This window comes from Bombina bombina, chromosome 6 (assembly GCF_027579735.1).
Source record: "Bombina bombina isolate aBomBom1 chromosome 6, aBomBom1.pri, whole genome shotgun sequence".
Lineage (NCBI taxonomy): Eukaryota > Metazoa > Chordata > Amphibia > Anura > Bombinatoridae > Bombina > Bombina bombina.
In genome coordinates, this window is record NC_069504.1 from 886,963,099 (window position 1) to 887,035,187 (window position 72,089).

The 72,089-nt window shown below is 37.9% G+C and overlaps 1 protein-coding gene across 1 annotated transcript; it reads right to left on the minus strand.

The window, feature by feature from the left end:
• Positions 1 to 15,496: 15,496 nt before the first annotated feature.
• LOC128663864 (phospholipid scramblase 3) lies at positions 15,497 to 50,789 on the minus strand. The gene is made up of 8 exons (XM_053718413.1): positions 50,640 to 50,789; positions 46,929 to 46,965; positions 46,050 to 46,177; positions 37,423 to 37,450; positions 36,710 to 36,894; positions 22,662 to 22,823; positions 22,453 to 22,581; positions 15,497 to 15,754 (listed from the first exon to the last, which is right to left on the minus strand). The coding sequence occupies exons 2-8, from the start codon at positions 46,939 to 46,941 to the stop codon at positions 15,698 to 15,700; spliced, it is 702 nt and encodes a 233-aa protein (XP_053574388.1). The 5' UTR covers positions 46,942 to 46,965; positions 50,640 to 50,789; the 3' UTR covers positions 15,497 to 15,697.
• Positions 50,790 to 72,089: the final 21,300 nt, after the last annotated feature.

Consider the following 72,089-nt stretch of genomic DNA (forward strand, 5'->3'; position numbering starts at 1 on the left):
AGGCTTGTAGGCACCAGCATGGATCTTAGTTACAACTGCTAAGATCATCAACCTCAGGGCAGAAATCTTCTTCCATAACCCCCTGAGGAAAATAGTACACACCGGTACCATTTAAAATAAAAAACTTCTTGATTGAAGAAACTAAAACTAACACCTCACTTTACCATGTCTTCCTAGTATAACACAGGCAAGGAGAATGACTGAGGGTGGAGGGGAAGGGAGGGGCTATATATACAGCTCTGCTGTGGTGCTCTTTGCCACTTCCTGTCAGCAGGAGGTTAATATCCCACAAGTAAGGATGAAATCCGTGGACTCGTCATATCTTTGTAAAAGAAAGGAGACTGCTAATTCATGTGGGCCATATAGATAACAATGTGTTCACGCCCGATAAGTTATTTAAGAGTTAGCACAACACAGTACTAAATGCAACTCAATAGATTTTAGATAGTCACAGTCATGTGATCAGGGGGCAGTGTCAGAAGATGCTTAGACACAAGTTAATCACAGAGGTAAAAAGTATATTAATTTAACCGTGTTGGTTATGCAATACTGGGGAATTGGTAATAAAGGGATTATCTATATTTTAAAACAATAACAATTCTATTGTAGACTGTCCCTTCAAAGGGACATTAAAGACCTCTCCCATTTGTGTAAAAACTGTGCTTTGTCCCAAGCTTCCTAAAAAGCCCAAATATCTAAATCCGTAACTGTTTTCAAAATGTTGCAAATTTCCCAAATCAGCTATTTTGATTTGCAGGTTACAGCATTTGCTTTTTGTATATAGGACAAAACATTTTTTTTAGCAAAGGAAGAGATTTTTTAATATTCTTTTAAATGGACATAATACTCATATGCTAAATCACTTGAAACTGATGCAGTATAATTGTAAAAAGCTGACAGGAAAATATCACCTGAGCATCTCTATGTAAAAAAAGGAAGATATTTTACCTCACAATTTCCTCAGCTCAGCAGAGTAAGTTCTGTGTAAAAAGTTATACTTCAGCTGCAGCCCAGCTGTAGGTAAAAAAAAAAAGAAAGAAGAAAAAATAAACTGCAGCCAATCAGCATCAACAGTGCTGACGTCATGAACTCTTTTACTGTGATCTCATGAGATTTCACTTAACTCTCATGAGATTTCACTTAACTCTCATGAGATTTCATAGTAAACTTTCTTAAACTGAATAGGGAAATAAGATGAGTGTGCACGTAAGCTCATTCCCTTAGCTGTTCCGGGACAGACATACTGATTTGCTGCTTAAAGTCCTTTGCAATGGGGTTTGAATACTTAGGACATTTTGAGGTGAAATATCTTTCTTTTTTACATAGAGATGGTCAGGTGATATTTTCTAGTCAGCTTTTTACAGCTATACTGCATCACTTTCAAGTGTTTCAACATTTGGGTATCATGGCCCTTTAACTGTTAGTTTTCCTTTTTTTTTGTTGTGTGTAACCTGTAAATGAGAACCTCAATAAGTGCCTGATGTATGGTTATGTTCGTATAAATGGTGTTTGCACTAATCTATATACGTTGGTCTGTGTGTTGTGTCTAATAGGTTAGGTCTATAGATATTTTGCACAGGCTTAAATCAATGTATGTGTAATGGTATGTGTATATACAGGGCCAAACAATATGTGAAAAACAAAAATAATAATTATTGCTTACAACAGTGTATTATATACAGTGCCATACTCAGCATTTGTGGGGTCCTGGCAAGAAAGATTTGTGGGGCCAGAGAGTGTGTTTGTGTGTGTGTATATATATATATATATATATATATATATATATATATATATATATATATATATACACTAATTTGCTGTTTCAGTATGTGTCCCAGAAGAGTTGGCTATAACACATAGACTTATTATAATTACACACCCCACTATATAACCGTAAAAGTGCACTGGTCAGGCACTAACTACAGCTGCAACCAGGGCAGGACCAAGCACATAACAGAGATATAGCTATGTTCTACAGCAACAATAGCAATTTGGGGAAAGAATTGCATTGTAGCATTTTTAAACAGTGTTTTGGAGTTGAAGTTAGACTCATACTACTTCATCCACAAATCAATTTCCTCAATGTTTGCTCGGGCAATTGTGGAGCTTGCCAGCACTTAAAATGATTTCATAATTGTCCCGATCAATCTATGCCAATGTGTTCAGCCCTCAGAGGACTCTGCACTACAGCTACATCATAGCCTGTGGCTAGTGCCCTGCTCGCATTGCTGAAAGGGTCGGTCTGCATATATCACCAGTATGTTTTTTAAGCTCATATTCTTATCATGGGTATAGACTACAGGCTAGACTACGAGTGGCGTGCTATTGTTCGCGCTCGAGTGATATCTGTTTTTTGTGGCCAAGTTAAATTCCTCCCGTATTACAAGTTGAAAGTAAATGCGAACGTGTGAGCACAATCGCAATTTATGCTAGAATGATTACCGCTACTTCAAAGCTCTGGTTAACTGTTATGCAAGTCAAAAAGTGTCACAAAACACACCAAAAATACATTTAAAAGTACAGTTACACTCATAATAAGACTGTCGGCTAAAAAATATTTAAAAACAAATTGCAATAAAAAGTTACAAGGCCTAAAAAAAGATATGAGATGTCAGGTGTTAGAATAAAAAGGGCCAAAAGTGCTTTTACATAGGGATCTATAGGAACACACGTATAAATATTATGTATGTATATACATGTATTTCTATACGTATGTATTTATATGTGTATATATGTATTTACAGACATATATACACATATAAATACAGATATACATGTGTATAGAAATACATGCATAAATTTCATTGAAATCCTGTTTGCGCAAGCTGGGGGCTGTTATTTTGTTCAAAACAAGGCTCCATTAAAGTCTATGGGGGAATGCGATCCTGCGTTCGCAACTTCACAAAGTCGTTTTTTCTGTGCAAGGATGTGACTGCGAGAGCGCAAAAGTTTTACTTGCGACCTGTAATACATGAGCAAACGGACCCATGATGGTAAAAAAAAGTTGAGCGCAGATAAAGTACTCACCGGAGCGCCAATTTGCACTCCGCTCGTAATCTAGCCCTATATTTGTTTTATGCTATTTATTTCCTGCCTAAAAGTATTACAGGTACAAATCCCCAAATATGGAATTCCAGACTCTAGAATTATTCAGAAATCCAGACTTTAATATTTTTTTAAATAAAATTAGTAATATTATTATTTATTCCCTCTAGCAAGTCACAATCTTGCGATAGAATAAAAGGAGAAGGTGCTCCAGTGGTATAGTTTTACAAGTCATAGAGGTCCATTTATCAAGCTCCGTATGGAGCTTGAGGGCCCGTGTTTCTGGCGAGTCTTCAGACTCGCCAGAAAACATAATTTATGTAAGAACTTACCTGATAAATTCATTTCTTTCATATTGGCAAGAGTCCATGAGCTAGTGACGTATGGGATATACATTCCTACCAGGAGGGGCAAAGTTTCCCAAACCTCAAAATGCCTATAAATACACCCCTCACCACACCCACAATTCAGTTTAACGAATAGCCAAGCAGTGGGATGATAAAGAAAGGAGTAAAAAGCATCAACAAAGGAAATTTGGAAATAATTGTGCTTTATTCAAAAAATCATAACCACCATAAAATGGACTCTTGCCAATATGAAAGAAATGAATTTATCAGGTAAGTTCTTACATAAATTATCTTTTCTTTCATGTAATTGGCAAGAGTCCATGAGCTAGTGACATATGGGATATCAATACCCAAGATGTGGAGTCTTCCACTCAAGAGTCACTAGAGAGGGAGGGAATAAAAATAAAAACAGCCATATTTCGCTGAAAAAAATTAATCCACAAACCAAAAAAAAAAAAAAGTTAATTTCCATTTTTGAAAGAAAAAAACTTAAATCAAAAAGCAGAAGAATCAAACTGAAACAGCTGCCTGAAGAACTTTTCTACCAAAAACTGCTTCCGAACAAGCAAATACATAAAAACGGTAGAATTTAGTAAATGTATGCAAAGAGGACCAAGTCGCTGCTTTGCAAATCTGATCAACTGAAGCTTCATTCTTAAAAGCCCACGAAGTGGAGACTGATCTAGTAGAATGAGCTGTAATTCTCTGAGGCGGGGCCTGACCCAACTCCAAATAAGATTGATGAATCAAAAGTTTCAACCAAGAAGCCAAGGAAATAGCAGAAGCCTTCTGACCTTTCCTAGGACCAGAAAATAAAACAAATAGACTGGAAGTCTTCCTGAAATCTTTAGTAGCTTCCACATATTTCAAAGCTCTTACCACATCCAAAGAATGTAAGGATCTCTCCAAAGAATTCTTAGGATTAGGACAGAAGGAAGGGACAACAATTTCTGTACTAATGTTGTTAGAAATCACAACCTTAGGTAAAAATTGAAAAGAAGTCCGCAAAACTGCCTTATCCTGATGAAAAATCAGAAAAGGAGACTCACAAGAAAGAGCAGATAGCTCAGAAACTCTTCTAGCAGAAGAGATAGCCAAAAGGAACAACACTTTCCAGGAAAGTAGTTTAATGTCCAAAGAATGCATAGGCTCAAATGGAGGAGCCTGTAAAGCCTTCAGAACCAAATTAAGACTCCAAGGAGGAGAAATTGATTTAATGGCAGGCTTAATACGAACTAAAGCCTGTACAAAACAGTGAATATCAGGAAGTATAGCAATCTTTCTGTGAAATAAAACAGAAAGAGCGGAGATTTGTCCTTTCAAGGAACTTGCAGACAATCCCTTATCCAAACCATCCTGAAGAAACTGTAAAATTCTAGGAATTCTAAAAGAATGCCAGGAGAATTTACTAGAAGAACACCATGAAATGTAAGTCTTCCAAACTCTATAATAAATCTTTCTAGAGACAGATTTACGAGCTTGTAACATAGTATTAATCACTGAGTCAGAGAAACCCCTATGACTTAGAACTAAGCGTTCAATTTCCATACCTTCAAATTTAATGATTTGAGATCCTGATAGAAAAACGGACCTTGATATAGTAGGTCCGGCCGTAACGGAAGTGGCCAAGGCGGGCAACTGGACATCCGAACCAGATCCGCATACCAAAACCAGTGTGGCCATGCTGGAGCCACCAGCAACACAAAAGACTGTTCCATGATGATTTTGGAGATCACTCTTAGAAGGAGAACTAGAGGCGGGAAGATGTAAGCAGGTTGATAACGCCAAGGAAGTGTCAGCGCATCCACTGCTTCCGCCTGAACATCCCTGGACCTGGACAGGTATCTGTGAAGTTTCTTGTTTAGATGAGAGGCCATGAGATCTATCTCTGGAAGCCCCCACATCTGAACAATCTGAGAAAACACATCTGGATGGAGAGACCACTCCCCTGGATGTAAAATCTGGCGGCTGAGATAATCCGCCTCCCAATTGTCTACACCTGGGATATGCACTGCAGAGATTAGACAGGAGCTGGATTCCGCCCAGGCAAGTATCCGAGATACTTCTTTCATAGCTTGGGGACTGTGAGTCCCACCCTGATGATTGACATAAGCCACAGTTGTGATATTGTCTGTCTGAAAACAAATGAACGGTTCTCTCTTTAGCAGAGGCCAGAACTGAAGAGCCCTGAGAATTGTACGGAGTTCTAAAATATTTATTGGTAATCTCACCTCTTGAGATTTCCAAACCCCTTGTGCTATCAGAGATTCCCAAATAGCTCCCCAACCTGAAAGACTCGCATCTGTTGTGATCACAGTCCAGATTGGGCGAACAAAAGAAGCCCCTTGAACCAAACGATGGTGATCTATCCACCATGTCAGAGAGTGTCGTACATTGGGATTCAAGGATATTAATTGTGATATCTTTGTATAATCCCTGCACCATTGATTCAGCATACAAAGCTGTAGAGGTCTCATGTGAAAACGAGCAAAGGGGATCGCGTCCGATGCTGCAGTCATGAGACCTAAAACTTCCATGCACATAGCCACTGAAGGGAATGACTGAGACTGAAGGAGCCGGCATGCTGCGACCAATTTTAAACGTCTCTTGTCTGTTAGAGACAGAGTCATGGACACTGAATCTATCTGGAAGCCTAAAAAGGTGACCCTTGTCTGAGGAATCAAGAAACATTTTGGTAAATTGATCCTCCAACCATGTTTCCGAAGAAACAACACTAGTTGATTTGTGTGAGATTCTGCAGTATGTAAAGACTGAGCTAGTACCAAGATATCGTCCAAATAAGGAAACACCGCAATACCCTGTTCTCTGATTACAGATAGAAGGGCACCCAGAACCTTTGAAAAGATTCTTGGAGCTGTTGATAGGCCAAATGGAAGAGCAACAAATTGGTAATGCTTGTCTAGAAAAGAGAATCTCAGAAACTGAAAGTGTTCTGGATGAATTGGAATATGAAGGTATGCATCCTGCAAGTCTATTGTGGACATATAATGTCTTCGCTGAACAAAAGGCAAAATAGTCCTTATAGTCACCATCTTGAAAGTTGGTACTCTTACATAACGATTCAAAATTTTTAGATCCAGAACTGGTCTGAATAAATTTTCTTTCTTCGGTACAATGAATAGGTTTGAATAAAACCCCAAACCTTGTTCCTGAGGAGGAACTGGCATGATTACCCCTGAAGACTCCAGATCTGAAACACACTTCAGAAAAGCCTGAGCTTTTACTGGATTTACAGGGATGCGTGAGAGAAAAAATCTTCTCACAGGATGTCTTACTTTGAATCCTATTCGATACCCTTGAGAGAAAATGCTCTGAATCCAATGATTTTGGACAGATTTTATCCAAAAATCCTTGAAAAACCTTAATCTGCCCCCTACCAGCTGAGCTGGCATAAGGGCCGCACCTTCATGCGGATTTAGGGGCTGACTTTGGTTTCCTAAATGGCTTGGATTTATTCCAATTTGAGGAAGGCTTCCAATTGGAAGCAGATTCCTTGGGGGAAGGATTGAGTTTTTGTTCTTTATTCTGACGAAAGGAACGAAAACGGTTAGAAGCCTTAGATTTACCCTTAGGTTTTTTATCCTGGGGCAAAAAAACTCCTTTTCCCCCAGTGATAGTTGAAATAATAGAATCCAACTGAGAACCAAATAAATTATTACCTTGGAAAGAAAGAGATAGTAATCTAGATTTAGATGTCATATCAGCATTCCAAGATTTAAGCCACAAAGCTCTTCTAGCTAAAACAGCTAAAGACATGGATCTAACATCAATTTTGATAATATCAAAAATGGCATCACAAATAAAATGATTAGCATGTTGCAGTAAGCGAACAACGCTAGATATGTCAGAATCCAATTAGTGTTGCGCTAAATTTTCCAACCAGAAAGTTGATGCAGCCGCAACATCAGCCAAAGAAATAGCAGGTGTAAGAAGATGACAGGAATATAAATAGGCCTTCCTTAGATAAGATTCAAGCTTCCTATCTAAAGGATCCTTAAAGGAAGTGCTATCTTCCATAGGAATAGTGGTACGTTTAGCAAGAGTAGAAATAGCCCCATCAACTTTGGGGATTTTTTCCCAAAACTCTATAGATTTTGCTGGTAAAGGATACAATTTTTAACCTTGAAGAAGGAATAAAAGAAGTACCTGGCTTATTCCATTCCCTAGAAATCATATCAGAAATAGCCTCAGGAATGGGAAAAACCCCTGGGGAAACCACAGGAGGTTTAAAAACAGCATTTAAACGTTTATTAGACTGAACGTCAATAGGACTGGTTAGGTTACCTCAATATCCAAAGTAATTAACACTTCTTTTAATAAAGAACGCATATACTCTATTTTAAATAAATAAGTAGATTTGTCAGTGTCAATGTCTGAGGAAGGATCTTCTGTTTCAGATAGATCCTCATCAGAAGAGGATGAATTATTATGTTGTTGGTCATTTGAAATTTCATCAGCTAAATGAGAAGTTTTAAAAGACCTTTTACGTTTATTAGAAGGTGGAAATGCAGACAAAGCCTTCATAATAGAATCAGAAACAAATTCTTAAAATTTACAGGTATATCATGCACATTAGAAGTTGAAGGAACTGCAACTGGCAATGTACTATTACTGATGGAAACACTATCTGCATGTAAAAGTTTATCATGACAACTATTACAAATGGCATTCGGTGGAATAATTTCTACAACTTTACAACAAATGCACTTAGCTTTGGTAGAACCGATGTCAGGCAGAAATGTTCCAGCAGAAACTTTTGAGGCAGGATCAGATTGGGACATCTTGCACAATGTAAGAGAAAAAAACAACATATAAAGCAAAATTATCTATTTCCTTATATGACAGTTTCAGGAATGGGAAAAAATGCAATAGCATAGGCCTCTGAAAGCAAAAAGCAAGAAGCAAACAAACAAGGGCCAAAAATGACCGGAAATGACACACTTGCGTCACTAATGACGCCGCCGCGTGAAAGGTCTCGGCATCACGTATGACGCCGGAAATGAGGAATTTGCGTCATAAACATACTTTTTCGTGCCAAATTTTTTTCGCGCCAAGGAAGTTTAGCATTTGACGCACCCACGGGCCTAATACCCGCAATTACAAGAAGTAGTCAATTGAAAAAAGACTAAACCCCAGGTAAGAAATAAATTTCTTAAAAATGTTTACATTCCCAAATATGAAACTGACAGTCTGCAGAAGGAAATACATGAACCTGACTCATGGCAAATATAAATACAATACATATATTTAGAACTTTATATAAATGCATAAAGTGCCAAACCATAGCTGAGAGTTTCTTATGTAATGAAAACATACTTACCAAAAGACACCCATCCACATATAGCAGATAGCCAAACCAGTACTAAAACAGTTATTAGTAGAGGTAATGGTAAATTGAGAGTATATCGTCAATCTGAAAAGGGAGGTAGGAGATGAATCTCTACGACCGATAACAGAGAACCTATGAAATAGACCCCCATTAGGGAAATCATCGTATTCAAATAAGTGATACTCCCTTCACGTCCCTCTGACATTCGCTGTACGGTATAAAGCTCTGAAAGGAGTGAAACGCGTTGAAACGAAACTAGTACCATATACTAAACTCTGAGGATCAACCATCAGCATATAGAAAAGTATTCATCAACCCGGGTTGTACTTTGACTTTCATATCCCCTGGCGGATAGTAGGAAAGAGGTTGCGTGCACAGCACCAAGAGCAATCTCCAACTGTAATCGTGACCATAGAGAGCCGATTCATATTCGGAGAACAGCGGAGTACCATACAGGAATTCACGGTGGTTTCTGGTTGGCTGGATAGAGACGAGCCCCCGAGTCGGAAGTAGTGACATCAGACGCCGAAACCTTGAGGAACACACAAAGGCTAACTGACACAAACTGGCTACGGATAAAACAATATACCAGACATCTGAGATAAGGTACAGACGACTTTGCTAATACTATAACGGCAATATCCTAAGGAGTGAACTTTCTATATATGCAGTATCTACCACTCTATCGCACTCTGGTATCTGGATTCTGAACTTTTCATATTGCAATATATTTTTAGATTGTTATATTTGTCTTATTAACACAGTGCGCTTTCAATAGATATACAGGGAGACGTCCCGATGTTTTAGAGATATATGTTTGATTGATTTTTAACTTGTCTGACTGTTTATTAAATTTGTATATACATTTTATTTAGCGTTCCTGGTCATTTATATTTTACAAATATTTGTCAGCTTATAAGAGGTATCTTAAGCTTTTAGCGCCCTTACTTCCCCTCTTTTTGTCTACCGTTTAAATAATGAAAGTATATTGCAGAGGTTTTTTTTATATATATCATTTTATATTATCGTCTCAAAGTGTTTAATGTCCCTTTAAATTTGCATGTATAAGATTTATTATGGCATGTAAATATTGTCTAAATTACATATGTTGTTGCTATTATTAACACTTGGTCCCATCCCGTCACCAAGCTGTCACACTTTTACAAATGTAAATATACAAATATTACAATATCCAAACCTTTTCTAGTCCCAAGCAGTTTGGATAAAGAGTTTTGTACCTGTACTTCAATTAAAAAAGGAACCTCTTAATAAATAGTAATGTAAACCACAGCAGTGTAATTTTTTTTTTATGCTTTATGGTCTCTTCTGTCAACAAAACTATTTTTTCACACTTTTTAATTAAGTGATTGTTAATTAAATGGGAAATGCCAGGAAAAAAATAAAAAAAATAATTATCTCTGCATGTGTGTGTTGTAGCTGATAACGTTTAAGGAATAATGGCATACACTTCAATATTAGTTAACACATTTTCATATTTGTATGAAATGTATTTCTGTGTTTTGTATGTGCTTAGGTAAATTACAAAGGCCTGTGCCACCCTGGTGTTTGTTCTCAGTTTGTTTGTAAGAAAGCAGGCAATGTGTGGCTGCTGGTTAGGGTCCCAGGAGGGGACAGACCTTGACATGGTCCTGGGCTTAAACCGTTTGGTGCCAAATGCAACTGACTCTCCCTTTCATGATTCAGATAGAGCATGACATTTTAAACAACTTTCCAATTGACTTTTATCATTACATTTGCTTTGGGTTTTACAGTGACTTAGGATGTGTACCCAGTCCAGTCTGAGAGTGCAACCGGCTAAAAGTTTACCCAATATTAAAAAAATTCAATATTTATTGCAAAAATTATCATTAAATAAATTATGAAGTAAATTTGTGCTTTGGATAGCAAAAAAATGTTATAATATTAGAAAGTATTACACTGCCCCCACCCGGCTATTTTATAATGCCACAAAGCTGGCAACATTTTCTGTGAAGAACACTGAGCTATTGATACACACACACACATATATATATGATAGATTAGAAACCACATTGTACACAAAACCTACAGATCGTAATTCTATCCTTAGGGCTGAGAGCTGCCACCCCCCATCACTTACAAGGGGGATTGTTAAGTCACAAATGATCCGAACAATTAGAAATAACTCAAATTCATCTGTTGGGGTCTCACAGTTAGCAGATATGAGACAAAAGTTACTGACTAGGGGATACAAACCTAGGACTGTTGACCCTATCTTTGAACATACCAAGGAACTCACTCAAGAGGATGTCCTCCAGAGGCAGAATCTAAAGAAGGATGAAATACAGAAAGTAATTATGACGACTACATTTGCTCCTAATACAGCACAGTTGGGCCAAATAGTGAAGAAACATTGGAATATTCTCTACTCAGACCCTAAACTGACATTTGCTAAGACCACTTCGCCTATGGTGGGCTATAAACGTAATGCTAATATGCGGGACCTTGTGGTCCATACTGACCCAATTAAGTCATTTGAGAAGGCACCCACAACTAACATTAAAGGGTGTTACCGTTGCCTTAACTGCACTACATGCAATGGCTTAATTGCCACAAAGAAATTCAACCATCCACATAACAACAAAAAGTATACTATCCTATTTTCCATCACGTGTACATGTAATATACATGTTGTTTTGTCCTTGTGGAAAAAATTACATTGGAAAGACCCAAGGGACCTTACGGGAGCGCATGGCAAACCATAGGATGGCCATGAGGCAAGCTATTGAGAAGGGACACTCGACCAACCGGTTGCACGCCATTGGATGGAGGCTAAACATCTTGTAGAATCCGTGCAAATTATCCTCATTGATCATGTGCCGAAACCCGTGAGAGGCAGAAACAGAAACAAGATGCTCCTCAGAAGAGAAGCAGAATGTATTCTGAGATTGGACACTGTAGTTCCAAAGGGACTTAACTCCATGCCAGACCTGGGTAGTCTAATATGATCTGAGAGACAAGTGTCATGGGTCGGGGATTATTAGCCCTTGCCGTTATTGGATGTGGTGCAGGTATCTTGATGCCTTTGAGACACCGGGTATGTGCATCAGTACATCCATTAGTGGATCCATCCCAGAGTTTTATTGACCCTGGATGAAGCCCCTGAGATACGGTAATGGGAGCCCCTTGGAGTACCCGTGGTAGACACACATGTATCACCACTTATCATACATAGTGAATACTTATGACACCCTTTGTCTATGCTTGTTCATGTAGTACACAGTGATCCAGATAACTTTATACATAAATCCAGACTAATAAGTTTAACATTCTAGTTAGATCTTATAACAAGTTCAAAAGTGTGAACCCTTATGTATATAACTGGACTTTGTTTTGACTTATTGACATAATCCCTCTAACAATATTAGGGGATTATTTTCTGTTCTAAGACAGTATGTATGTCTTGTCACATTGTACATATGTTGTTTTGACTTGCACATAAGTTCTTTATATGAGTGGTAATCACTTAGCAAACTTTGCTACTTAGCCGGATTGGAGTACTTTTTACTTACTTGCTGCACTTATAGTGTGTGTTAACTCACATCTCTATCACTTGCCCCACTTCCGGTTTTCGGATAATAGCAGTTCACATAGCTAATATCACATGACTGTGCCCCACTTCCGGGAGATACTATGAGGTCACTTCCGGATGTACGATTTCCACATTATGCTTAAGTAGGGTTTTAACAGTCTAATGTCTATGTCTATGTTTTTGAGTTGTTGTGCACAACACAGGCACGTTTTGATTTTAGCCAATGTTTACATAATGTTTTTGTTATCGTGATATGTTTTAATTTTGGTACACGCCGGACCGGAAGTGTTTGGTCGAGGCACTTCCAGTTTGGCGATTCTCACACATTGTTTGGCGCTCTACACAGGGGGAGGTAATTGCTTAATTGCTTGCTTGTCTTATTTAAGTGGATGCTGTGCATCAGTTTTGTGTTCTGAAGAAGGGGAAGAATGTCCCCGAAACGTTAAAATAAATTTGTTATTCGTTTGAAGAAACCCTGATATTCAGTTTATTGTGCAGTATAAATATATATATATATATATATATATATATATAGATATATATACAGTCCTATGCAAAAGTTTAGGCACCCCTGAAAATTTCCATGATTTTCATTTATAAATAATTGGGTGTTTGGATCAGCAATTTCATTTTGATCTATCAAATAACTGAAGGACACAGTAATATTTCAGTAGTGAAATGAGGTTTATTGGATTAACAGAAAATGTGCAATATGCATCAAAACAAAATTAGACAGGTGTATAAATTTGGGCACCCCAACAGAAATATCGCACCAATATTTAGTAGAGCCTCCTTTAGCAGAAATAACAGCCTCTAGACGCTTCCTATTGTAATGAGTGTCTGGATTCTGGATGAAGGTATTTTGGACCATTCCTCCTTGCAAAACATCTCCAGTTCAGTTAGGTTTGATGGTTGCCGAGCAAGGACAGCCCGCTTCAAATCACCCCACAGATTTTCCATTCCAGAACATTGCACTTGTTCCTCTGCATAAATGCCAGAGTAGATTTTGAGCAGTGTTTTGGGTCGTTGTCTTGTTGAAATATCCACCTCTGGCTTAACTTCAATTTTGTGACTGATTCCTCAACATTATTCTCAAGTATCTGCTGATATTGAGTGGAATCCATGCGACCCTCAACTTTAACAAGATTCCCAGTACCGGCACTGGCCACACAGCCCCACAGCATGATGAAACATCCACCAAATTTTACTGTGGCTAGCAAGTGTTTGTCTTGGAATGCTGTGTTCTTTTGCCGCCATGCATAACTCCCCTTGTTATGACCAAATAACTCAATCTTTGTTTCATCAGTCAACAGCACCTTCTTCCAAAATGAAGCTGGCTTGTCCAAATGTGCGTTTGCATACCTTAAGCGACTCTGTTTGTGGCGTGTGTGCAGAAAAGGCTTCTTCCGCATCACTCTACCATACGCTGAATTGTTGAACGATGCACAGTGACACCATCTGCAGCAAGATGATGTTGTAGGTCTTTGGAGGTGGTTTGTGGGCTGTTTTTGCCCGTTCTCATATTCCTTTGACTTTGTCTCTCTGACCAGTTCACAGAGGTAGAAAAATGGATCTCAAAAAACAAACTCTTCCTAAACACTGACAAAACTGTCACAATGATCTTTGGAATGGGTCCTAAATTACACAAATTACAAAATTCCCATCCACGCATCAAAACAAAATCCAATTGCACACTGACCGCAGTCCATTCTTTCAAATACTTGGGTATGTTGTTAGACCCTAATCTATCTTTTGGCCTCCACATAGAAAAACTTGCATCTAAACTTTATCCAAAACTAGGTGCCCTGTACAGAAACAAATCTTGCCTCAGCCCTACAGTAAAGGAAAAGATTGTACAGCAAATGCTGATGCCTATCATGGATTACGGGGACGTAGTATACGCACCTGCACCGCAAACTCACCTTAATAAACTTAATACATTGTATAACTTGTTCTGCCGCTTTGTGCTACAATGTAACTACAGGACCCACCATTGTGACATGCTAAAAGAACTAAACTGGCTGACGCTGGAATCCAGATGCAACTTCCATCTTTCCTGCCTTGTGTTTAAGAGCCTTTCAGGGAAGCTCCCACCCTACCTGAGCAGAATGCTCTCCCCGGCTATTCCCACCTCCTATAACCTCTGATCCAGTACCAGCACATTATTTAGCTTGCCTCAATACAAAAAGAAAGCAGCTCGATCCTCCTTTTCCTACAGAGCACCACAGTTATGGAATGACCTCCCGCACACTTTCAAACCTTCCCCAAGCCTAATATCTTTTAAGAGATCCCTCTCTACATATCTCAAAACAGAATGCACCTGTCATGGTTGATTATATATTTCCTACCTGTTCTATGTAAATTTTTTGCATATATTGTGTATTATTATTGTCTTTTAATTTTATTGTACCCTATTGTATCAATGCAATGTTTTATGGACAGGACATACTTGAAAACGAGAGAAATCTCAATGTATCCTTCCTGGTAAAATATTTTATAAATAAAAAAATATTTTACTTCTGGCCTTAACAATAACTGTGCTTGTGGTCTTCCATTTCCTCACTATGTTCCTCACAGTGGACACTGACAGCTTAAATCTCTGCAATAGCTTTTTGTAGCCTTTCCCTAAACCATAATGTTGAACAATCTTTGTTTTCAGGCCATTTGAGAGTTGTTTTGAGACCCCCATGTTGCCACTCTTCAGAGGAGAGTCAAAGAGAACAACAACTTGCTATTGGCCACCTTAAATACCTTTTCTCATGATTGGATGCACCTGTCTATGAAGTTCAAGGCTTAATGGGCTCACCAAACCAATTGTGTGTTCCAATTAATCACTGCTAGGTAGTTACAGGTATTCAAATCAACAAAATGGCAAGTGTGCCCAAATTTATGCACCTGCCTAATTTAGTTTTGATGCATATTGCACATTTTCTGTTAATCCAATAAGCCTCATTTGACTACTGAAATATTACTGTGTCCTTCAGTTATTTGATAGATCAAAATGAAATTGCTGATCCAAACACCCAATTATTTATAAATGAAAATCATGGAAATTGTCAGGGGTGCCTAAACTTTTGCATACAGCTGTATATATATATATATATATATATATATATATATATATATATATATATATATGTGTGTGTGTGTGTGTAAAATATACTCAACAACCCTCTGAGTACAAAAAAAAAAACCTCTGGCCTCTCTTTATTATTCTGCTTATATAAAATAATGCAATATATATATAATATAATTATAGTTAGTACTGTATTTACAAAACTGAAAATGGTCTACAGGCTTGTTCAGAAGAACTGAGGCAGTGATTTACTGTTCATACATCAGACGGTAAGTGTAAGCTCCTGGTGTCATGCTCACAGCTGATTCTCAGTCACTACTAAATCTGTTTGTTGTTTCCCTCCTCTTTTGGTGAATAGCAGAGTTCTGTAGGAAAAAGGAATATTCAGGAGTCAAAAAAGTGTAATGACAAAAAAGGGAGTATTATTAGAGGAAACATTTAAAGCAATAGTGTACTGTGATTTTATTTTCTCTCCTTTAATGCAATTCCAAAGATCTATTTTAACTGCTGGAGTGTTTTTTTTGTTTGTTTGTTTGTTCTTTAACAAATAGCTCCTTTACCTTTTAATTTTGTCATTTGAAATAGCTGAATTTGTCTGTTGTATCCCCACCCATGCTGAACATTTCAGTATCTAAGTACTGGTTAAAGGGATAGTAAAGTCCAAATTAAACTTTCATGATTCAGATAGGACATGTAATTTTAAACAACTTTCAAATTTGCTTTGTTCTCTTGGTATTCTTAGTTGAAAGCTAAAATTAAGTAGGCTCATATGCTAATTTCTAAACCCTTGAAGACTGCCTCTAATCTGAATGCATTTTACCGTTTTCACAGCTAGAGGGCGTTAGTTCATGTGTGTCATATAGATAATAGCATTGTGCTCATGCACGTGAAGTTATTTTAGAGTCAGCACTAATTGCCTGAAATGCAAGTCTGTCAAAAGATCTGAGATAAGGAGGCAGTCAGTAGAAGCTTAAATACAAGGTAATTACACAGGTGAAAAGTATATTTCTATAACAGTTTGGTTATACAAAACTGGGGAATGGTAAATAAAGGGATTATCTATCTTTTTAAACAATAACATTTTTGGTGTTTACTATCCCTTTAAGAAGAATTACATTCCCAGTTGGGGTGGGACACACACACACACACACACACACACACACACACACACATATATATATATATATATATATATATATATATATATATATATATATATATATATATATATATATACAGGGAGTGCAGAATTATTAGGCAAATGAGTATTTTGACCACATCATCCTCTTTATGCATGTTGTCTTACTCCAAGCTGTATAGGCTCGAAAGCCTACTACCAATTAAGCATATTAGGTGATGTGCATCTCTGTAATGAGAAGGGGTGTGGTCTAATGACATCAACACCCTATATCAGGTGTGCATAATTATTAGGCAACTTCCTTTCCTTTGGCAAAATGGGTCAAAAGAAGGACTTGACAGGCTCAGAAAAGTCAAAAATAGTGAGATATCTTGCAGAGGGATGCAGCACTCTTAAAATTGCAAAGCTTCTGAAGCGTGATCATCGAACAATCAAGCGTTTCATTCAAAATAGTCAACAGGGTCGCAAGAAGCGTGTGGAAAAACCAAGGCGCAAAATAACTGCCCATGAACTGAGAAAAGTCTAACGAGTCCGATATGACTAGAGCAGTCTCACATGAAACACTGTACTGGACTAATACTCGCGGCCATATTGGAACTTCACACGACCCTATATGAACTGTAAACTGTCACTATGCTTCTAGAAAATAGAGCGCCAATAAGGAACATAGGATTTTTCCTCACATTAGGCAGACTAATAAAAAATGATATGCCCCATGGCTAAAAAGAGAAGCACGGCAGTGCGGCGTGTCACAGTGCATACAATACTACCCATACACATCAAAAAGGAGCTCCGGTGCTGAGAGGGATACACTGGAGAGTCCTATATAAATCCCACATAATTTTAAAAAGGGGATAAGTTCCTCAAATTAGATATGGAGTGCCGAGCCCAACCAAGACTTTATCGACCTTATCTCCCATAGAAATGAGAAATCCACACGCGCACTGCCACGCTTCTCTTATTAGCCATGGGGCATATACAGTGGATATAAAAAGTCTACACACCCCTGTTAAAATGTCAGGTTTCTGTGATGTAAAAAAATGAGACAAAGATAAATCATTTCAGAACTTTTTCCACCTTTAATGTGACCTATAAACTTTACAACTCAATTGAAAAACAAACTGAAATATTTTAGGTAAAGGGAAATAAAAATAAAAAAATAAAATAATATGGTTGCATAAGTGAGAACACCCTTAAACTAATACTTTATTGAAGCACCTTTTGATTTTATTACAGCACTCAGTCTTTTTGGGTATGAGTTTTTCAGCATGGCACATCTTGACTTGGCAAGATTTGCCCACTCTTCTTTGCAAAAACTCTAAATCTATCAGAATGTGAGGGCATCTCCTGTGCACAGCCCTCTTCAGATCACCCCACAGATTTTGAATTGGATACAGGTCTGGGCTCTGGCTGGGCCATCCCAAAACTTTAATCTTCTTCTGGTGAAGCCATTCCTTTGTTGATTTGGATGTATGCTTTGGGTCGTTGTCATGCTGAAAGATGAAGTTCCTCTTCATGTTCAGCTTTCTAGCAGATGGTATTTGGAACTGTTCATTATTCCCTCTACCTTGACTAAGGCCCCAGTTCCAGCTGAAGAAAAACAGCCCCAAAGCATGATGCTGACACCACCATGCTTCACTGTGGGTATGGTGTTCTTTTGGTGATATGCAGTGTTGTTTTTGCACCAAACATATCTTTTGGAATTATGGCAAAAAAGTTCAACTTTGGTTTCATCAGACCAGAACACCTTTTGCAACATGCTTTTGGGAAACTTCAGATGTGTTTTTGCAAAATTTAGCCGGGCTTGGATGTTTTTTTTTTGTAAGAAAAGGCTTCTGTCTTGCCACTCTACCCCATAGCCCAGACATATGAAGAATACGGGCGATTGTTGTCACATGTACCACACAGCCAGTACTTGCCAGATATTCCTGCAGCTCCTTTAATGTTGCTGTAGGCCTCTTGGCAGCCTCCCAGACCAGTTTTCTTCTCATCTTTTCATCAATTTTGGAGGGACATCCAGTTCTTGGTAATGTCACTGTTGCACCATATTTTCTTCACTTGATGATGACTGTCTTCACTGTGTTCCATGGTATATCTAATGCCTTGGAAATTCTTCTGTACCCTTCTCCTGACTGATACCTTTTAACAATGAGATTCCTCTGATGCTTTAGGAACTCTCTACGGACCATGGCTTTTGCTGTAGGATGCGACTAACAAAATGTCAGGAAAGACCAACTAGAGCAGCTGAACTTTATTTGGGATTAATCAGAGGCACTTTAAATGATGACAGGTGTGTACTGACTCCTATTTAACATGATTTTGAATGTGATTGCTTAATTCTGAACACAGCTACATCCCCAGTTATAAAAGGGTGTTCACACTTATGCAACCATATTATTTTAGTTTTTTATTTTTATTTCCCTTTACCTAAAAGATTTCAGTTTGTTTTTCAATCAAGTTGTACAGTTTATAGGTCACATTATTAAAGGTGGAAAAAGTTCTGAAATGATTTATCTTTGTCTCATTTTTTTACATCACAGAAACCTGACATTTTAACAGGGGTGTGTAGACTTTTTATATCCACTGTAATTTTTTATTAGTCTGCCTAATGTGAGGGAAAATCTTATGTTCCTTATTGGCGCTCAATTTTCTAGAAGCATAGTGACAGTTTGCAGTTCATATAGGGTCGTGTGAAGTTCCATATGGCCGCGAGTATTAGTCCGGTACAGTGTTTCATGTGAGACTACTCTAGTCATATCGGACTTGTTAGTCGCCGGTAACAAAATCTCATAAAGATCTTTGTAAAACAATCCGTAGGTCGCTTAGTGACAGTGCAAGTCAGTCCCAACACACATATGGTACAACCAGAAAGCCTGCCTCTGGCTTCAGAAAGAGAGCACCTCCGCTTCAGATAGGCATCATGCATCTAAATCAGAAGCGTGGGAGTGTGCTCTGTTCTCACTGTGAACTGGGCAATAAAGTTTTTAATTAGTAATAAAAAAAAACAGCACCCATGGTGGGGTTCTAAAAATGAATTTTAATAAAAATGTGGGCAATGGTAGTTGCTCACTCTATGCAGTGATATAAAGTATGTACATTTAAGTTGGCATTATTTAGAAAGGATTAAGGAAATTGACAGCACCTTCCTACAGCACTGAAAGGGACATGAAACCCAAATGTTATCTTTCATGATTCAGATAGAGCATACAATTTAAACAATTTTCCAATTTACTTCTATTATCTAATTTGCTTCCTTCTCTTGGTGCCCTTTGTTGAAGAAGCTGCAATTCAAAACTGGGAGCCAGCTGAACACATCGGATGAGCCAATGACATGAGGCAGCAGGTCCTGAGCCTACCTATGTATGCTTTTCAACAAAGGATGCCAAGAAACCTAAACAAATCAGATGATAAAAGAAAATTGGAAAGTTGTTTAAAAGTGCACCCTCTATCTGAATCATGAAGGAAAATAATTAAAAGCTTCTGAAGTGCATCTGCTCTGCTTCGTCAGATATTATAAATGTTTGAAGGTAAAACCTTAAAAACAAAAAAATGGTGTAATGTTTACTGTCCCTTTAATTGTGTTATATTGTCCTTAAAGGACATTAAACCCACATTTTTTCTTTCATGATTCAGATAGAGCATGCAATTTTAAGCAACTTTCTAATTTACTCCTATTATCATTTCTTCGTTATCTTGCTATCTTTATTTGAAAAAGCAGGAATCTAAGCTTCAGCACCCTGGATAGTGCTTGCTGATTGGTGGCTACATTTAGCCACCAATCAGCAAGCGGAACCCAGGTCTGAACCAAAAATGGGCAGGCTTCTAAGCTTACATTCTTGCTTTTCAAATAAACATAGCAAGAGAATGAAGAAAAATTGATAATAGGAGTAAATTAGAAAGTTACTTAAAATTGCATGCTCTATCTGAATCATGAAATAAAAAAAATTGGGTTTAGTATCCCTTTAAATATCAGAAATAGAGAAGTCTGCAACTCTGCAATGGAAGGATTGTCTATCCTTTCATTATATAGTGTGAAAATAAAAGTAATGACCTGAGTAATAACACAAAAATCATTATAAATAAGCTGCATAAAGGCCCAACAACTGCACAAGCTATTTTGATGAGGATTGCACGATTGGATAAAATAAAAAATTACTACCGATATTTAATCTTTTCTGTTTTTACTAAGAATTCATTTCATGTCAAGCACAGATTTTCTATTCTTTAAACAACCTCTAACATCTGTTCACATATAAAATTAACTAAAGGGACATGAAAGTCTAAATTAAACTTTTATGATTCAAATACAATTAAAAAAAATCAAACTGACTTCCATTACTTTGTTCAATTTGTATCCTTTTTTTAGAGCATATGTATTCTAGACGAGATACCATGAATGTGTCTTGAGCTCTATATCGAAGCAGTGATTGCAGTTATATATTGTTGCTTAGACTGCTGCCATCTAATGTTTAAAACGTGTATAACATTGTTAAAAATGTTGCAAACACTGCTTGCTTTGATGAAAGTGATATTTGTGCTCCACTGCGTAATACTAGCACACGATAATGTGTGCTGGTATTACAAGTTTTCAGCAATGCGAATGCGACCTCGTGGTCGCATCGCTGGGAAGCATTGCGCTCATGAGAGCGTGCTTCCATAGGCTCCAATGGGAGCCTTGTTCTGATGCGTCAGATCTTCAGCACCAGCGAAGGGGGTAAGTCGCGCAGCGATGGCAGCAAATATAAATATATATTTATGTGATTATATACATATATATCTATGTGTTAATATGTGTATATACACATATTAACACATAAATATATAGTAATATACATATATATTTACCCATAGACTGCAATGTAAAGGCACTTGTCAGTGTCTTTTTTTTTTCTAACACCCAACTACCACCAAGTTTAACCCCAAAATACTGCCTACTGCAGTAAATTTATTAAAAAATAAAGATGATGCCATCTTTATGTTTTAATAAACTACACTAGACAGTATTTTGGGGCCATTTGGGGCATATTTATAAAATTAACCAGAGATCTGACCTCTGATTAATTTTATAATCGCTAATTGCTACCGCAAGCTCGCAGTAGCAATAACCAGTCACTTATAATCGCTGATTAATTATCGCCCATGTTTGCGCATGCGCGATAATTTAGCGCTCCACTTGAAATTTAGCCCTTACTGTTTTGGGGTTTTGCAGTCAGAACTTTATTTTATTAGCCAATTTTCTTCATTTCTGACATTAACAGTAACTACTGCAGTACTAAAAAAAATCCCCTAAGCCAATGACAAACCCCCAAAAATGTTCACTACCCTTGTCAATGTACCACCGAAAATATCTGCACAAATTATTCATTCCAGAAATTTCCCTTTAAAAGGTTGATATGCGGCATATCTTATATGAGGAAAATAAGCTTACTACTTAAAGGGATATAAAACAGTCTGTTTTATTGTTGTAATAAAAACACACTAAGTAGTGGGTTAAAATTAATAGAAATCATCACAATATGAATTATTTATCATTTTAAAATAATTTTACCTTTCATTTCTTTTCTTTTTTTTTATTATTATTAAATTTGTGCAGGGTACATATACTCCTGTTATAGCCCCACAAGGGGGCTGCGGATTCTACAGCAAGGCATATATAGCTATATATATTTATATAGTCATACATCTTCTAGAGTAACTTGAGCAGGCTTACTGTTCAGTGAATGTCAGTTTATTAAACATGCTCAGAGGCAGAATCCAACTTAAGTTCTCAGCATGTCAGCTTCTTTATGTAACTAGTGGACACACTGAGAATTTCTAAGTGCTCATTTTGCAAGAAAACAAGTGAGTTTTTTGCTGTTTTTTAACACAATCTGTTTTTTAAATTTACTTTGATTTAACATATATTACAGATAGTTGATTGCTCACCAGATAGTAGCATGTGGCCAGTAACAATGCTTTTATTGTCACATCCAGGTCCAGTGGGAATGAGACTATGAATGTTTCATTTTCATTTCTGATCATTCCAACAACGTGCTGCTCATCTCTGGATTTAATCTAGAAGTGAAAGATCTATGTGTGTTATGGTCAATATGTCATTATGCTGAAAGAGAAAAAACTCATTGCTATATTTTTACCTCAAAGCTGACATTCCCAAAGATACTGGTCTGCATTCCTGGACCAAGAACATGCAGGACGACCTCCTGATTGATATTCTTCACTAACATGTGTGTGGCAAATGTGTTCCACATCCAGCCGATATACCCTATACAGTTTCCAGGGGAAGCATTAACTTCCATCTATCAGCAGATAGAATGAAAAAGATTTTTATATGTGCTTGGAATATTAGATCTATAATTTTGTTATAATGAGGAAAACACCAGAATCTTTTCACAGCCTTAAAATGGAGTACATTTGTCAGAAAGATGTAATATTTTTATAACACAAAATGGATACTACCTTTTTATGGAAAACATTTATAGATTAAGAAATAATCTAGTTACAGTTACAGGGCATAAAAGTCAAAGTTTTTTTTTTTGTTTGTCTTTTTTACACACAGACAAAAACATCTTCATCACACTTCAACTTAAGAGAAACATTGTCCATACTCCACATCAGTTTAAAGGGACAGTATATAGTACAATTGATTTTCCCTTAATGTATTCTCATTGACTTGTTATACCAACTACAAAGTATAAAATGTATGAGAAATTGCATTTTCAGGTTTATTTGTGGCTATAAAATAGCTGCTTTTGTCCTTTGAAACCACATCCTATTGAATGGGTTGACCTTGCAGGTAAAATGAGATCTCATTATGTTATCACTTTGTGTACACACATTTGCTTCTATATATTGTGTCTGTTTGTAAACCAAACCTCAATACTTAGAAAGAACAATGGAAAATTATAATGTTATTAGTTATCTCTTCTACCCCCCCACCAGGAGTGTAATTTCTTCTGCTGGTTGTGTTTACATTGCCTGTCAATAGCCTGGACTTTAGTCCAAAAACTTTCAGTATAGGTGGGGATACCACAGGCAAAATCAGTTATTTAAAATGCCGAAATATGGGTAAATAAGCTACTTGTAAACAATTCAACACACTCCAGCAGGTAAAATAGATCATTTGGAACAAATTAAAGGGGAGAACATTTTTGGGTAAACTGTCCCTTTAAATACCTCAAAATATTAAAATAAATTGTTTAATTGTATCTAGTAAAACATGTACATATAAATGAAAAACATCCTGGATCCAATTGAAAAAATAAAAAAGTTTTTATTGCAAAATGTTTAAAATCCAATCACAGGAACAGGGGTAAAGGTCTTACGCGTTTCGGCAAAGTACCGTAATTATAGACCTTACATCACACTGGTCAATACATTTTAAAAAGGAAGCCCCAACAAGCTATTGGTTGGTGCTAAGTGAACAAACACCCCCTCGTATTACTTGTTTGTAGGAATGAACCTGTTAGTGGCTGGGGACTTTAACGTGGTTTTTAAGGCTAATATTGATAGGTTACAACCTACAGTTGTAATAAGGAATAAGACATTTAAACAAGACACCATGGGGCCTATTTATCAAGCTCCGTAAGGAGCTTGTGGGTCCATGTTTCTGGCGAGTCTTCAGACTCGCCAGAAACAGCAGTTATGAAGCAGCGGTCACAAAGACCGCTGCTCCATAACCCTGGACAGGAATCGCCGTAATTCAACCTGATCGAGTACGATCGGGTTGATTGACACCCCCTGCTGGCGGCCCATTGGCCGCGAGTCTGCAGGGTGCGGCGTTGCACCAGCAACTCTTGTGAGCTGCTGGTGCAATGCTGAATACGGAGAGCGTATTGCTCTCCGCATTCAGCGAGGTCTTGCGGACCTGATCCGCACTGTCGGATCAGGTCCGCAAGACCTTTAGTAAATAGGCCTCCAAGACTTCTAAATAAGTTTTGTAATTGTCTTAAAATTAGATATATCTGGAGCATTTTAAATCCAACCACAAAAGCTTTTACCTGAGTCGAAAAAGTATGTTTTGTTCTAAAAGACTGATTAGTTTCTAGTAAAAAAAATGGTTAATCTGAATCCTAAACAAGAAATTGGTGATATTCTTCTATCTGATTATGCTATCATATTTTTATATTTGTTTCAAAAAGTCCAGCAAAATGTTGGGTCAGAGAGATTTAATCTTTCTTTATTGTTTTTCTAGCATAAGCCTAGATTTAGAGTTTGGCGTTAACCGTCAAAACCAGCGTTAGGGGCTCCTAACGCTGGTTTTTACCGCCCGCTGGTATTTAGAGTCAGTCAGGAAAGGGTCTAACGCTCACTTTGCAGCCGCGACTTTTCCATACCGCAGATCCCCCTATGCCATTTGCGTATCCTATCTTTTCAATGGGATCTTTCTAATGCCGCTATTTAGAGTCGTGGCTGAAGTGAGCGTTAGAAATCTAACGACAAAACTTCAGCCGCAGAAAAAAGTCAGGAGTTAAGAGCTTTTTGGGCTAACGCCGGTTCATAAAGCTCTTAACTACTGTGCTCTAAAGTACACTAACACCCATAAACTACCTATGTACCCCTAAACCGAGGCCCCCCCACATCGCCGCCACTCTATTAATTTTTTAACCCTAATCTGCCGACCGCACACTGCCGCCACCTACATTATCCCTGTGTACCCCTAATCTGCTGCCCCTAACACCGCCGACCCCTATATTATATTTATTAACCCCTAATCTGCCGCCCCCAATGTCGCCACTACCTACCTACAATTATTAACCCCTAATCTGCCGACCGGACCTCACCGCTACTCTAATAAATGTATTAACCCCTAAAGCTAAGTCTAACCCTAACCCTAACACCCCCCTAAATTAAATATAATTTTAATCTAACAAAATAAATTAACTCTTATTAAATAAATTATTCCTATTTAAAGCTAAATACTTACCTGTAAAATAAATCCTAATATAGCTACAATATAAATTATAATTATATTGTAGCTATTTTAGGATTAATATTTATTTTACAGGCAACTTTGTATTTATTTTAACCAGGTACAATAGCTATTAAATAGTTAATAACTATTTAATAGTTACCTAGTTAAAATAATAACAAAATTACCTGTAAAATAAATCCTAACCTAAGTTACAATTAAACCTAACACTACACTATCAATAAATTAATTAAATACAATACCTACAAATAAATACAATTAAATAAACTAACTAAAGTACAAAAAATAAAAAAGAACTAAGTTACAAAAAAAAAAATATTTACAAACATTAGAAAAATATTACAACAATTTTCAGCTAATTACACCTACTCTAAGCCCCCTAATAAAATAACAAAGCCCCACAAAATAAAAAAATGCCCTACCCTATTCTAAAATTAAAATAGAAAAGCTCTTTTAACTTACCAGCCCTTAAAAGGGCCTTTTGCGGGGCATGCCCCAAAGAATTCAGCTCTTTTGCCTGGAAAAAAAACATACAATACCCCCCCCAACATTACAACCCACCACCCACATACCCCTAATCTAACCCAAACCCCCCTTAAATAAACCTAACACTAAGCCCCTGAAGATCTTCCTACCTTATCTTCACCACGCCGGGTATCACCGATCCGTCCAGGCTCCGATGTCTTGATCCAAGCCCAAGCGGGGGCTGAAGACGTCCATCCTCCGGCTGAAGTCTTGATCCAAGCGGCGGCTGAAGAAGTCCATCTTCGGGCAGAAGTCTTCATCCTATCCGGGCAGAAGAGGAGATCCGGACCGGTAGACATCTTCATCCAATCCGCATCTTCTATCTTCTTCCATCCGATGACGAGCAGCTCCATCTTCAAGACCTCCGGCGCGGATCCATCCTCTTCTTCCGACGTCCTAAAACAGAATGAAGGTTCCTTTAAAGGACGTCATCCAAGATGGCGTCCCTCGAATTCCGATTGGCTGATAGGATTCTATCAGCCAATCAGAATTAAGGTAGGAAAATTCTGATTGGCTGATGGAATCAGCCAATCAGATTCAAGTTCAATCCGATTGGCTGATCCAATCAGCCAATCAGATTGAGCTTGCATTCTATTGGCTGATCGGAACAGTATGTGGGTGGTGGGTTGTAATGTTGGGGGGGGGGGGTATTGTATGTTTTTTTTCCAGGCAAAAGAGATGAATTCTTTGGGGCATGCCCCGCAAAAGGCCCTTTTAAGGGCTGGTAAGGTGAAAGAGCTTTTCTATTTTAATTTTAGAATAGGGTAGGGCATTTTTTTATTTTGGGGGGCTTTGTTATTTTATTAGGGGGCTTAGAGTAGGTGTAATTAGCTTAAAATTGTTGTAATATTTTTCTAATGTTTGTAAATATTTTTTTTTTTTTTGTAACTTAGTTCTTTTTTATTTTTTGTACTTTAGTTAGTTTATTTAATTGTATTTATTTGTAGGTATTGTATTTAATTAATTTATTGATAGTGTAGGATTTATTTTACAGGTAATTTTGTAATTATTTTAACTAGGTAACTATTAAATAGTTATTAACTATTTAATAGCTATTGTACCTGGTTAAAATAAATACAAAGTTGCCTCTAAAATAAATATTAATCCTAAAATAGCTACAATATAATTATAATTTATATTGTAGCTATATTAGGATTTATTTTACAGGTAAGTATTTAGCTTTAAATAGGAATAATTTATTTAATAAGAGTTAATTTATTTTGTTAGATTAAAATTATATTTAATTTAGGGGGGTGTTAGGGTTAGGGTTAGACTTAGCTTTAGGGGTTAATACATTTATTAGAGTAGCGGTGAGGTCCGGTCGGCAGATTAGGGGTTAATAATTGTAGGTAGGTAGCGGTGACGTTGGGGCGGCAGATTAGGGGTTAATAAATATAATATAGGGGTCGGCGGTGTTAGGGGCAGCAGATTAGGGGTACACAGGGATAACGTAGGTTGCGGCGGTGTACGGAGCGGCAGATTAGGGGTTAAAAAAAATATGCAGGGGTCAGCGATAGCGGGGGCGGCAGATTAGGGGTTAATAAGTGTAAGGTTAGGGGTGTTTAGACTCGGGGTACATGTTAGGGTGTTAGGTGCAGACTTAGGAAGTGTTTCCCCATAGGAAACAATGGGGCTGCGTTAGGAGCTGAACGCTGCTTTTTTGCAGGTGTTAGGTTTTTTTTCAGCTCAAACTGCCCCATTGTTTCCTATGGGGGAATCGTGCACGAGCACGTTTTTGAAGCTGGCCGCGTCCGTAAGCACCGCTGGTATTTAGAGTTGCAGTGGCGGTAAATTATGCTCTACGCTCCCTTTTTGGAGCCTAACGCAGTCCTTCTGTGAACTCTAAATACCAGCGGTATTTAAAAGGTGCGGGGGAAAAAAAGCCAGCGTTAGCTACGCGGGTTGTTACCGACAAAACTCTAAATCTAGCCGATAAATTTTAAAAAAATGGGATAACTCCAAAATGGAAAGAATTTAAGGCTGTTATTATTTCATATATCAATAAAAACAAAATTGTTTGGCAGACAGCCAAGGCAGTTGTGCGTGGTGAAATAAAAGCTTATCTGAGCAAATGGAAGAATTATACCAATAACAGCGAAACAAAATTATACGATGCATAAAAAAAGATATAATAGAATTGGAATAGATATATAAGAGCTAAAACAGAATTGGAAATATTTAATAATCAAAGAACTGCTGTAAGGTATCTTAAGTTGCGGGCGCAGTAATATAGGTACAGAGATAAAATACGGAAATGTTTATCTAGATTCGTAAAGGTAAGGAAAAGCTGTAATATTTTGGCTATTAAAAAAAGAGAATTATGACTGACTACTTTTGACGATATTAAATTGGAATTTTTTCTAAAAGGTTATATTCTGATGAAGAGATATAATCAGAAAATAACGAGAAGTTTTGGGAAAATATTAATTTACCATACCAACTATTATGCTACATATATAAATGTACCAATTTCTGAAGTAGAAGTTAGGCAGGCTATTAAGATGGCACTGCTTAATAACCCATCAGGTCCTGCTTTCCTCCATTACAAGTTTTATAAACTACTAAACCTTGAGATTGTCCCAATTCGTACAGCTCTTTTTAAAGAATATTTTTTTCATGGCAAACAACCTTCAGCTAATGTTTTTAACTCTATGGGCTCCATATACGAAGCAGTAAGAGCTGCTCCGGAGCCCTTGCGGGGCAGGTTCGCATATGCGAGCAAGCAGTAAGAAGCAGACCACCTCTGAGGTGACAAGGGAAAATCACAGAGAGCTCTCTCTCACGAATGAAGGGACGGGAATTACACACTGCGGTGAGTGTGTAATAATACATACGGGCCAGTGGATCAACAGATCCTCTGCCCATATGGAGCGAAGGTGGACGGACAACTTTGCAAGTTGAGAAGCTGTCCGCCCGCCTGTTAGTACATGGAGCCCAAATATTCTGTTAATTCTTAAAAAAGGAAGGGACCCTTAACTTATGGATTCTTATAGACCAATATCAGTATTGAACTACGATTATAAATTATTAACTAGTATATTGGCAAAAAGACTTAAGATGGTTCTTGGTGATCATAAATAATAGAAACCCCTTTTCTGATATCAAAAAGGTACTTTTACACCTAGATTTTTATTTGAATACATTTTTTTTTTTATTTTTTTTAAAAAAGATCTTGCGATTTTATCAATAGATGCAGAAAACTATTTCAATGCTATTACAAGGGAAATTCTATTTACCTCTCTTGATAAATTTGGCTTTAAAAAACAGTTTAATGATTGTATTAAAACTCTACATGCAGGTGCAACTTCTTCTTCTTTACTAATCAATGTCCAAGTATCTTCTAAAATATCTTTAGCGAGAGGTATATGATAAGGCTGTCCGCTCTCTCCTTTATTATTTGATATGGCGATAGAACCTTTTATCAATTTAGAAATAAATTAGAGGAAATATTTATTGGTCATGAAAAAAAAAAATCAAGCTTCTATTGTATCCCGACAATTTACTTCCCTTCTTTAGAAAGTCTAAGAAATAAATCCCTATTATACTGGAATCACTACGTTTATCTCTTTTAAAGGATTTAAAGTAAATACTGCAAAAGCAGAAATCTTTGGATATTTAAAAATGAGAGTCTGAAACATAATATTCCTTTTAAGGAGTCATGTAGTTATATTACATATTCAGGTATAAAAAATGATGTGAACCCTAGTTCAGAAAAGTCACTGGTATAGAATTAATTATCCTACTATGTTTCTGAGATTAGAACAAGAGTTGAATAATTGGTCTCACCTTCCACCCTCTTAAAAAAAACTTAATCTAGTTAAAATGTTGTTTAAAAAAAGTTTACACTTAATGCAGAATTAACCTTTGTTTATTAAGAAAAAAAGAACTTAATTATTGAAATAGAAATGTTAGAAGATTTTGTGGGGTAAGGGCAAACCTTGTATAGCACTAGATAAAATACTCCAATTAAGAGGCTTTGGGGGTTTTGCATTTCCATCTTTTAAAATATATAATTTAGTATGTTTGGGCAAGATTACAATTGATTGGATAATGGAGGGGAATCATGCCTTTCTCATTGAAATTGAAAAAATATGATTTCCTCTTATTCCCTAAAGACATTGTTACATTGTCCAATTAGAGACATACCATTGGAAATGAAGAAATGATCGTTCTTTTGTAATGTAATTAAAGTTTGGCAAAATACTCTATATCCATAATATTACCAATGAATCAACATTTTTCCAATTTTATACCAATTGTTGGAAACCCACTATTCACACCAGGTTGAAATAATATTTTATTTAAAAAATGGTCCAAAAAAGGATTGGAATATATATATATATATATATGCCAATTTAAAAGGACACTCAAGTCAAAATAAACTTTTATGATTAAGATAGAGCACGCAGTTTTAAGATACTTTCCTTTTTACGTCCATTATCAAATTTTGCACAGTCTTTTTATATGCACACTTTCTGGGAAACAAGATACTACTAAGCATGTGCACAAGCTCACAGGGTAAACTATACTAGTCTGTGATTGGCTAATATCTGTCATATGATACAGAGAGGAGAGAAATACATTTGTCAGAAAAAGATCTACTGCTTATTTGAAATTCAGAGTAGGTGTTAAATCATTGTCATTATTATGCACTTGATAATTATGCAATTCTTCTGTATTGAGTGGTCCTTTAACAAAGAACATTCTAGGAGAGTTTTACCCTTTGAAAGGCTAAAACAAGAATTTAATGTATCAAATTTGTCATTGGTTCTATGATATGACTTAAGATTTTGATTTTATTTGGGAGCATACTGGAACGAAAGAGAGCCTTTGTCTCTATAAAGCAGGTAAGTACGCCGTTAGTTATTGGAATGAGACAATTTTTTTACAAGGGGTTGCAATAAAATGGCAACAAGATCTTGGCAATATTGACTCTAATATGATAATATAATCTAATATAATAAGCTAAGGAGCCTGCCCATTTTTGGTTCAACACCTGGGTTGTACTTGCTGATTGGTGGCTAAATGTAGACACCAATTAGCAAGCACTATGCAGGGTGCTGAATAAAAAATGGGCCAGCTTCTTAGCTTAGATTCCTGCTTTTTCAAATTAAGATAGCAAGAGAATGAAGAAAAATTGATAATAGGAGTAAATTAGAAACATTTAAAATTGCCTGCTCTATCTAAATCATGAAAGAAAAAAATAGGGTTTGGTATCCCTTTAAACTACAGATAAAAATTTGTGTTTTGAATATCATTCTTGGAGATGCATTTATCCATTGTATTTCTACATATCTTTTTCTTCAAATCTATTGTACTTATTGTCTTGTGACATTGGTGCAATTATTTTTCTTCTCTGTTTTCCACAATAAAAAAACAAACAAAAGACAAATGAAGTAATTCACAAGATTCAAGAGGCTGTTTTAGGGGTATGCCGTCTGAATAACAATGCTAACATTTTTGACCAAATACAGTCAAGTCCAAAAAAAACTTTCCATTTTACTTTTATCACCAATTTTTCTTTGTTCTCTTGGTATTCTTAGTTGAAAGCTAAACCTAGGAGGTTCATATGCTTATTTCTTAGACCTCGAAGGCCGCCTCTAATCTAAATGCATTTTGAAAGTTTTTCACCACTAGAGGGCGTTAAATTCATGCGTTTCATATAGATAATATTGAGCTCATGTACATGAATTTACAGAGGAGTGAGCACTGATTGGCTAAAATGCACATCTGTCAAAAGAACTGAAATAAGGGGCAGTCTGCAGAGGTTTAGATACAAGGTAATTACAGAGGTAAAAACTTAAAATTATGCTTACCTGAAATTTTCTTTTCTTCAGATGGAAAGAGTCCACAGCTGCATTCACTTCTTTAGGGAAATTAGAACCTGGCCACCAGGAGGAGGCAAAGACACCACAGCCAAAGGCTTAAATACTCCTTCCACTTCCCTCATCCCCCAGTCATTCTGCCGAGGCACAAGGAACAGTAGAAGAAATATCAGGGTAAAAAGGTGCCAGAAGAACAAAAATAACAGACGCCCCACAGAAAAAATCTGGGCGGGGAGCTGTGGACTCTTTCCATCTGAAGAAAAGAAAATTATCAGGTAAGCATAATTTAAGCTTTTCTTCATAAATGGAAAGAGTCCACAGCTGCATTTATTACTTTTGGGAAAACAATACCCAAGCTATAGAGGACACTGAATGCAAAAACAGGAGGGTACAAGAGGCGACCCATTCTGAGGGCACCAGGCCTGAAAACACCTACCCAACAAAATCCCGCTTTGTCCGAAGCGAGAACAGCTTTGAAAAAAGGAAAAGGCCCAAGGACACTGACCCGCAGATAGTCCACAGCCTTTCTAGAGACTGCAGGAACTAGACTCGACTGAGTCAACAGCCTCCAAGAGACACTGTCCCCAGCAGTCGGTCTCCAAACAACACACCCCTTACTAAAGAAAGGGAACAAACTACAGTTTTCTTCCACAAAGAAGAAAAGGAACGGAGAAAACATGATTGTACTTGTAAAGCGCGGCTAATCCCCTATAAGAGACTCAAGGCGCTACTCATTTTATCAACCTCGAAAGGAGGAAAGGCTGAGTAGACAGGCTATCAGAGACCCAACCAGTCTCATAGAAACAAGGGGAGGCAATGCCTAGACCCTAGAAATACAGAAACCACGGGGATAAGGTCGGGAGTCTGAAACAGGGCGAGGATCTTCCCTTAACACAGTGCAACCGCACTCTAGAAAGCAACTGAAGACAAAGGTCCCCAAGTAACAAAAAGGTATCTCAGAATACGGAAATATTCAGAATGAAGCCTCGTGCAGCAAGCTCAGATAGGTCTGACGAACAACACCTGAAGCAAAAACACTGCACGCTGCAGTCATCTAAAAATGACTAAGTATCCACTAACCAGCGGATAACGTCGCAGGCTATCTAAGAGCCGCCAGTCCTTCCCACAAATCTTGAATGTGGAGAAATTAGAAACCTCAAAAAGGCTTACTGTACCTCGAATGCTCCGAGGACAAAATAGCAGAGCAACAGATCTCAGATCCTGCTCCAATACCAGACCAGCCCAAGCGACAGACATGTCTGACAGACAGGGGGACAGAAAGACCCCAACCACAAGCCCCCAGGGAATGGAAGAAAAAAGGGGGGACTCACTCACCCCAACAGAGTTTGGGTGCCAACCAAATCTGCTCCTCTAAAATAAGGCACTCCCAAGGAGAACCCCCTAGGACCTGGAACAGAGAAAAGTGCAATAGATCCGTAGGAAGACCTTTCACAGCTCTCTTAGACAGTCTCTATATAGAGAGATCAATTTTCCAACAGGTGGAACAGATCCCCACAGAGCAGCAGATGCTGCCCCTTACACACACAGGGCACTCCAGAGAGAGGAAACCCCAACTCATAAGGAAGATAAACTATCCCCACCAAAAGGAAGGGCACAGATAAGAACAGCGTACATGTCCACAAGACATGAAGCCATAGTATGATCAAAACACGGACCGAATACAAAATCATCCAGACACCACTGTTGACCCAACAGAGAAAAAAACTCCCCATAGAGGAGCACACTCCATCTGAAGGACAAGTCAGGCCTTAAAGTTTATAACCAGTACCTGAAGGTGGATGAGAACTCTGGCCTACCTGCTTGCAAGCCTAATGAGCTAGCCCCTATGTCGCAACATAGGGCCCCTGAAAAAAACTGGGTCGTCCCGAACCAGTCCACCGGATCATAAGTCTCCAGACATCCAAGAAGGATCCAAGACAAGAACTCTGGACCCGGGACCCAGAATCATTATAGAACGAACGACAACTTCAGTGAACACAAGATAGCAAAAATGCTTCTAGAAAAAGTTATCACTGTTTTAGTGCTAACAATTTTCTCTGCACGTGCATGTGAAGCATAACAAGATATTCTCAGTGATCCAGAATTTTAAGTACTGCAGCCACTCAGATAGTCAGGGGGGCTTGTATCATGTGAGCAATTAACAAATTAAGTCAATACCAGATGGTACATGCACTGTAGGCTCTCTGAGCAAGTGCTTTGTTTAAAATGCTGGTGCACGTTGCATACTTAAATACACTTTTGAAACCTCTATAACTTTTATTAAAAGCATTTTTGCTAATAAATGTATATTACAAAAATGCTTCGGTTTAAAACTGTAATGCATCCATGTAGATTCCAAATTTGGCTGGAATGACCCTTTAAGATTAACGTTCCAGAGGACCACACACAAGGGAGAAGAATGCAAAGCATCCCGAACCCAGGCAGAAAAACATCCCCTAAGCAAAAAGCTTGGAAAAAGAGATAACACCTCCTATCGCCCCTGATATGGAGACAACTAACCCCCAAAGGAAGTCAGAGCCTCACGGCCTTCACTTCCTAATTAAGCGGCCAAAGCCGCCAGAAAAACCGGACAAAGTCCAGAAAGTCTCAAAACAAAGGAAGAGAACCTCTAAAAGGAACAAGTCCTAAGAAGACACTTCCAAAGAGACCATGAAAGGCAAAACCATAAGGATGGCGGTATGAAGGACCTAAATTCTCCAAGCCTCCAACCCACAACGGGAAGGAACACTCTAAATCCTGAAAAATTTGGAAACAACTGTGCATGTCGCCGCGGATCTCAACGGAGTCCCGGCACACTAGATTGAAAGGTGAATGAGGACTGAACCAATCCCCCATGCCCCTAAGCAACCACGGACCCTCAAGTCCTCTCAGGATGCTAGTTGAAGCAAGAAAATCACACAAATCATATTGTTTACTAGGCACCCTCACCGGACCAACCGGACATAAAAAGGTGCCACATGTCTGAACTAGGCCTCAAAGACAGAAGGATTTGTATCCAGTCAGGACCAGCCTGAAACCAAGGGCCCCAGCACTGTCAAGGCCACATAGAGTCTCCCCCGATGATGGAGGGATAAAGAACAGACTTTTGTAAAATCAGACAGACTTTTGTAAAATCACGAGTATCAATTCCAGAGGAAACATCACACCACAACATGGGCTTTAAACCAAATAAAAATTATCCTCACCAGATGAAAATAAAAGATAAGGCAACCCGTAGGTTATCGTCCAGGAAGAATGGACAGACCCGCAGGACCAGCCCAATAGGGGTCCGAGACTGCCAAGCTCAGAACTGGAAAAGGATACACAAATAACAAAGAATATAAGAAGATTACTTTCTCCCCTTATGTCTATGTATGCAAGCCAGTCGAAGAGTAAGACTGATAATCCCCATACCCATTAAGAGTGGGATCCTCCAGCAACGCTAAAAACGTGCCTTAGTAGGACACGAAGGCACGACAGTCTATATTGAAAGGCGCAACATACCTACGCCGGGACAAAAGGAAACACCGGCCCTGAAGGTTGAACGAAACATGGACAATATTGTAAGCACACTCCCAGGAGGTGCAGATGCGCCAGTGCCAAAGATATGGCCATGCGGAACTGTGTCGTAACCTCCGGTGAGAAAAGGCCACACTCCCTAGAAAGGATAAGTACCATTTGGGTTACCTGCATGCATAGTAAGAGTTGATGGTAGGGAACTCGCCTCGTGAGAAATTGAATCCCCAGAGACGGATGGCTCAGTGGGCACCCAAATCCCCGATCCCAAGGAACAGAGCACTCTAAAATGGCATTCGGAACATAACTGATGGGCATGTATCACCCGGGCCAATTTATATTCTTCGCAAGAAGTAGAGTCTGAACCAGAGACATCCGTCTCCAAGAATTCTCCATAACTGGGACACTGCCGCCTCCAGAGAACCAGACACCAGTGGACCAGGATTTCTCCGTCGCCATGCGGTCAGGAAAATGGAAATGGGGACACAAGGTAAACCGTGCAGTCCATGCAAAAGTGAGCCCGACCGAAAAGGCCACGTCACTAGACATAGGCTGTTATGTTCCAAAATAGCCATGAGCTGAAGCAACACTACACAGTAGCAGACAGAATCATATAACAAACATGATTATAAACCCCCCTGTTCAATAATCCCCCTCAGGAGATATTAACCCTTGATTCCTAGATACAAAAAGGAGCTTCACTGAGACCCTATGTTAAAGTTATCCCCGAAAGGTTGTAGCCCCTCTCGGATAAACAGTTGAAATTACAATACATCCATGATGAAAGCAAAATGAAACAATCTTACAGGAATCTACGAAGTAGAACAGGAACACGGCCCTTCAAGTGTGACAGATGGTAGCGCTGCCTCTGCCATGGACTTGAGAGAAAAAAGCAGGCTAGCGAAACTCGTCAACGCTGATTGCTTGTGGAGCTGTTATTATGAGTCAGGAAAGTTTCGCAGAAAGACTCTCCCTGCATCTCCCTGCATCTCACTGAGAGGCTGACAGGACTACTTAAAACTCCAGTCCCATGGTGAAGAGTACTACTCTCCATAAGAGACTATCGAAAACTTTTGACACTTATCTGCCAACCTCCTGGGATGAAAGGCAAAGAATGACTGGGGGATGAGAGAAGTGGGAGGAGTATTTAAGCCTTTGGCTGGGGTGTCTTTACCTCCTCCTGGTGGGCAGGAATGCAGCTGTGGACTCTTTCCATTTATGAAGAAAAAGTATATTAATATAACTGTGTTGGTTATGCAAAACTGGGGAATGGGTAATTAAGGGATTATCTATCTTTTAAAACAACAAGAATTCTGATGTTGACTGTTTCAATGCAGAAAATAACTTTTAACACTTAAAAAAAAATATCCCTTTAGTGATCACTCACCATTTGTTCTGTGCAGGAACATTTGCAGTATTGAGTCAACCCCATCACATTTCTCCCACTAAGGTCTTGAATGGCCAAGTCTTGCATAGGGCGGCAGCACCGCACTTGTTCACATGCCTGAAAGATCTGCTGTCCTGAGCCATTCAGTATGTTGAAGGCACGTCCCAGTCCCTGTGATGTTACAACTGAAAGAGACATAGTTATAAGAAAAAACTGTGGGAAGAAGGATAAAGATTAAATGGAAATCAAACACTTTGAGATTATACTATAAAATGTTTAATTATATGTAGTAAAGTGCAGTCTTCAGACCTAACACAAAATCATTGGTTGCAAAATCTAGTGACACATGTAAAACTATTCCTAATTGGCCTAAGCAGAGAAAGAAACCTAGGTTACAACATGGCGGTAGCCTTTGCTTTATGTGCAAAAATACTTAAACAAAAATACTTATTATCTTAAGGGTAATCTTTACTTTGAATACATCATTATATCCAGCGTTTATTTAGTGATTAATGTCTCTTAAAGGATTATTATTCATTCAAGATATTGACCTCTAGGCCGAAAGATACAGCAAGATGATAAGGAAGAACAATAGAGGTTGGTATATTTGGAGGCAAAGGAGACAAAATACTACAGGAGTGGGGGGGGGGGGATAGAAACAATTTTGCAAACAGAACACAAAAACAAATTTGTAAGATAACAAATCTTCTTACATTTTTCTTGCACCAGAAGCTGGTTTACCTGAAAGATAAAATAGCATTAAATTATTTTTTTCGTGAAATAACAAAAGTAAGTAAAGATGAAGGGGGGTAGTTATCAAGCCGTCTACTTTTCTGGCTTCGCCGGCCCAATACGCCCGCCTAAGCTCGCCTACCTTCGCCACCGCAGACCTGAAAAAATACGCCTAAGTTATCAAATAAAGCTGTCAAAAAGCCACGGGGCGATGAGCAGCGGACTGTGACAGTTATCACTCATCCGATCTCGCTGCCCTTCGGCTTTTTCCCAGCTTTATTGCTAGCCTGTCACTAAGCACTCACACTAAACTACACTGTTCTACCCCCTATACCGGCGCCCCCGGAGCCTCCCGCAACTCAATAAAGTTACTAACCCCTAAACCGCCGCTCCTAGACCCTGCCGCAAGTCTTATAAATGTATTAACCCCTAAACCGCCGCTCCTAAACCCTGCCGCAAGTCTTATAAATGTATTAACCCCTAAACCGCCGCTCCCAGACACCGCTGCCACCTACAGTATACCTAGTAACCCCTATCCTGCCCCCCCTATACCGTCGCCCTCTATAATAAAATTATTAACCCCTATCCTGCTGATCCCGCACCTCTCCGCAACTAAATAAATAGTTTAACCCCTAAACCGCCGCTCCATGAACCCGCCGCAACCTATATTAAATTTATTAACCCCTATCCTGCCCCCCCTACACCGTCGCCACCTATAATAAATTTATTAACCCCTAATCTGCCCCCCCTACACCGTCGCCACCTATAATAAATTTATTAACCCCTATCCTGCCTCCCGCTACGCCGCCGCCACTGTCATAAAATGATTAACCCCTAAACCTAAGTCTAACCCTAACCCTAACGCCCCCCTAACTTAAATATTAATGAAATAAATCTAAATAAATTAACTCTTATTAAGTAAATGAATCCTATTTAAAACTAAATACTTACCTTTAAAATAAACCCTAATATAGCTACAATATAAATAATAATTATATTCTAGCTATTTTAGGATTTTTTTTAATTTTACAGGCAACTTTCAATTTATTTTAACTAGGTACAATAGCTATTAAATAGTTATTAACTATTTAATAGCTTACCTAGATAAAATAAAGAGAAATGTACCTGTGAAATAAATCCTAACCTAAGTTACAATTACACCTAACACTACACTATACTTTAATAAATTATTCCTATTTAAAAATAAATACCTACCTGTAAAATAAACCCTAAGATAGCTACAATATAATTAATAATTATATTATAGCTATCTTAGGATTTATATTTATTTTACAGGTAACTTTGTATTTATTTTAGCTAGTTAGAATAGTTTTAACTATTTAATAACTACATAGCTAAAAGAAATACAAAATTACCTGTAAAATAAATCCTAACTTAAGTTACAATTAAACCTAATACTACACTATCATTAAATTAATTAAATAAACTACCTACAAATAACTACAATTAAATACAATTACATAAACTAACTAAAGTACAAAAAATAAAAAAAGCTAAGTTACAAAAAATAAAAAAATAAGTTACAAACATGTTACAAATATTACAACAATTTTAAGCTACTTACACCTAATCTAAGCCCCCTAATAAAATAACAAACCCCCCCAAAATAAAAAAATGCCCTACCCTATTCTAAATTAAATAAATTTCAAAGCTCTTTTACCTTACCAGCCCTTAAAAGGGCCATTTGTGGGGGCATGCCCCAAAGAAAACAGCTCTTTTGCCTGTAAAAGAAAAATACAACCCCCCCCCCAACATTAAAACCCACCACCCACATACCCCTAATCTAACCCAAACCTAACACTAATCCCCTGAAGATCATCCTACCTTGAGTCGTCTTCACTCAGCCGAGCCACCGATGGAACTGAAGAGGACATCCGGAGCGGAAGAAGTTAATCCTCCAAGCGGCGCTGAAGAAATCTTCCATCCGATGAAGTCATCTTCCAAGCCGGGTCTTGAATCTTCCTTCCGCCGACGCGGAACCACCTTCTTCACCGACGGACTACGACGAATGACGGCTCCTTTAAGGGACGTCATCCAAGATGGCGTCCCCTCAATTCCGATTGGCTGATAGGATTCTATCAGCCAATCGGAATTAAGGTAGGAAAATCTGATTGGCTGATGGAATCAGCCAATCAGATTCAAGTTCAATCCGATTGGCTGATCCAATCAGCCAATCAGATTGAGCTCGCATTCTATTGGCTGATCGGAACAGCCAATAGAATGCGAGCTCAATCTGATTGGCTGATTCCATCAGCCAATCAGATTTTTCCTACCTTAATTCCGATTGGCTGATAGAATCCTATCAGCCAATCGGAATTGAGGGGACGCCATCTTGGATGACGTCCCTTAAAGGAGCCGTCATTCGTCGTAGTCCGTCGGTGAAGAAGGTGGTTCCGCGTCGGCGGAAGGAAGATTCAAGACCCGGCTTGGAAGATGACTTCATCGGATGGAAGATTTCTTCAGCGCCGCTTGGAGGATTAACTTCTTCCGCTCCGGATGTCCTCTTCAGTTCCATCGGTGGCTCGGCTGAGTGAAGACGACTCAAGGTAGGATGATCTTCAGGGGATTAGTGTTAGGTTTTTGTAAGGGGGGTTTGGGTTAGATTAGGGGTATGTGGGTGGTGGGTTTTAATGTTGGGGGGGGTTGTATTTTTCTTTTACAGGCAAAAGAGCTGTTTTCTTTGGGGCATGCCCCCACAAATGGCCCTTTTAAGGGCTGGTAAGGTAAAAGAGCTTTGAAATTTATTTAATTTAGAATAGGGTAGGGCATTTTTTTATTTTGGGGGGGTTTGTTATTTTATTAGGGTGCTTAGATTAGGTGTAAGTAGCTTAAAATTGTTGTAATATTTGTAACATGTTTGTAACTTATTTTTTTATTTTTTGTAACTTAGCTTTTTTTATTTTTTGTACTTTAGTTAGTTTATGTAATTGTATTTAATTGTAGTTATTTGTAGGTAGTTTATTTAATTAATTTAATGATAGTGTAGTATTAGGTTTAATTGTAACTTAAGTTAGGATTTATTTTACAGGTAATTTTGTATTTCTTTTAGCTATGTAGTTATTAAATAGTTAATAACTATTTAATAACTATTCTAACTAGCTAAAATAAATACAAAGTTACCTGTAAAATAAATATAAATCCTAAGATAGCTATAATATAATTATTAATTATATTGTAGCTATCTTAGGGTTTATTTTACAGGTAGGTATTTATTTTTAAATAGGAATAATTTATTAAAGTATAGTGTAGTGTTAGGTGTAATTGTAACTTAGGTTAGGATTTATTTCACAGGTACATTTTTCTTTATTTTAGCTAGGTAAGCTATTAAATAGTTAATAACTATTTAATAGTTATTGTACATGGTTAAAATAAATTGAAAGGTACCTGTAAAATAAAAATAAATCCTAAGATAGCTAGAATATAATTATTATTTATATTGTAGCTATATTAGGGTTTATTTTAAAGGTAAGTATTTAGTTTTAAATAGGATTCATTTACTTAATAAGAGTTAATTTATTTAGATTTATTTAATTAATATTTAAGTTAGGGCGGCGTTAGGGTTAGGGTTAGACTTAGGTTTAGGGGTTAATAATTTTATGACAGTGGCGGCGGCGTAGTGGGGGGCAGGATAGGGGTTAAAAAATGTATTATAGGTGGCGACGGTGTAGGGGGGGCAGGATAGGGGTTAATACATTTAATATAGGTTGCGGCGGGTTCAGGGAGCGGCGGTTTAGGGGTTAATACATTTATTATAGTTGCGGTGGGCTCCGGGAGCGGCGGTTTAGGGGTTAATATGTATAGAGTAGCTTGCGGTGGGCTCCGGGAGCGGCGGTTTAGGGGGTAATAACTTTATTTAGTTGCGGCGGTGTAGGGGGGGTCAGATTAGTGGTGTTTAGACTCGGGGTACATGTTAGGGTGTTAGGTGTAGACAGCTCCCATAGAAATCAATGGGATGTCTGTCAGCAGCGAACTTGTACTTTCGCTATGGTCAGACTCCCATTGATTCCTATGGGATCCGCCGCCTCCAGGGGTGGCGGATTGAAAACCAGGTACGCTGGGCCATAAAAGTGCCGAGCGTACCTGCTAGTTTTTTGATAGCTAGCAAAAGTAGTGAGATTGTGCCGCACTTGTGTGCGGAACACCTGGAGTGACGCAAGAATCGATCTGTGTCGGACTGAGTCCGGCGGATCGATGCTTACGTCACAAAATTCTACTTTTGCCGGTCTTGAGCCTTTGATAACTAAGGCGAATCAGCCTCGCCACAAATACGCTGCGGAATTCCAGCATATTTGAGGTTGACGGCTTGATAACTACCCCCCGAACTCTTTATTTGGTCACAGAGACACTAAAGCTATTTTCACACGCTTGTGTAGTATGGGCTCTTTTTTTTTTATAAAACTACATATTTAGCTCTGAAGCCCATGCAGTGAATTCTTGAGTCTGAAACTGTTCCAGTGTGTACAGTGTGAGTGTTAGCTACAGATTGTTCCTTTTTATCTGACATAATGATATTATATGCGGATGTGCATCAGGAACTCAGGTAAAGCTACAAATATGTTTTATTGTATGTATGTAATCAAGCACACTGTAATATATTATATGTAAGGTATGTATATATTCATTATGACGACAAACTTATTTTGTATTACATAAATTATACACATTTGATGTTTTGCTTATATGTGAAAGCTGGATCACTTTAATGAGTTATAGATGGTTGCTGTTTCCACACACAATTCCCATCTGTTGAAAATGTTGGATATTGTGACTGATGAACATTTCAATAGATGTGAATTAAATTAACAATTGTAAAATAATTTAAAAGTCAGTAGTCAATTTGCATAGTGCCTGTCCTAATTAGTAGTGAGTTGTCATTTGTTTTTTAGAGAAACAAAATAGCAGTCAAAGCTTTTTTTTTTTCTTCCCTCTGCTTAAAGTGAAGGTAAATCCTAACGTTTGTGAAACGTTAGGATTTACCATTGGAACAAATAAAGGGGACTTTCAGTCATGAAGTATAAATACTTCATGCTGAAAGTTCCTTTATTTGTTTGAAGCGTTTGCCGCACTAAGTGCCTCAGGCAGCCCACGGCACAAAGCTATTTTAATGTGAGGTGATCTTAGCCAATAGCATGCTAGCTATCAGGCATAATGCCAGCTGGGCCGCACAGCTATTTGGTAAGAGGTGGAAACATCACCTCTCAGCTAAATAGCATTCTGCCTTTGGCTGCCTGAGCAGTTTAGTGCGGCGAACGCTTCAAACAAATAAAGGAACTTTCAGAATGAAGTATTTTATACTTCATGACTAAACGTCCCCTTTATTTGTTCCAATGGTAAATCCTAGCATTTCACAAACTTTAAATATATAATATGTCTGTGATCTGCATCCCTTTGTAAGTAGTTATAAAGGGTGGATACAGCAGTGTGCAAGATAAAAGTGAATGTGAGTCAAACCCTCTTGAGATGTTGATTGTTAAAGGGACATACAAGTGCAAAAAGAAAATGCTCTAATATGTAATAGCATGTTATTATTGCACTATTGTGTGCATATAATTATGTGTTTAAAGGGACATAAAACACATATTTATATCCCTTTAATCCCTTCAAGGGATTAAACCCATAGTTAAAGTCAGCTACAGAGCAGCAATGCACTACTGGGAGCTAGATGCACATACCTGGTGAGCAAATGACAAAAGTACTGTATTGCTTCTGCTGGGGATATTTACATATATAATTTTCAGACCTCGATTAATACAAAGAAAACAAAGTTCATATTAATTTTTTAAACAACACAATACTAAATGTTTTTACTTAGCAAGAGTTCAGCAATCAATATTTGTTGGAACAACCCTGATTATCAATCATAGCTTTCCTGCGTCTTGGCATGTTCTACACCAGCCTTTCACATTGCGGTTGGGGGACTTTCGCACCCCCAGATCCAATTTCACAGTGGGTGCAAGACACTGACTTGTAGGCCTCTCCAGGTCTCCATCTAACTATTAGACAACCAGAGGTTGAGCAAACCTGAACATTGGATTCATCTGAGAAGATGACCTGGAATCGGGCATATTTATCTTTATGAAGGACGCATGAATCAAGCCACATACAAGGTTATCCTGAAAGCAAGCTTGCTTCCTTCTACTCTGATAATCAGCACAATCTCCAGACCTGAACCCCATTGAAAACCTCTTGAATGTGATGAAGAGGAAGATGCAAGGTCACAAGCCATCACACAAATCCTAACTGCTTGAATGTTTGTGCCAGGAGTGGCATAAAGTCACCCAACAGCAATGTGAAAGACTGGTGTAGAGCATGCCAAGTAGCATGAAAGCTATGATTGAAAAACAGGGTTATTCCACCAAATATTGATTTCTGAACTCTTAATAGGTTAAAACATTACTAGTGTTGTTTAAAAATAAATATGAACTTGTTTTCCTTGCTTTATTCAAGGTTTGAAAACATTGCAAATGTGAGCTGGTATTACAAGTTGTCAGCAATGCGAACGCGACCTCGAGTTAGCATTGCTTGGAAGTATTGAGCTCACACAAGATGGAACAGCCAATAGAATGAGAGCTGCTCAAATACTATTGGCTGATTTCAACAGCCAATAGGATTTTAGCAGCTCTAATTCCTATTGGCTGATTGAAACCTTTCAGCCAATAGGAATGCAAGGGACGCCATCTTGGATTACATCAGAGCAATGGGGAGCTTAGGTTATTTTAGATAGGTTTTTTATTTGGGGGGGTTGGTTGGGTGGGTGGTGGGTTTAACTCTTGGGGGGGTTCTGTATTTTTTTATTACAGATAAAAGAGCTGATATCTTTGGGGCAACACCCCACATAAGGCCCTTTAAGAGCCACTGGTAGTTTATTGTAGGCTAGGGGTTATTTTATTTTTCGTAATTTAGTGTTTGTTTTTTTTTGTAACTTAGTGTTTGTTTTTTTCTGTAATTTAGTACTTTTAATAATGTTTAATTGTATATTTAAATAATTTGAGTAGGGTTAGGCATTTTAATATGTAATTTATTTTATTTAATTGGTAGTTTAATTTAATTGTAGGATAATAGTTAGGGTAGGTTAATTAATAGTTTAAAATAGTTTATTTTAATTCTACAGGTAAGTTTAAATTTTTTAAAGATAGGGATGTTGTAATTTTAATTTAAAGTTAGTGGCTTGTTAGGTTTAGGGGTTAATAGCTTAATTAAGTTTATGGGGATGTGGGGGGCTGACAGTTTAGGGGTTAATAGGTTTAGTTAGTGGTAGTGATGTGGGATACCAGAGGTTTAGGGGTTAATACGTTTATTTAGTGGCAGCAGTGTCAGGGAGAGGCGGGATAAGGGTTAATAACTTTATTTAGGTTGCAGTGATGTCGGGGAGAGGCAGAATAGGGGTGTTTAGACTCAGGGTTTATGTTAGGGTGTTAGGTGTAAACCTAACTTGTTTTCTACCATAGAAATCAATGGGTTATAATTCTTTGTCTTGCAGCATCGAACATAAGCTTTCGCTGCTTTCAGACTCCCATTGATTTCTATGGCATCCGCTGTCTCCAGGGTGGCAGATTGAAAAACAGATACGATGCGTCCGAATAGCCGAGAGCATACCTGTTAAAAGTTTGATAACTTGGAAAAAGTGTCAGATAGAGCCGAAGGTGTATTCGGAACATCTGTAATAACGTAAGCATCGATCTGCGTCGGATTGAGACCGGCAGATCATATGTTACGTCACAAATTTCAACTTTTGCCGGTCTGTAGGCTTTGATAACTAGATCGGATCAATCTCGCAACAATTACGATGTGGAATTCCGGCGTATTTTAGGTTGACAGCTTGATAAATAGGCCCCATAATCTTTTTGCTGGTGGTGTGTATATACAGTATGTGTATTTATGTGTTTATTTGTGTATATATTTTGGAAACATTGTGCCAATAGACTTGCTCAACACAGGGTTGCTAAAAAGTACCTTCAACTTGAAAAAAGAGCAATATCTGCGAAGTGCAATAAAGCAAAGCGCAATAAAACAAAAGGTATGCCTGTATATTAGAACTAGAGATTCTGAATAAATATTACATTTTAAGAAGCATTTATTTATAGAAAATAACGTTACAATGTAGGTATCAGGAATAATATAAATAATAAACTTCAAACAAGAGAATATTCAAAGTATGAGCATTTAAAAGATTTAAAAAGTCTCTATTTCAATGTATGATGCTTTGATTCTCATCAAAATTCTTGCAGACAAATGAATTTTTATAAAAACATACCTGTGATTACATAGTATAGTCAGCATTCCCACCTACTCTCTCTATTTTGTTCAAATTGGAAAACAGTTTAATCATACATGGCAGAATCATTTATTTTTTGCTGAAACTACCAAACAATATTTTGTTTGTTTAACAGTGCCTTAAGTTAGAATGCCACACTAAACCATCATTATGGTTTAACTGAGTTTGTAAGTCGTATACAAATACAATTAAATAATGGTGAGCAATACAAATTGAAATATCTAGGTTAGATGTAGTAAGGCCAGGCATTTTGTGTACAGTTATCGCTAAGTAGGTGGGATGCAAACTGACACCCACTAAAAGAGGCCTTACCTGAGTAAGACATTCCAATCCCGGAGGTATACCTTTTACTGGTATGTTAAGAACTGCAGAATTGGTGGAGTCTGGCAGGTAAGTTGGTGGTGAGATGGAGTCATAGCTGGGTGGTGGAACTTGGTAGTCTTTTGACAATGAGGATGCAACACAAAAAGAAAAACATTATTTATTAGACATGTGCATGGCGAAAAACATTCGGTTCGGTTCGGATCGATTCAGATTTTTTTGAATTTCGGTTTGGATCGATTCGAACTCGGAAAAATTTGAATAAATTCGGTTCGGATTTGTTTCGGATTCATTCGGATTAGAATAAATTTGGCTGGATTCGGTTCGGTTCAGTTCGGTTTGGAAATTCGGAATTTCGGTAAGTGTTAGGTGGGTTGTGCTGTGTATTAGACTAGTATTATGTACTGTATATTAGGTGTAACCCATAGCAGAGTGATATAACCTAATATACTGTACAATACTACTAGTGTAATCCATGGCCATCCTAATCTACCAAATAAATCCGAAATAATTCGGATTTATTCGGTAGATTCGGCACTATTTTAATTCAGAAATTCGAATCGATCCGAATCCCAAATTTTACGAATTCGGACGAATTTCCGAATCGATCCGAAACGAATCGCACATTTCTATTATTTATACACCTTGGCACCCAAATGGCCAACACATATAGAAAAATATTGTTTGTGGTTAGGACATAAGTGCCACTGGGCAAAAAATCTTTTATAGGTTGATATATATATAATTTAAATATTGATATAATAATGGTTTAAACAGAAAATGTTGTTGGCTGAGCAAACTGCCTCTTTTTCCAGCGTGTTTTTCCCAAATCATTATTGGTGTTGTGATTATGCTATATAATACCCTTACCTGCTGTAGACATTTGTTAGGAGAGTAGATTTTCTCCCTGTACAGAAGAAATAATAGTTACCTTAGATATCCAATCCAGCACACAAATAGGTGTATTATAGAGGTCTTCTACAGATTTAACAGATATTGGACATATGTAACACACAGGTAACCCATTACACAGTGCTACACTATTACATATTTTAAATTGTTTCTTATATATTACTGTATAATGGAGCTAGGTAAACACATAGTTTAGGGGTGAGCAACAGTGCAAAAATGCTCTAACGCAGAAAACATTTAGTTTTTAACAATGATGCGCCACATAACTCATGCATTATTATACAGCACATGATAAAGCCCATAACCAGTATCCTGATAAATATAAACACAAATGTATCTGGGGTGGAAGCAGCACTTCTTCCTAACAAACAACATACAAATCGGGGACTAGTTGCCATAAATATATACCCCCCTATGGCCAAAACAAATAGGCAGCAGTAGGAGCTGTACACATTAAAAGGATTCCTCACAACCTCACAGTGCAGGCAGTGCTAAGGACAGCCCTCCTCCCTTTCTGCAAAGTAATTACCATTTATTACTAAAACATAAACAGAACAATGTGCAACTAAGACAAGGACAAAGTCAGTTTCAGGCTGGGGCGGAACTATCAGTGGTGCAGAGATCGCAGTTGCGACCGGGCCCGGCAGGTCTAACCCTGGGGGGGGGGGCCCTCAGCACAACAAAACTTTTTTTCAAACTTTTGACTTTTTTTTCCCCAACAAACATTTTTTTTTCAGTATTTTTTTTCAGTGACTGCGTGCCTGCATAATTGTAATTGTAACAGTTTTAAATCAGAGCGTTGCCGCAGGTTACCATGGCAACGCTCTGAAACATTTGCTGGTTGCTGACTGAGCGGGAAAGAAGGAGGCTGCGACTCTGCGAGGCAGGAGAATCGGGAGATGTCAGAATGCAGCCAGTAATCCAGAGTACAGGTCAGCTGCTTGTTCTGTTGTGGCAGGGGCGTATCATGGCCTAGGGCCCACACATACTTTTTAAAAGATTAGATGCATTTTTTTATTTTTTAATATGGAAATTCTTTTGTATATGTTTCAATTGTGGCAGTCTGGGGGAGAGAGCTGTAACATTTATTTTGACGGGCGGCAGGAGTTAGTGTCAGGAGCGGGAGCACCTCAGTCTGTGGCTTGTGACTGAGAGGATTGCAGAGAGACAGAGTCGGAGCGCACAACAGTAAGGTAAATAGGCTCTGGCTTTTGCTTTAGAAAGCAAACATCAGTACACTATTCCTTATCTAGTTAGCAAGTTTTGAACTTGGTGCCCTCCCTGCCGTTCCAGCAGACAGCACCTCAGTGACCGGCAGGCTCAGCAGTGGATCTCTCCCCCACTTTGCCTTTCCCTGATGTGAGTATGTGAGTTATTTACATCCTGTCAGCTAACGCGCAACACACAGAAGAGAGAGGTAACAAGGGAGGTCATTGCAGTAGAATTAATAAAGTTGTTGTGAAAGTTACGCTGCCTGCCTTTCCTGCTCTCTGTCTGAGTCTGACCAGATAAGACCCCCTCCTCCTCCTGCTGCTGATTTAGGTGCACTGACTGAGCCTTACAGAGTTACAGAACATAACTTCTGCTGTTAGGTGAGACTTCTCAGCATTCTATTAACTTATTTTAACCCTTTGCTACCAGTGGGATATATTTGTAAAAATACAGCACAATTGCCAGTTATTTGTTAATATTATAATCATTTTCCTGTATGTTTTATAGTTCAACCCATGCTCAATATATATATATATATATATATATATATATATATATATATATATATATATATATATATATATTTATTATGTGTGTGTATACACAGTCTCCAAATGGTGCCCCTCTTTTTAAAATGTTTCTGACCCAAGAGCGGCTTACAGTGCAGAAGTTGTAATATGTCACTATACAAGAAATAGAATACTTGCAAGCCTTGTTGCAAGAGCCACTTGAGGGGATGCTTTCTGAATGTCATTTGCTATTTTACCTGAAAAAGCCTTACAGCCCAGAATGATTGTGCTTAATGTTTAAAAAAATAAAGTAAAAATCCTCATAAAAATGCTTCTATTTCTGGGCTGTGTGTGAGAGTGTGTATGTGTGAATGTGTATGAGAGTGTTTAAAAATGTTTGAGAGTGTGTAAGTGTGTGTGAATGTGTATGAGAGTGTGTAAGTGTGTGTGAGTGTGTAAGTGTGTGTGAATGTGTATAAGAGTGTTTAAGTGTGAGTGTGTATGTGTGTGTGAATGAGTATGTGAGAGTGTGTGAGAGTGTCTTAAGTGTGTAAGTGTGTGTGAGAGTGTGTGTGTGAATGTGTATAAGAGTGTTTAAGTATGTGTGAGAGTGTGTATGTATGTATGTGTGAGAGTGTGTGTGTGAATGTGTATGAGAGTGTTTAAGTATGTGTGCAAGTGTGTGTGCAAGTGTGTGTGCAAGTGTGTGTGCAAGTGTGTGTGCAAGTGTGTGTGCAAGTGTGTGTGAGAGTGTGTGTGAGAGTGTGTGTGAGAGTGTGTAAGTGTGTGTGAGAGGGTGTAAGTGTGTGTGAATGTGTATGAGAGTGTGTATGTGTGTGGGGAAATGGTAGTGCCTTTGAGAGAGTGTATAAGGGATAGGGTGGAATAGTGTTTGTGTGTCTGTGAGAGTGTAAGAGTTTGTGAGTGAAAGTGTGTGTCAAACAGAGTCTGTGTGTCCCACTTCTCATCTCCCCAAATTTAAAATTGCTGGTGTGTGTTTGTAACTGTATGTGTGAAAGTGTGTGTATGTGGCACTATCTGTATGTGAGGCAGTCTGTGTATGTCTGACTAAATGTCTGTGTGACAGTGTGTGTAACTGTGTATGTGGCACTATCTGTATGTGAGGCAGTCTGTGTATGTCTGACTAAATGTCTGTGTGACAGTGTGTGTAACTGTGTATGTGGCACTATCTGTATGTGAGGCAGTCTGTGTAACATGTGCTTGTGTGTATGTACGAGTTACTGTCAGCATGTCTGTGTAGTGTGTGAGAGACTATCAGCAGACATCAGTGTGACCAAATTGAGAGATTGTGTATTACTGTGTGTGTACATCTGACAGCTTGATTAGCTACATGCGCATAACAGGGGTTAGTCTTTCTGTTTTACCCATTGGTGTTTATGTGTGTGTATGTATGTATGTGACTGTGTGTGTATTTATGCATGCATGTATGTGTGTGTATATTTTGTGGAACCACCAAATTACAGACCTTGTTACTACAGCATGAGGGGGGGCAGGGGTAAACAGTGTTACTATACAGTATCACTATATACAGTACGGGGGGGCTGGACCATGTCACAGACTACTGTGGTCACTTTATAAAGTATTGGGGCGGGTAGGGTCAGGCCAGCCACCTCACCGGCAGATTACAGACTGTGTCACTAACTCACTTTTATACAGTACTGGTGGGTTAAACAGTGTCACTATATACAGTAATAGGGGGTCAGACCATCTCACAGACTGGGCACAGGGTACCTCATTTTGCAGACATGTAATCTGAATCACATTTTTTTTTCTGGGTTAAAAAAAAAAAAAGAATGTATCAAATTCTCATTTTTTTTTTGGGTGGGGTAGGGGGGTGGGGGGCCCTTCTTAGATTCTTGCACCTGGGCCCTGTGGTTTCTAGTTACGCCTCTGGTTTCAGCCACTTCTCTGCACAAATTCCTCTTACCTTTATTTTCTAGCACAGCTCCGGAGAAATTGTTCTTCAAACTGTTTTTCTTCTGAGTCCTCTGAATGCCAAATAATGTTTTAGGAACCTGCCTCTTTCTCCTGTGCTCAGTGCTCCTTGGGTGGCAGAGTGCAAACACCAGGAAGTGCTCTAGGAAGGAGGAGTGGTGTTGTAAATTATGTTGCAATCCTGTTCTTTTCTGAGATGTCTCAATGTGTAAATGAACAATGTCTCAAACATTTAGTTTTCAAGCACAGCAAGGGTGATGTCATATTACCCAAGCATATATTTTTTTATGTGTTTAGTACTACTGGGGATCTGTTAGTACTAATGCTAATTTGCAAATAGAGGGATAATATTTTTTCACCTAGATTACGAGTTTTGCGCTAAAAAGGCTGCGAAACGAACGCAACAAAAGTTGCGTTATTTCACCCCCCATAGTGCTGCCATTAGGAGTTTCTGAAAAGCCTCCTTGTGCGTGCGATATGGTTGCGTTAAGCTCCATACCGCACAAAATCCAAGGGCTGCTTTGACGTGCTTGTGCACGCTTTCCCCATAGACATCAATTGGGAGAGAGTGTTAGAAAAAAACCTAACACCTGAAGTGCGGAATGGCGATAGCCGTAACGCAACCCCATTCATGTCTATGGGAAAAAAACTTAAGTTTTAACACCCTAACATAAACCCCAAGTCTAAACACCCTTAATCTGCTGCCCCCGACATCGCCGACACCTACCTAAAGTTATTAACCCCTATTCTGCTGCTCCCGACATTGCCACTACTATAATAAAGTAATTAACCCCTATTCTGCCGATCCCCAACATCGCCGCCACTATAATAAAGTTATAAACCCCTAATCTGCAGCCCCCGACATCGCTGCCACTGATAAAAGCTATTAACCCCTATTCCGCCGCTCCCCGACATCGCCGCCACTAAATAAAGTTATTAACCACTAAATAAACCTAGTAACCCCAAAACCGCCAGCCCCCCCACATCGCAAAACACTAAATTAAACTATTAACCCCTAAACCTAACATTCCCCTAACTTTAAATTAAAATTACAATATAACTATTAAATAAATAAAAACTTAACTGTGAAATAAAAATAAACCTAACATTAAACTATAAATTGACCTAACCTTACTACTCCAATAAAATAAAATAAAACTATCAATTAAAATATCTAAATTACAAATTTAATAAAACTAACACTACGAAAAAAATAAGAAAATCTAAATTACAACTAAAAAAAAAACAAACCTTCAAACAATTAAAAAAAATCTAAGTTTACCAAAAATAATAAACACTAAAATCACGAAAAATAAAAAACACTAGCGGCTAGATTACGAGTTTTGCGTTATGAGGGGTGCATTGCTAACTTGCACTTTATTCTCACCGCTCACTTTCCTACAGCACTGGTATTACAGGTTTTTATAAAACTGGCGTTAAAAGGCAAGAAGTGAGCGTAGAGTAAAATTGTGCTCCATTCACACTCCAATACCAGAGCTGCTTAAGTCAGCAGTGAGCTGGTTGTACGTGCTCGTGCACGATTTCCCCATAGACATCAATGTGGAGAGCCGGCTGGGAAAAGTCTAACACCTGCAAAAAAGCAGCGTAAAGCTCAGTAACGCAGCCCCATTGATTCCTATGGTGAAACACATTTTTTGTTTACACCCAGGGCCGCCACTAGAAATTTTGGGGCCCCTGACTTAACCATTGATCAGGGCCCCCCCCCCTCCTTTGACAAATGCAATTTTTGACCAAGTGACTAAAATGTATATGCACTTTATTCTTAAGTGTCTATTTTAACTTGGAAATGTTGTAAAGGTAGTAACATACACACACACACAGACACACTCATACACTGAAACACACACACACACTCACACATAAGGATTCACATATAGACACTCTAGCAGACACGCAAAGAAACACACTCAGACACAGACACCCAAACAGACACTCAGCACTTGTTTACATTGACCTGACAAGTAATGAGGTAAACTACAGTTTTGTAAAAAAAGGTGATTTAGAAAACAAAATATGGAGTTCTGATTATCTTTTTGTAAAGGAAGATGCCAACTAAATGATGACAACAGCATGCAGTGGCTGAAAGGAAGGGCCCTGAACTGCCTAAACAATAATTTAAAGGTTAAATGGTGGATTGGTGACTTCCAGAAAGTTCTCGTTAGTCTCAAAGTCTGTTGAAAGATGTGAATAATCAGTAGTAAGGTCAAAATGGCCTAATAAGGAACAGACAATGGACACAAACACACACACACAAACTCAAACTTGCACATACACCCAAGGAAACACCGACAGAGGCAGCCTCAGAAAACACACAAAGACATACACACACACACAGAGACACCCACAGAAAACACACAAAGACATACACACACAGACAACCACATAAAACACAGAAAGACATACATACACACACCCTCAATGAGACATCCACAGAAAACACACAAAGACATACACACACCCTCACAGAGACTCCCACAGAAAACACACACCCTCACAGAGACATCCACAGACATACACACCCACCCTCACAGAGGCATCCAGAGAAAATACACAAAGACAAACATACACACACCCTCACAGAGACACCCATAGAAAAAGCTCAAAGACATATGCACACACCCTCACAGACATCCACAGAAAATGCACAAAGACATACACACCCACCCTCACAGAGAAACACACATAAAAAGAATACAAACACACTCAGAGACACAAACCAAAGCACAAAGACATATACACAGACACCCACAGAAACACTCACAGGAAGGACACTTTTATGCACCTTGCATCCCCTAAATCAACAGTGTGTGACATGCATGATAAAAAAAATGCAGAAATCCATTTTTAAAGAATCATATTTGTAAACGTGCAAACAAAAATAATTCTGTTAATTCAAAATTGTATATTAATGATCTGGGTAGATGGCTAGATGAAGAAAAGTACTTTTAAAAGGTTGACATATGTGTGTTTGTTTTCCCCCCAACCAAGAGCACCACTTCAAATATAGTGTACAAATGTTCCCATCTGTCAGCTGTACTTATGGATTTTGAAAATGCTGTACTCTATATGGTCTTGGTGGAACCATAAGCTGTGGTACTCATACCATTAGATCTGGTTAAATGCAGGATTTAGGCTTGTTGGTATGTATTTCAAAATTAAGTCAGCTGTAGTGTAAACTGAACAGTTTTAAGTTAACCTGTCTCATTTCAAACACTGAGCAATCTTAGTTTGAGAGTATAACATTTTATGCCGATGTAAAAATCTTAGATAAAATGCCTCCTTGCATCTGGAAAGTCCTTGCATAAAGGGGCAGTAAACTGGAAATATATATATATATATATATATATATATATATATATATATATATATATATATATATATATATATATATATATAATGCATATCTGCCAAAAGGGCACCTACCATTTGTGTATTGAGGAGGAAACATTTCTGCATGGTTTTAAATATAGAATTTCTACAGCATTGTCAAATAATCATAAATACACTGCTGCTAAAAAAATGTGTTTTTATGGACCCCTGGCCCCACCATACAACTACTACCACACTGAAGTTACAAAGTTACAAAGTAAGTCCTACCTCCTCTGCAAATGAAAGTGATCTGCCATCTGACTCAAGCACACACTGTACAAACAAAGTGCCAAGTCTGTCTCACACTGTGCATAGTGATATAGTGCACACTCAGAAATCCTCTCAAATGCTAATACTTTACTCCTTGTAATAACATTTCCTATGCTCAATTAGCACTCTGCTATAGTACCCACTGGTGTCTGCCAAAATCTAAAAAACCCCTGTGAACCCGATGAATGAAGGTTCCTATAAGTGACGTCATCCAAGATGGCGTTCCTTAGCTTCTGATTGGCTGATAGAATTCTATTAGCCAATCGGAATTAAGGTTGAAAAAATCCTTTTGGCTGATGATGTGTTTTATGTGGTTGTCTCTCTGTGTGCTCTACAAATAAGCGATAATAATATATATATATTTATACAGGGTATATATATATATATATACACACATTGGGGGGGTAGTTATCAAGCCGTCTACTTTTCTGGCTTCGCCGGCCCAATACGTCCGCCTAAGCTCGCCTACCTTCGCCGCCGCGGACCTGAAAAAATACGCCTAAGTTATCAAATAAAGCTGTCAAAAAGCCGCGGGGCGATGAGCAGCGGACTGTGACAGTTATCACTCATCCGATCTCGCTGCCCTTCGGCTTTTTCCCAGCTTTATTGCTAGCCTGTCACTAAGCACCCACACTAAACTACACTGTTCTACCCCCTATACCGGCGCCCCCGGAGCCCCCCGCAACTAAATAAAGTTACTAACCCCTAAACCGCCGCTCCTAGACCCCGCCGCAACTCTTATAAATGTATTAACCCCTAAACCGCCGCTCCTAGACCCTGCCGCAACTCTTATAAATGTATTAACCCCTAAACCGCCGCTCCTAGACCCTGCCGCAACTCTTATAAATGTATTAACCCCTAAACCGCCGCTCCCGGACACCGCTGCCACCTACACTATACCTAGTAACCCCTATCCTGCCCCCCCTATACCGTCGCCCTCTATTATAAAATTATTAACCCCTATCCTGCTGATCCCGCACCTCTCCGCAACTAAATAAATAGTTTAACCCCTAAACCGCCGCTCCATGAACCCGCCGCAACCTATATTAAACCTATTAACCCCTATCCTGCCCCCCCTACACCGTCGCCACCTATAATAAATTTATTAACCCCTAATCTGCCCCCCCATACACCGTCGCCACCTATAATAAATTTATTAACCCCTATCCTGCCCCCCACTACGCCGCCGCCACTGTAATAAAATGATTAACCCCTAAACCTAAGTCTAACCCTAACCCTAACGCCCCCCTAACTTAAATATTAATTAAATAAATCTAAATAAATTAACTCTTATTAACTAAATGAATCCTATTTAAAACTAAATACTTACCTTTAAAATAAACCCTAATATAGCTACAATATAAATAATAATTATATTACAGCTATCTTAGGATTTATATTTATTTTACAGGTAACTTTCAATTTATTTTAACCATGTACAATAACTATTAAATAGTTATTAACTATTTAATAGCTTACCTAGCTAAAATAAAGAGAAATGTACCTGTGAAATAAATCCTAACCTAAGTTACAATTACACCTAACACTACACTATACTTTAATAAATTATTCCTATTTAAAAATAAATACTTACCTGTAAAATAAACCCTAAGATAGCTACAATATAATTAATAATTATATTATAGCTATCTTAGGATTTATATTTATTTTACAGGTAACTTTGTATTTATTTTAGCTAGTTAGAATAGTTATTAAATAGTTATTAACTATTTAATAACTACCTAGCTAAAAGAAATACAAAATTACCTGTAAAATAAATCCTAACTTAAGTTACAATTAAACCTAATACTACACTATCATTAAATTAACTAAATAAACTACCTACAAATAACTACAATTAAATACAATTACATAAACTAACTAAAGTACAAAAAATAAAAAAAGCTAAGTTACAAAAAATAAAAAAGTAAGTTACAAACATGTTAAAAATATTACAACAATTTTAAGCTACTTACACCTAATCTAAGCCCCCTAATAAAATAACAAACCCCCCCAAAATAAAAAAAATCCCTACCCTATTCTAAATTAAATAATTTTCAAAGCTCTTTTACCTTACCAGCCCTTAAAAGGGCCATTTGTGGGGGCATGCCCCAAAAAGTTCAGCTCTTTTGCCTGTAAAAGAAAAATACAACCCCCCCCCCAACATTAAAACCCACCACCCACATACCCGAATCTAACCCAAACCCCCCTTACAAAAACCTAACACTAATCCCCTGAAGATCATCCTACCTTGAGTCGTCTTCACTCATCCGAGCCACCGATGGAACTGAAGAGGACATCCGGAGCGGAAGAAGTTAATCCTCCAAGCGGCGCTGAAGAAATCTTCAATCCGATGAAGTCATCATCCAGGCGGCGCTGAAGAAGTCTTCGATCCGGCCGATGTCATCTTCAAAGAGGCGCTGAAGAGGTCTTCTATCCGGGCGAAGTCATCTTCCAAGCCGGGTCTTGAATCTTCCTTCCGCCGACGCGGAACCACCTTCTTCACCGACGGACTACGACGAATGACGGCTCCTTTAAGGGACGTCATCCAAGATGGCGTCCCCTCAATTCCGATTGGCTGATAGGATTCTATCAGCCAATCGGAATTAAGGTAGGAAAATCTGATTGGCTGATGGAATCAGCCAATCAGATTCAAGTTCAATCCGATTGGCTGATCCAATCAGCCAATCAGATTGAGCTCGCATTCTATTGGCTGATCGGAATAGCCAATAGAATGCGAGCTCAATCTGATTGGCTGATTCCATCAGCCAATCAGATTTTTCCTACCTTAATTCCGATTGGCTGATAGAATCCTATCAGCCAATCGGAATTGAGGGGACGCCATCTTGGATGACGTCCCTTAAAGGAGCCGTCATTCGTCGTAGTCCGTCGGTGAAGAAGGTGGTTCCGCGTCGGCGGAAGGAAGATTCAAGACCCGGCTTGGAAGATGACTTTGCCCGGATAGAAGACCTCTTCAGCGCCTTTTTGAAGATGACATCGGCCGGATCGAAGACTTCTTCAGCGCCGCCTGGATGATGACTTCATCGGATGGAAGATTTCTTCAGCGCCGCTTGGAGGATTAACTTCTTCCGCTCCGGATGTCCTCTTCAGTTCCATCGGTGGCTCGGATGAGTGAACACGACTCAAGGTAGGATGATCTTCAGGGGATTAGTGTTAGGTTTTTGTAAGGGGTTTGGGTTAGATTAGGGGTATGTGGGTGGTGGGTTTTAATGTTGGGGGGGGTTGTATTTTTCTTTTACAGGCAAAAGAGCTGAACTTTTTGGGGCATGCCCCCACAAATGGCCCTTTTAAGGGCTGGTAAGGTAAAAGAGCTTTGAAATTTATTTAATTTAGAATAGGGTAGGGATTTTTTTTATTTTGGGGGGGTTTGTTATTTTATTAGGGGGCTTAGATTAGGTGTAAGTAGCTTAAAATTGTTGTAATATTTTTAACATGTTTGTAACTTACTTTTTTATTTTTTGTAACTTAGCTTTTTTTATTTTTTGTACTTTAGTTAGTTTATGTAATTGTATTTAATTGTAGTTATTTGTAGGTAGTTTATTTAGTTAATTTAATGATAGTGTAGTATTAGGTTTAATTGTAACTTAAGTTAGGATTTATTTTACAGGTAATTTTGTATTTCTTTTAGCTAGGTAGTTATTAAATAGTTAATAACTATTTAATAACTATTCTAACTAGCTAAAATAAATACAAAGTTACCTGTAAAATAAATATAAATCCTAAGATAGCTATAATATAATTATTAATTACATTGTAGCTATCTTAGGGTTTATTTTACAGGTAAGTATTTATTTTTAAATAGGAATAATTTATTAAAGTATAGTGTAGTGTTAGGTGTAATTGTAACTTAGGTTAGGATTTATTTCACAGGTACATTTCTCTTTATTTTAGCTAGGTAGCTATTAAATAGTTAATAACTATTTAATAGTTATTGTACATGGTTAAAATAAATTGAAAGTTACCTGTAAAATAAATATAAATCCTAAGATAGCTATAATATAATTATTATTTATATTGTAGCTATATTAGGGTTTATTTTAAAGGTAAGTATTTAGTTTTAAATAGGATTCATTTAGTTAATAAGAGTTAATTTATTTAGATTTATTTAATTAATATTTAAGTTAGGGGGGCGTTAGGGTTAGGGTTAGACTTAGGTTTAGGGCTTAATCATTTTATTACAGTGGCGGCGGCGTAGTGGGGGGCAGGATAGGGGTTAATAAATTTATTATAGGTGGCGACGGTGTAGGGGGGGCAGATTAGGGGTTAATAAATTTATTATAGGTGGCGACGGTGTAGGGGGGGCAGGATAGGGGTTAATACATTTAATATAGGCTGCGGCGGGTTCAGGGAGCGGCGGTTTAGGGGTTAATACATTTATTATAGTTGCGGTGGGCTCCGGGAGCGGCGGTTTAGGGGGTAATAACTTTATTTAGTTGCGGCGGTGTAGGGGGGGGTCAGATTAGCGGTGTTTAGACTCGGGGTACATGTTAGGGTGTTAGGCGTAGACAGCTCCCATAGGAATCAATGGGATGTCTGGCAGCAGCGAACTTGTACTTTCGCTATGGTCAGACTCCCATTGATTCCTATGGGATCCGCCACCTCCAGGGGTGGCGGTTTGAAAACCAGGTACGCTGGGCCGTAAAAGTGCCGAGCGTACCTGCTAGTTTTTTGATAACTAGCAAAAGTAGTGAGAATGTGCCGCACTTGTGTGCGGAACATCTGGAGTGACGTAAGAATCGATCTGTGTCGGACTGAGTCCGGCGGATCGAAGTTTACGTCACAAAATTCTACTTTTGCCGGTCTCGAGCCTTTGATAACTAAGGCGAATCAGCCTCGCCACAAATACGCTGCGGAATTCCAGCGTATTTGAGGTTGACGGCTTGATAACTAGGCCCCATGCTGTACAAAACTAGTATAACCATCATTTTTTGGGGGAATTAACTAACTGAATGACAGAACTGAGAGAATACTTCTAAATCACAGATGAAGGGTGAGTGACAATTTTTAAACTGGAAACAGAGAGGCAGAAAGTGGGAAATAAAGAATTATGTTTAAAAGGACCACAAGACATTCAAGTTACCTCCCCAGTTAGGAATTATTCAAAACTACTTATGATCATGGACAGACATAGGATTCACAATATGGATGTGAGCTAACAATGACTGATGTTACTGGCAATTACAATAATACTGGTGGGGATATGGCTGATCTGCTGGATGGCAATTACTGGAATTAAGGTGGAATGGCTTTGTGTGCGGGAAAATTATTAGAATGAAAAATAATTAATATTTAATAAAAAAGAAGATGGAGGGGAGGAAGACAAACATTTATGTAAGTCCAAGTTTGGCTAGAGTAAGAGGAGACTCTGAAAAAGAATACACTTCTTAGCACTCTCGGTGGTGACCTATAAGTAAATTTAATTGAACACAGCACTTATTATGGACTTCGGAAATAAATGAAAAACTTAACTTTTAATAGTTACTTTATAAAATAGGAAAATAGTTTTAAAATCACACTTAAGTAACCTCCAGTAGAACGTAATATGTATGCCGTGATTGTGTTTCAACTAAGAATCATAAGGTGTCAGTAACTAACCCTATGGAATAGGGAGACTTGTGTTATTTATCTAATTATTCAATAGGGCTGAGATGTATCTGTTTGCAATGCTCGCCTGTTATGAAACAAAACTTCTTATAATTAGCTAAGATATAAACTGATTATCGTTAATTTGTAGTCTGTATAGTAAGAAGCTGCTGTTATAGTTATGTTCTAGCGTTTACAGTGAAATTGCTGTTTTTAAATTATGTATATATGCGTTTTTTGAGTATTATAGGCTTAGTATATCCATAAAAAGGCATAAGTTCTTTTGACTAGAGTCAGAATCTTATGATAACTTCTTTTGTGTACTGAAATTATCTCCTTGTGGTATACGGATCTAACTATAGTCTGCCAGATTGTTGGCTTTTCAGATGTATAATGAAAATCACCTATACTCTATAATGATTTTGCTTAGAATGATAATTCTTTTAATTTATGAATGTTATTTTTTGTGCCGTGTGTTTGTGTACACTTTTTATTAATTAATGTGGTCATTTAGCATTTAGAAGATAATAGTTGTTTAAACTCATTATACAAACAACTGATTAGCTGTATGCCTGTATATCAGGCTCTTAATATTCTTAGGTATAACGAAGTTTGTATATATTTCTCATTAGATAAGCAGCCCAATATCAATTCTTATTTTTGAAGCTAATAGATCATTAATTATACTTATAGTTGACCTTTTCTTGTGTTCACGGTATAAAGCATAATACATATATATATATATCTCAGTGTAAAAGGTCCATTTTAGCATAAAGTTTATTAACTTAATATTGATATCTCAATCCATCTTAATATTGAAAGACTTTATCGCTTACTTATGGGTTTATTCTTTAGCGAGTATTAACAGATTGATAGACCATAATAAATGCTTATAAATTGCCTTTTCTTGTATTTGAGGTATTGTGCATGTTACAGATATATCTATAATAAGTCCGCTCAACTTAAGGTCTGTTGGGTTAGTAATACTGTCTTAATCCAGCTTCGGTATGAAAGGACTTTGTCACTTTCTCATAGTGTTATACTTTAACAAATACTAACAAATAGTGTATATTCACTCTGCCCACTGCTACAAAGTGGGCATGACATAATCAACTGATACTACTAATATACCTGAGAAAAATGAATGGTCAGAGAGTGAATATACACTATTTGTTAGTATTTGTTAAAGTATAACACTATGAGGAAGTGACAAAGTCCTTTCATACCGAAACCAATCGGAATATAAGACACGCCACCTTGGATGATGTCACTTAAAGGAACCGTCATTCAGTAAGAAGACTCCGGATGAAGAGGATGCTCCGCGTCGGATGTCTTGAAGATGGAAGATGCCGTCTGGATGAAGACTTCTGCCCGTCTGGAGGACCACTTCGCCCGGCTTGGATGAAGACTTCTCCTGGCTTCGTTGAGGACTTCGGCCCGGTTGGATGAAGACTTCTGCCGCTTCCTTGAGGATGGATGTCCGGTTTTCAGAACAGTAAGTCGATCTTCAGGGGGTTAGTGTTAGGTTTTTTTAAGGGTGTATTGGGTGGGTTTTATTTTTTAGATTAGGGTTTGAGCCGCAAAAGAGCTAACTGCCCTTTTAAGGGCAATGCCCATCCAAATGCCCTTTTCAGGGCAATGGGGAGCTTAGGTTTTTTTAGATAGTATTTTATTTGGGGGGTTGGTTGTGTGGGTGGTGGGTTTTACTGTTGGGGGGGTTGTTTGTATTTTTTTTTTTTACAGGTAAAAGAGCTGATTACTTTGGGGCAATGCCCCGCAAAAGGCCCTTTTAAGGGCTATTGATAGTTTAGTTTAGGCTAGGTTTATTTTTTTTATTTTGGGGGGGCTTTTTTATTTTGATAGGGCTATTAGATTAGATGTAATTAGTTTAAATATCTTGTAATTTGTTTATTATTTTCTGTAATTTAGTGGGGGGGGGGACAAAAGAAAACACTCCGCGCTATTAATGTGTTACCCCCAGATGAAAGACAGTAATCCACAGTCCTTATGTATCAAAACCGCTGATAGCGGTACAGTCACAATAAGATGAGATACAAGTGCTGTATTGACACTCAAATACCTCCGTTTGCAGTCACTAATCTCAGAGGTGTGTATCCGACCCAAACCGATGGCTGTTGCTGAGGATTTACAATAGAGCGGCCAAGTTTTTCCGGCTGTAGGCTCTGTGAGGCTCTGCTCTGTTGTCGGCGTCCTCGCCTAGCGTGTTCCTCTATTGCGCCTAATGATGACATCACAGTCTCGCTATGTGCGGCACAATCCTATGCAGCTCTATAGATGTGGAGATCTTAGGCACTCCACCAGGAACGACAGTATCATAGAAGAAAAAACAGAGAGCGCATCCGGATTCAAGTGAGTTTATTCAACAACGATAATACTGACACACAAATAGGATAACACTTACAAGATTCCAGATAAAATAGGCATATAGATAGATGTATAATTCGATGCTGACCGGACCACTCACCACAAGCCCTCCAAGTGGTAGCTGGACCCCCACAGCAAACGACTTATTACAGGTAAATTCACAATTTCACCTATGCGGTGTATATTTCAACCTCAACGCGTTTCCCCCGTTTAACGAACGGGCTTTTTCAAGAGGACAGGTGAGTCTAACCTGTAATGTTGTTCTATATAAGGTTTAAATTAGCCAATCAGAATTTTCCTCATATTAAAGGATAGCACACCCCTTCCTGTGTGCTATCCAGATTAAACCATTTGGCTTCTGATCAATACATTGAAAGATACATAAAATTGCAAGATAAAAATTCCTTAAAAACATACACATAGAATGATTACCATTTCATCATATTAAAAAATTAATGTATATAAAACTTAAAATCATATGAACAATATTAAAAATAATTAACTAAAACAAAATATCAATTAACCTATGCATGGAATAAAATAATGAACCATATTTATAAAAAGCATAAGATTATTTACTAAAAACTGTTATTTATATATAACGGATTTCTAATTTAAATATGCTAGCATCCTGATTAATACAATTGCACAGGGATATTATATGTAAACCAAGCATTGTTCTTATATATGTGCTGCCACATCTATATCAATGTTCATCCCCAATGGAGTTAAACATTTCATCTTATAGATCCAAAGGGTTTCTAATTTACGTAACTTGAGGAGTCTCCCTCATTGGGGGGTACCCAGTCTATGACCTGTACACGTAAACTACTAGGGTCACAATTGTGTGCATCCATAAAATGTCTGGGCACACTATGTTTGGGATATTTCTCTTTGATATTATTTACATGCTCATATATTCTCCTCTTTATTTTTCTTTTCGTGCGGCCTATGTAATACAGGCCACACCCACACTCAAGGAGATACACTACGTAAGTGGAATGACAATTACTCCTAATCTTGATATTAAACTGTTGTGAATGATCAGAGTTCATAAATGAAGTAGAATTATTTATATGTTGACACATAATGCATTTTTTCTTACCACACTTAAAAGTTCCTTTCTTACCCGTTAGCCAACTGGTGTTGTTGATACTACTGTTTTCTATTGGTTTTTTCAATCTGCTAGGGGCTAAAATATTTTTCAGATTTTTCCCTTTCTTAAATGTTAACTCTGGGTTGTTTCCTAATTGGCTTCCTAGAATGGGGTCAGCCTTTAAGATAGACCAATGTTTATTGAGGATCTTTCTGATTTGTTTTGCTCCCTCATTATATGTTGTTATAAATCTTATAGTTGTCTCCCCTTGCTTCTTTTTTGGGTGTATGTTACTACTATTTTCATTTTTCTTATTTATCAATAAATCTTTCCTATCTTTTTGTGAAGCTCTTGCTTTTGCATCTCCCAACAATTTCTTATCGTAGCCTTTTCTAATCAGTTTGTTTTCTAATATTTCTGATTCTAACTGGAAATTATTTTCATGAGTACAGTTCCTACGCATACGGAGGAACTGGCTATAAGGGATGTTTTGTTTCCAGCTCTTTTTATGTGCGCTGGAGTAATCTATAAAACTATTTCTTTCAGTTTTCTTTCTAAAGTTGGTAACTGCAATTATGTTGAATTCATCTTTATACAAAATTAAATCCAGGAATTCAATGGACACACTTGAATGATTCCCAGTGAATTTCAAATTAAATTCATTATTATTAATGTAACCATAGAAGTCCTGGATCTCTGATTCATTGCCCTGTCATAAAATGATGATATCATCGATAAAACGACTGTATTGTATAATATTCCTATCAAAGGCATTTTTAGCCCAGATGTACTTATTTTCAAAGTGATTCATATAAAGATTCGCATATGAGGGCGCGAAAGTCGTCCCCATCGCGGTCCCGTTTGTTTGTAAATAAATTAAATCTTCAAACTTAAAGTAATTGTGGGACAATATGAATCCAATGCTATCACTCAAAAATTTAGCATGCTCAGGCAAAAAATTGGATCTAGTGAGTTCCAATTCAATTGCTTCAACACCCAAATCGTGGGGAATACAAGTGTACAGGGCGGAAACATCACACGTTATCCAAAACATGTTCTGTTCCCACTCTAACCCTTCAAATTTACTTATCACTTCCTGAGTGTCTTTCAGAAAGGCTTTTGTTTTACTCACTAAAGGCTGTAAATAAAAGTCCACATATTTAGACAGGTTATCACAAAGTGAGCCAATCCCGGACACAATAGGTCTTCCCGGAGGGTTGACTACATCTTTGTGGACCTTGGGTAAATGATAAAACAAAGAAGTGGTAGGAAAAGGATTGGATACAAATCTGAACTCATCATTATTTAAAATGCCATCTGATTTTGCTTTCACCAATAGTTTCTCTAGATCCTTACTAAAGGTGATGGTGGGGTCGAATTTCAAAATTTTATAAACAGAGGTGTCATTAAGGAGATTAAATGCTTCCCTCATGTAATGGTCTCTCTTTTGTATGACAATACCGCCGCCCTTATCGGCAGAGCAGATTACAATGTCCCTGTTGTTACTGAGATTCTCTAAAGCCTTTCTTTCTAAAATTGTCAGATTATCATTATGTTTATTGATAAAACTATTGTCATCTTTGAAGGCCATCTCTAAATCTTTGAGTACCAATTTAGTAAAGAGGGGTATTTGTTCCCCTTGAGACCCTATGGGGTTAAATGTAGATTTACCCTTAAAGTTTGAATGTTGAATTTCAGGTCCCGAATCATGTAGGGAGATGTTGAGAAGTTCCTCTATTTCTAAATTATCAGTCATAGCCCCATTATTAGATCCACCATTTAGGTTTATATTCCCCTCTTCTTCTAAATTCTGTAGAACTCTAAGGGTTTCTATATCTGATGCCTGAATATGTTCCACTTGTGTATCAGTTCTATTAATGGGATTTTTAAGATAGTGTCTTTTGAGAGTAAGTTTCCTTATGTACTTATGTACATCTACAAAAGTCTCAAACTTATTAGGCTTGGATTTGGGTGCAAAATTCAACCCCTTATTAAGTAAGCGAATATCATTATTGCTCAAAGGAATTTCAGCTATGTTGAAAATCTCGGTTCTAGCATTATCTAGTTCTTCCTTCTTCTCTCTAGATGCCTGTACTCTTCTCCCAGCTCTTGTTCCACGTCTATTTCTAACGGTCTTTTTCCTGATCTTATTTGTGATTGGACGTGGTTTGGAGGTACTATTAAATCTGGTTCCTTGGGGTTCTCTCGTTGGTCTAAAAAATGCTGCTGATGATTTACCACAGCATTAGTTTTAGGTTTGGCCCCCGTTTTTTCCCAGTTTCCATTTCTAGTGTGGTGATTATACAGTGGTTCAAATCTATTAGAAGTAGGAACATGATACCAATCAGAATCCTGATCCCTATTTGAATAAAAACCTCTAGGGTTAGAGGGTTCATTCCTGTGTGACTGGGAATTGTTGTTCCTCCTCCAGTTAGAGGGAGAGTCTTTCTGATTGGAAGCATATCTTGGTCTAAAAGACTGAGTCCTGTTATATATTGGGGAATTGATTCGCATATTATAATCCCTAAATTGGTGATTTCTTCTATAATTAGATTCATTATGATGATACGTGTGTCTATAATTATTCCTATTATTATTATTTGCCATCCCCAAATGGTTATTATGAGGAAAGTTATTTCTAGGTTCCTCCACATTTAGTGCTTGATCTCTGATATTGGAATTGGTAAGTGTGTGCGTTACCTTATTGCTTACCTTATTGATTTGTTTTGCTAATCTAGTTTTGTTAGCTTCTTGTTTATAACTATACACTCTATTTTCTTTAAAATCCTCCATATCCCTTAACAGTTTTTTATGTTTTTTTGCTTGTAATTCAACATCTAGTTTTTTGATTCTAGATTGGATGCTAGCATTTCTATTTATCCATTTCTCCTCATTCTTATACCCCTGTATATTCTGTATTGTGTTTTTAATTTCAATTTTATTCTTCTCTAATCTCTGTTCCCTATATTTAACCAAAATTTTGATTAATTTAATGGAGCACTCATGCAATGCTTCCTCCCACTCAGTTGCATGTTCCACTTCATCCAGCTCAAAGGCTGGATGTTTAAAGATCCGTAGACCCCTTGGTACAATGTTGTGTAGTACATAATTATCTAGCAGCACCAAATCTTGCCAATCTTTGGTGTCAGATTCAAGTAGGTGCTCAAGCGTTTTGAATAGGGTTTCAGGGTCACTAGAAGCTGAATCTACCAAATTAGCATCTAAATTTAATAAATTAAGATTGCGGTGTCTATTTTCCCTAAGGGTACATTCCCCAAAGTTTTCCATCACAATGCCCTAGAAGTTATCTATGTAAATATACAATGAATTATTTTAGAAAGGGATAGTTGCAATTTACAAAGGGAAATTAAATTTCTAACATTCACACCAGATGATGTATTAAATACACAGTTGCCTAAAACACTACGCAATAAAATGGGTTATAGATATCCACAGTTAGAAATATGTTATAGCCCAATCAATGTATATGAGAAACTGGGGGGATCTTAATTTCGCGGATAGTAATAAGAACAATACACTATGCAGAAACAAAAGAAAACACTCTGCGCTATTAATGTGTTACCCCCAGATGAAAGACAGTAATCCACAGTCCTTATGTATCAAAACCGCTGATAGCGGTACAGTCACAATAAGATGAGATACAAGTGCTGTATTGACACTCAAATACCTCCGTTTGCAGTCACTAATCTCAGAGGTGTGTATCCGACCCAATCCGATGGCTGTTGCTGAGGATTTACAATAGAGCGGCCAAGTTTTTCCGGCTGTAGGCTCCGTGAGGCTCTGCTCTGTTGTCGGCGTCCTCGCCTAGCGTGTTCCTCAATTGCGCCTAATGATGACGTCACAGTCTCGCTATGTGCGGCACAATCCTATGCAGCTCTATAGATGTGGAGATCTTAGGCACTCCACCAGGAACGACAGTATCATAGAAGAAAAAACAGAGAGCGCATCCGGATTCAAGTGAGTTTATTCAACAACGATAATACTGACACACAAATAGGATAACACTTACAAGATTCCAGATAGAATAGGCATATAGATAGATATATAATTCGATGCTGACCGGACCACTCGCCACAAGCCCTCCAAGTGGTAGCTGGACCCCCACAGCAAACGACTTATTACAGGTAAATTCACAATTTCACCTATGCAGTGTATATTTCAACCTCAACGCGTTTCCCCCGTTTAACGAACGGGCTTTTTCAAGAGGACAGGTGAGTCTAACCTGTAATGATGTTCTATATAAGGGGGGGGGGGTTGTACTTTAGCTAATTAATTTAATTTATTTAATTGTTGTTAATTTAGTCAATTTATTTAATTATAGTGTAGTGTTAGGTGTTATTGTAACTTAGGTTAGGTTTTATTTTACAGGTTCTTTTGTATTTATTTTAGCTAGGTAGTTATTAATTAGTTAATAACTATTTAATAACTATTGTACCTAGTTAAAATAAATACAAACTTGCCTGTAAAATAAAAATAAGCCCTAAGATAGCTACAATGTAACTATTAGTTATATTGTAGCTAGCTTAGGGTTTATTTTATAGGTAAGTATTTAGTTTTAAATAGGAATAATTTAGGTAATAATATAAATTTTTATTTAGATTTATTGTAATTATATTTGTTAGGTGGTGTTAGGGTTAGAGTTAGACTTAGGTTTAGGAGTTAATACATTTAGTATAGTGGCAGCGACGTTGGGGGCGGCAGATTAGGGGTTAATAATATTTAACTAGTGTTTGCGAGGCGGGAGTGCGGCGGTTTAGGGGTTAATATGTTTATTATAGTTGCGGCGATGTCCGGAGCAGCAGATTAGGGGTTAAAAATTTTATTTTTAGTGTTTGCGATGCGGGAAGGCCTCAGTTTAGGGGTTAATAGGTAGTATATGGTTGAAAGTGTACTTTTTAGCACTTTAGTTATGAGTTTTATGCTACAGCATGGTACCATAAAACTCTTAAAGGGACACTGAACCCAAACATTTTCTTTCGTGATTCAGATAGAGCATGCAATTTTAAGCAACTTTCTAATTTACTCCTATTATCAATGTTTCTTCGTTCTTTTGCTATCCTTATGTAAAAAAGAAGGCAGCTAAGCTTTTTTCTTGGTTCAGAACTCTGGACAGCAGTTTTTGATTGGTGGATGAATTTATCCACCAATCAGCAAGGACAACCTAGGTTGTTCACCAAAAATGGGCCGGCATCTAAACTTACATTCTTGCATTTCAAATAAAGATTCCAAGAGAATGAAGAACAATTGATAATAGGAGTAAATTAGAAAGTTGCTTAAATTTTCATGCTCTATCTGAATCACAAAAGAAAAAATTTGGGTTCAGTGTCCCTTTAACTACTGACTTTTAAATGCGTTAGGGATCTTGGAGGTAGAGGGTGTACCGCTCAATTTTTGGCATCCCAGGACAGACTCGTAATATCAGCGCTATGGAAGTCCCATAGAAAAAAGACTTTACGAAGTTTACGTAAGTCGTTTTGCGGTAAGGTCAAAGAAGTGTGCGGTGCCCCTAAACCTACAAGACTCGTAATAGCAGCAGTAGTGAAAAAGCAGCGTTAGGACGGTGGACCTGTTAACGCTGCTGTTTCAGCCTAACGCACAACTCGTAATCTAGCCATTAGATTTTTTAAATTTTTCGTAGGATTTGTGGTTTTTTAGTTGTAATTTAGATTTTTTTTAATTTTTTTCGTAGTGTTAGTTTTTTTAAAATTTGTAATTTAGATATTTTAATTGGTAGTTTTTTTATTTTATTAGAATAGTAAGGTTAGGTTAATTTATAGTTTAATGTTAGGTTTATTTTTATTTCACAGGTAAGTTTTTATTTATTTAAATAGTTATATTGTAATTTTAATTTAAAGTTAGGGGGGTGTTAGGTTTAGGGGTTAATAGTTTAATTTAGTGTTTTGCAAAGTGGGGGGCTGGCGGTTTAGGGGTTAATAGGTTTATTTAGTGGCGGAGATGTGGGAGGCCAGAGGTTTAGGGGTTAATAACTTTACTTAGTGGCAGCGATGTCGGGGAGCAGCGGAATAGGTGTTTATAGCTTTTATTAGTGGCGGCAGATGAGGGATTAATAACTATATTATAGTGGCGGCGATGTCAGGGAGCGGCGGAATAGGGGTTAATAGGTTAATTTAATAGTCGCAATGTGGGTGGGCGGCAGATTAGAGGTTATTAAGTTTAATATAGTGTTTGCGATGCGGGAGATCCTCGGTTTAAAGGTTAATAGGTAGTTTATGGGTGTTAGTGTACTTTGTAACACTTTAGTTATGAGTTTTGTGAAACATTTTTGTTACACAAAATCCATAACTACTGCTCTAAGATGGCGGTATGAATCGTGTCGGTATAGGCTGTAACGCAAGTATTTTAGCCTCACTGCACAACCTGTAATACCGGCGCTATGGAAATCCCACACAAAAATGTCATTTTTTTAAGTGTGGGATTGACGTTGTGTTACAGGCTACAATGCTTGCTGTATAGCTATACCAACACGACTCCCAATAGTGCGTTCCTGCTTTTACAATGAAATTGCCATTTTTTCAGCATTAAAAGCCGCATCGCAAAACTCGTAATCTAGGTGTATATTTCTTATCTCTTGCTTTTTTTTTTTTTGTAGATTTCAGTAAATTCTTTAGTCTAAATATTCCCTAGTAATCACTGTGAGTACATATATTTTTTTCTTCTCTTTTTTTCTAATAAAGTACAAGGACAGTTAAACAAACATATAATTTCGATTGGCTACACAAACCTATATTAAAGGTCTATTATAGTGAAAAAAATGATCCTGACACAATCAGCAGGAATAGATACACAGCTGGCTTGTGCGACTAGCGCAGCAGATTGGTTCAGCGACTTATTTGCTAATTGTAAGAGACTGATTTAACAAGAAATATTTAACAGAAACTTACACCTAGATTACGAGTTTTGCGCTAGGAGGGGTGCGGTGCTAACGAGCAGTTTAAGCTCACCACTCACTTACAGACAGCGCTGGTATTACAGGTTTTTAGAAACCCGGCGTCAACCGCAAAAAAGTGAGCGAAGAGCAAAATTTAGCTCCACATCTCACCTCAATAGCAGCGCTGCTTAAGTCAGCGGTAAGCTGGTGTAACGTGCTCATGCACGATTTCCCCATAGGAATCAATGGGGGAGAGCCGGCTGCAAAAAAAAACTAACACCTGCAAAAAAGCAGCGTTCAGCTCCTAACGCAGCCCCATTGATTCCTATGGGGAAATACTTTTTCTGTCTACACCTAACACCCTAACATGAACCCCGAGTCTAAACACCCCTAATCTTACACTTATTAACCCCTAATCTGCCGCCCCCGACACCTACATTATATTATTAACCCCTAATCTGCCGCTCCGGACACCGCCACTACCTACATTATAGTTATTAACCCCTAATCTGCTGCCCCCAACATCGCAGCCACCTACATTATATTTATTAACCACTAATCTGCCTCCCCCAATATCGCCGCAACCTAACTACATTTATTAACCCCTAATCTGCTGCCCACAATGTAGCCGCCACTATAATAAACATATTAACCCCTAAACCTAAGTCTAACCCTAACCATAACCCCCCTAACTGAAATATAATTTTAATAAATCTAAATAAAATTACTACAATTACCTAAATAATTCCTATTTAAAACTAAATACTTACCTATAAAATAAACCCTAAGATAGCTACAATATAACTAATAGTTACATTGTATCTATCTTAGGGTTTATTTTTATTTTACAGGCAACTTTGTATTTATTTTAACTAGGTACAATAGTTATTAAATATTTATTAACTATTTAATAACTACCTAGTTAAAATAAAGACAAATTTACCTGTAAAATAAAACCTAACTTTTGTTACAATTACACCTAACACTACACTATAATTAAATAAATTCCCTAAACTAAATACAATTAATTACAGTTTTAAAAAATTATCTAAAGTACGAAGAAACCCCCCCCCACTAAATTACAGAAAATAATAAAATAATTACAAGATTTTTAAACTAATTACACCTACTCTAATCCCCCTAACAAAATAAAAAAGCCCCCCAAAATAAAAAAAGCCCTACCCTACACTAAATTACAAATAGCCCTTAAAAGGGCCTTTTGCTGGGCATTGCCCCAAAGTAATCAGCTCTTTTACCTGTAAAAAAAAAAGTACAAATACCCACCCAATCCCACCTTAAAAAAAACCTAACACTAACCCCTTGAAGATCACCCTACCGTGAGACGTCTTCACCCAACCGGGCAGAAGTGGTCCTCCAGACGGGCAGAAGTCTTCATCCAAGCTGGGCAGAAGAGGTCCTCCAGATGAGCAGAAGTCTTCATCCAGACGGCATCTTTTATCTTCATCCATCCGGCGGGGAGCGAGTCCATCTTCAAGACATCCGACGTGGAGCATCCTCTTAAAACAATGGCTGACTGAAGAATGAAGGTTCCTTTAAATGACGTCATCCAAGATGGCGTCCCTTCAATTCCGATTGGCTGATAGAATTCTATCAGCCAATCGGAATTAAGGTAGAAAAAATCCTATTGGCTGATGCAATCAGCCAATAGGATCGAGCTTGCATTCTATTGGCTGATTGGAACAGAGCAGGCGGACAGGGTTATGGAGCAGCGGTCTTTGTGACCGCTGCTTCATAACTGCTGTTTCTGGTGAGTCTGAAGACTCGCC

Coding starts and splice junctions, on each gene's coding strand:
- LOC128663864 (XM_053718413.1), bottom strand. Junction 22,582..22,661: donor TTGGGAATGTCAGCTTTGAG/GTAAAAATATAG, acceptor TTTCACTTCTAG/ATTAAATCCAGAGATGAGCA. Junction 15,755..22,452: donor TGGCCACATGCTACTATCTG/GTGAGCAATCAA, acceptor TTTTTCCTACAG/AACTCTGCTATTCACCAAAA.